The sequence below is a fragment of the Miscanthus floridulus genome, chromosome 17, assembly GCF_019320115.1.
Source record: "Miscanthus floridulus cultivar M001 chromosome 17, ASM1932011v1, whole genome shotgun sequence".
Taxonomy (NCBI): Eukaryota; Viridiplantae; Streptophyta; class Magnoliopsida; order Poales; family Poaceae; genus Miscanthus; species Miscanthus floridulus.
Window position 1 is genome coordinate 37,419,054 of NC_089596.1, and position 72,089 is coordinate 37,491,142.

Sequence of the window (72,089 nt, forward strand, 5' to 3'; positions counted from 1 at the left end):
CATTTTTTATATGTTTAGTCGAAAAGCAAGATGTGCATTTTTTTGGACTTTCTCGTTTCACAACCAAGTATCTTTAGCCTCGTCTCTACTTTCTTTGGTTACTCCACACACCTCTGAGGCCACCTTCCGAATGTTGGTTGACATCTTCTCCCACATGTTGTTTATGTTCTCTTTTTCCTTCCAAGAGTCCTCGTTGATAACACTTTCCCTGAATACCTCTGACGTCTCCCCTTTCAGTTTCCACCACCTTGTTCTTTCAATCTTAGCTTGTTTATCCCTACGGGCAAGCACCTGAAAACGAAAGTCTGCCACCAAAAGCTTATGTTGAGAAACAACACACTCCCCTGATATCACCTTGCAACCTAAGCATGCTCGTTTGTCCTTTCTTCTTGCGAGAACAAAGTCAATTTGGCTAGAGTGTTGTCTGCTACTGAAGGTCACTAGATGAGATTCTTTCTTTCTAAAGAAAGTGTTGGCTATCATCAGGTCAAAAGCTACCGTGAAGTCTAGAACTTCCTCCACTCCTAATTCCTACTACCATACCCAAAACCTTCATGAACTGCCTCGAAACCTGCACTTGTAGTACCTACATGCCCATTAAGATCTCCTCCTATAAAAAAGCTTCTCACTACTAGGTACAGCTCTAATCAGGCCATCTAAGTCTTCCCAGAACTGTCTCTTAGCACTCTCGTCGAGGCCTACTTGGAGGCATACGCACTAATTACATTTAAGACCATATCACCAACGACAAGCTTGACTAAGATAATCATATCTCCTTGTCTTCTCACTCCCACCACACTATTAATGAGGCTCTTATCAATCAAAACTCCTACTCTATTTTTATTCGCGACTGTCCATGTGTACCAAAGCTTGAAACATGTATTGTCCACCTCCTTCACCTTCTAACTCTTCAATTTAGTCTTTTGAACGTATAATATATTTACACACCTTCTAGTCACGGTATCAACTAATTCTCTTAACTAACCTATAAACGACCCTACATTCTAACTACCTAAACGGATCCTAATTAGTTTGACACGCCACTGGTCTTGACGGGCCAAAAATTGCGCCCTCGTCGGAGATCCTCCCACCCCGTCAGAATCCTTGTCCTTGATCTCCGATGAGGTGGTCATCGACCCCAGGAGTCATGCTCCATAACCGCCTCACGCTCCATCATCTCACTCAGGCAATGGGCGGGCCGGCGGGGGAGTGGCCGAACGAGCAACTGAGACATGCGGCGGTCGTTAGGAGATGTCTATAATTCTGTAGTTCACATGAGTAGTAGTATTACAACCTGAAATTTAAATATGAGGACTACACATACTACAAGTCAGTCTATTATTTTAGTTTAACATGTGCCATGCGACTGGTTACAAGGAATGTTTTATCTAGAGCATTATACATAGAACGTGCAGTAGAATGATTTGTAATGTAAAACAAAGCCGCAATCTGGGGTGGCAGTACAAACTATTGTTGGTAATGGGGAGCCAAATTTTGGTCTGATCGGTGACTGCAAGACAGAACTGCTGCTGAGATTTCACCCAATCTGGTCAAATTAATTCCAAAGAGAGCGCTGAAACAGCGGTTTGTAGCTAAGCGCTTAATGATTGATCTTAGGTAAGAGATATAAAAGGTACATTGACGGTGAAAGTCCTGGTTGATTATTTACACTTGTGATATCTAGTGGACAATATAATCCTACATGACATTCCTGATCAGCATGCTTGACGCCTATCTCAGACAAGCAAGTCTGCTTATGGTGCTTTTTCTTTGGATCCATCAAGTTTGGTCCGTGGCGGTGTATTTGGAAAACATGGGCACCTTCACGTTGCAAATTCTTTATCTGGCTGGTGGTTAAGAATCGATGTTGCACTGCAGACCGTTCTTTTTTTATTGCCTCAACCTTCGAGTACGTAATATCTAAACTCACGCAACAACTCACGCCACACGCACACATCCTAACACACACTCATACCCCTAGTGCGTAAGCTAGACCTACAACCTATATCTAGGGCTAAGAGTTCATGGCTGAGAAATATGATAGTAGTGGCTCATCCGTGCGAGGCACTTGGAATTATTAGCGGGGAATATATCCCCTGGGTCAGGCATCCGGGCGAGTATCAGCACTCAAACCCGGGTAGGCAGCCTGAGCACTTGCTCAGGTGACCAACTGAGCACCAGCTCGGTTCTCCACTGCAGACCGGTTGGCCAAACACGGACTTTCTCATCCTGCTACTTGTCCGCTTTGTGACCAAGCCGATGAAACAAACCAACATGTTCTTATCTCTTGTGTTTTCTCGTGGCAAGTCTGGACCATGATTCTTCATAAACTCAGCATGGCCAACCATGCGCCAAGCCCGAATGTAAAGTTTGTCTAGCTGCTGGTTTAGTATTGCAAAGAGGGTTCCTAAGGGAGTGAGAAAAGGTCTTAATTTTCTAATTATCTTGTTTGCTTGGGAACTTTGGAAGCATCGGAATGCTTGTGTTTTTTATGGAGCGGGCCGAGATTAGAAGTTATGCTGCAGGCTATTGTGTATGAGAGCAGTCTTTGGTGTTCAGCGGCCTGCTCAAAACGCTAACTTTATAGTCCGAGACTGTGTTGGTGGCCTACTGCCACAACTCGCGAGACTAAGATGCTATGTGAGGCTGTTGCCTGGGCCGTGCGGGACATGCCGTCATCCATGCACATGAGGTTTCCGTTCTTACACATCCCTCTAAACTAGATTGCCAAACACTTATATTCTTATATAGGTAGCTGATTCTCCAGACAAAATTCTCTAGACAGCTAGCTTTAAAAAGAAGCTCTGTAGAAAAAAGTTGTTCCAAATAGGGCCTAAGTTATGAACAATGCAATAAAAACTAATACAATTAGAGTTCATTTTCTCATGGTATAAACATTAGGAGGTATTTTGAAAGTGGCTACTTGCAGTTTTAGTTCCTTTAATAACCATGGAAGTGGGAATGCTTACATTTACCCACTATTTTTCTTGTTTAAAGAATCATGTAAGAGATTTTGAGATGTTCGAACTCAATTACAGCTCTAGTAATTTTCTTAGAACTTTTACATGTTTAACAAGTCATAAGAAGTTAATTCATGTATGATATAGTATAGTAAAGATAATCTTCTTGAAAACAAGTGTTTTTACTTGATATATAGATCATAAGGAAATTAAAAAAATGTTTCATAACAGTTAGATTGAAATTTTATTTAGTATAGATTTTTACGATTTGTGCACATTTTATGGAAATTTTGACAAGTTTTCATGATTATAGATACTTTCAACATGTCATTTCTGGCTAACATGATTTTCTATTAATTTTACAAGTTAAAGGTATTTATAATCGAGCAATAAACAGTGGACATGTGCCGACCCGTTCTACAAAAGTGGACCTGGTCTTCCTTTTTTCTTTGGCGAGAGAAATGGTTGTGGGCGATGGCACTGTGATGTTCAGCACTGAGAGGTCAAGCGGAAGATATGATCCTTGCCGACTAGAGGAGAGCTATTCATGGCCGTGGTGAACAGGATGGTGGCAGTGATAGGAAGATCAACAAAGATAGTGTCGGATGTCGACGATAGGCCATAAAGGAAAATGTCATGCGTGTATGATTGCATGAGGTGAGGGGAATGAAACTCACCACGGTCCACCGAGACATGGGAAGTTCTGGGATCTGGGGTGTGCAGCTAGGTGGGGTGCTTCTCGGGGTCCTTTGGACTGTGCCTCAGGAACAGCGAGGCCGCGAGGGAGCTCAGTGCATTTGTGGATGCAGGCATGGAGTGGTCATGAAGGAGCTCATGCTATTGTGGAAGATGTAGTTGTCAGGGATTTGGCCAAAACTCACCAGAGAAGAACGGGGAGTGGACAGTCAGGGTAGAGGAGCTACCGAGTCTCTTCCCCCATCGATTTGGGTGGTAATGCAGGCAAGGAGAGCAGGTGCTGCTCGGCATTTTAAATGAGAGCCACCGATTATATTAAAAGAAGTAAAATACAAGGGCGGTTTTCGAATTTGTCATTGGGCACCATCTAGATCCATGAACTTGAAGATTGCACAAGTGCATCTCTAAACTTGCTAATTACTAAATTAGTGTCATTTTGCTCCATGAACTTGCAGATTATGCAAGTGCATCCTTTATCATACTAAAAGATGTCTAGATCCAACTTGTAGGACATATGAGTAATTATTGGTTTATCTTAATCCAACACAGTTCACATGCATAACATTCACAACTGTAAGTACCGAGAAGAAAATAAAATAGAAGAGACAGAGATGTATATCCTTGAGTGGGACTACGGACGACCTAAATGTTTAGGTGATAGTGTTGACTGCATCAGCAAAATTAGACTATCATACAGGGCCGCCATCTTCATGTAACAAGAACACAACGACAGCAGCCAACAACACTAGAAGTGCCACAAAAGTATATTTCCGGTTTAGTAGTGATGGCTCTATGGTGCGCAGTGTCTCATGAATGTCATCAGATGTGGAATCATCCTCCGAAGTGGAAACATCCTGTGATGGACTCTGAGTCTTAACTTCATCATTATCAATAGGATCTGATGGTTTCTCCACCTACATACACATGTAAAAAAGTTGTGTTCAAATGTGCGAAGAGTTTAAATAATTCCAAAATCCGGCTAAGTGCAGAAGCACATGCAACGAATTCAAATGTGCAAAGAGTTTCTTAGCAACAGGGATCCAAGATGCACGTGTGTTAGAAAGTCAAGTCTACATATAAATTCAGTCACAAGTATCTCTTTCCTATGAATATGTTTAATGGTTTTACATTAGAAAATCTGATGGATGGGGCAACAAGCATGCAAGTGTATGTAGACAAATTAAAACAATTAACCACTCTGACTGCAGTGGCTGAGGTCTCAAAAAGAAAAAGAAAAGGTTGTTGAACTACAGTGATTCGTGCATTGGAAAAAAATATGACCGAAAAAGTTCAGCAAGCCTATGTGTTGGTTGGCGACAGAGTAACTGTTGAAGAACTTTTCAATTTTCATACATGCAGTAAGTATATATTTAAACCAATACTTCAGCAAGCCGTACCCAGTGCAGAGAGCTCCCGCTCTGTGCGGGGTCTGGGGAAGGGTGTCAGTGGCAAGCCTTACCCTCACCTGTGCAATGCGAGGAGACCACGACTCGAACCCGGGACCTTCCGGTCACAGGCGGTAAGACTCTACCGCTTGCACCAGACCCGCCCTTCTACTTCAGCAAGGGTAGAAATAAATTTAATGGAAGAATTAGCCTGAATTGAATTTAGCCGTTCCTCAAAGTACGACAATATATAAAGAGACATTGTATTAGGAAGCGGTTTTTATTCTTTGGCCAAACACTACTAGGACCTTCGAACAAGCATGAAGAGATTAATGAAATTTCTCTCTCTTTTTTGAGTTTTCCTCGCGGACAAGTAATGCAAGATCTTTGGTCTTCCCTCGGAACTGATGAAAAATTAGATCACTTTTTATATATGGACTTGGGAATGATTCTTCTCCATCTGTAATTCATGGCCTATTTGGAGTAGAAACTGCTTTGGTGCAACTCTTACTGAAATAAAAAGATTACAGTCGGGTTGCTAATAATTGATGTAACTATATTTATAATAGCAACTGAGTTCAATATGAGCTAATTCTTGCATTATTAGTAACCAATGACATTACTTAGCAGTAGTCATTCTCAAGCGTATACATCTGTGTCTTCTGTTAGAGATGTTTTTCCTCAATATTTATAGTTGAGGTAGTTATGCATGTGGACACTGCCATCGAGCCTAGCATATCTAACCTTGGATAAAATAAACCAATACTAGCTTATGTGTCTAACAATTAGACCTAGATGACACCATTTAGTAAGATCAGGGATGCACTTATACAATTTGCATGTTCATGGACTTAGAACAGATTAGCAATTTCTGGAATACACTTATGCAGTCTGCAAATTCATGGACCCAAATGGCACCACGAAAAAAGTTAGGACCATACGGCTAGTAGATTTTACTTTAAAAAGAAGCCTTGACAAAGCAGCACAACGAATCAACAGCCCAGGGGGTCAAGCAACAACAACAACAACAACAAAGGAACTAATCTACAAGATAACTGAAGCCATCAAGACGATAAGCCAATGTCAGTGCCATCACCGTTGTTACCGAAGGTGTTCCACACTAGCGGTTGCAGTTTTGCAGGCCGTGTAGCTGCCATGCCATTGGATTCACCTGCCGCGACTCTCAACACAGTCCCACCGGACTTATTTCCCTTGCCAAGCAAGGCTACCCTCCCTAATCTGCTGCAAGCCACCAAACTGATACATGAGCAGTTGCCTCTGGCCTCCGCCATGTCCACAACGTCCACTGAGATCCGGCTGCATACACTGTAGCACTCGGCAGCCTAGCCACCTTATCAAAGAAAGCAAAAGTGCCCCCAACTGCCAATAGAAGGCCACCTTGTGCCAAAACAGCCACTACTAAGCAGGATCGTCCAACGCCACACCATGCAAGTCACTTTGATAACATATTTTTTGCAGGACCATCACCTTCCACGCTGATGAATTGGAGAGATGAGTTGGGAGAGTAGAGGAAGGAGTGAGTTTTTCTCAATTCCTTAATGGCCTAGCCGCTGAGGGCACAAGAACACAGGAGACAAGACAAACAATAACCCACGGTGTCACTACCGTGCGCAGTGCGGCAGCAGAGGCCAGCGGGCCCGTGGTGAAGCTCTTCTGTGCTCCCAACAGGAGAAAGGAAGAGGCCAATGGCTGGGACCCATAGTATAACAGTTCTGAAATGGGAAATATCGCCCTCAAAATCCTTCTAGGAAAAAGCCTTGATTTTTTTTTTCGCCAAGTCTTGTTGAGACACAATGATTCATAAATAACTGATTCCGGCTAGTTGCACCCTCACAACTGCTGTGGGATTTGTAGTTAAATTGGTCCAAAAAAAATTTAAAGTAAAATTTATTCGATATTTCTAGTCTATTTTCAAAACTTACATAAATGATTAGGTTATTTAAAAAAACTCGGCCTAAATTTGTGGTTTGCAATGTAGTAATAATTTATAAAAAAAAAAGCAAACTTTCCTAACTTCTTTGCGAATGGCCACTCTCGCTCCCACCCCTCCCCCTCCCGGCACCTCCTCCACCTGCCCCACGTCGGTGCCTGCCCTTGGCCCGACGGCCACCCTCTCAGCCGTGCATCCGTAGGCTCCCCTCTCCTCCCAGGTGCCGGGCTCCTCCCCTTCTCCGCTGTCCCAGGTTGGCCGTTCCAAAGGCGAGCGGTGGCGCGACGCTAGCCCGTCTTCTTCTGCGGGTGGCTCCCCCTCCGCCCCGTCGTATCGCGAGGTCCTGCTATCTGGTGGCGCCTCATCATCTCCCTTGTCGCAGCCGGCGGAGGTGCAGGTTCTACGGCCACCGAAGGTCGTCCTCTTGGCGCGGCCTCGTCAGGCGTTCGTCCAAGATGGACCTGACGCGTCCAGGTGGCAGCGTTACGAAAGCCGCCATGCCCGCAAGAAGCGCCTGAAGGAGTCGCGCGGTTCCCGTCGGCTGGTCCCAGAGGACCTCAAAGGGAGGTGTTTCAACTGCTTTGCAACCTCTCACCGCGCCGCCGTCTGTCGTGAGGGTCCTCGCTACTTCAAGTGCCACGAGATAGGGCATCGTGCGTCCAGCTATGTTGGTCGTGGACAGGCTCTACTCTCGGCAACGCCTCGGGGACGCCTTGTCTGGTGGCCAAAGGCAACACCCAGGGACCTGGGCGCTAAGAAGATGGTGGTCACGGAGACCTCGCACGGCTTGGATGGGTCTGGTGCTACGGCAGATCACAGGCGACGTCGACGCCGTGTCAGGAAGCGGGGCGTTCTGGCGCTGCTGGACAGAGCGGGTCTCCTAACCAGGCTGATGAAGATAATGGCGATCCTGCTGCTGCTGTCAACGTTGGTGTTCAGGCCCCCTCCGCTGACGTTCTTGCCCGGCACCGACGTTTCCTCGACCGCTCGGCTAGGATGGCCAGGGCCGAGGATGAGCTATGCAAGGCGCTCTCGGTCGCGATCGTTGGAGACTTGGTGTCTCTATCGGTTGATGTTCTGGTGGATGATCTTGCTCGTCGCTATGAACTCCCGGTTGAGTCCCTGGAGTTTCACCATCTGAGCCGTGATGATGGCCTGCTGGTTCTCCCCGACGAATCTACAGCTATTCGAGTTTACAACGAAGGGCGGCCACTGTTGCTGCAGCCGTTCACGCTCTACTTCCGATGCTGGTCCCGGTTCAAGAATGCGTCCGCGGTGGTCTTGCCCTCGCTTGTCGACGTCGAGCTGCGAGGCATACCGGCGCACGCCTGGGAGCTCGAGACGGCGGAGCACCTGCTTGATGAATGGTGCTAGGTTCATGAGCTCCATCCTGATACGGTCGACCGGCGGGATTATTCGTCCTTTCGGCTCATGGCTTGGTGTTCCAAGCCGGAGCTCATCCCGGCGGTCATGAACTTAGACATCGTCGAGCCCCCTGTGCATGATGAAGATTTGAAGCGCGCATTGAGTTATGAAATCAAAGTTGCAGCTTCTGTGGCTCCGCTGTCAGGGGCGAATGGCGTTCCGCCCCCGCCTCCTCCGCATGATGATCCTGGCCATGGTAGGCGACGTCGCCGGCGGTGCGAACCTGATCCACTGGAGTCCTCAGCTCCTGATTCCGGTGCCTCCATTGATGGTGCTACACGGGTCCCTGTGCATCGGCGGCTGGGCCCGGTCTGCGTCGAGCCGGTTGATGGCTCGCTTCGCTCTGTGCCCGAGGCGACGCAGGCGCCTTCAATTCTCTCGCCCGCCTCGTTTCTACCGGCTGTAATTGATGATATGGCGGCCCTGGTCATTATGCCACGGTTTGGAGAAGAGGAAGTGATCCCACGCATGCCGGGATTTCAGTTGTGGATGTCGGGTGCGGCACAGATCAGTGGGGATGATTGCGTGGAGTTCGGCTCCGAGGTTGTGGGCTCTGTCTCGGCCCCAGTACCTGAAAGGATATCTATCAGTCTCGTGCATTCAGGCCCAGAATCACCTCTAGTTGCTGATGGCCAATTGGAGCAGTCCGATCTCCTGGCTTCTCCATCACCGGACATCATCCCTATTGATGCCCCGGTCCTAGCGGCTCTGCGCTCCTCGCCGATGGTCGCCCCCACTAGAGTTTCTTTAGAACCCGACGTTCCCTCCATTATCAAGACTTATTCCAGGCGACGAATGCGTGTTGCTGAAGGGGACGACGTGGTTGTGGCTCCGCTCCCTGATCTTCGACGGAACGTGGTAGCCGTGGCCGTGGAGGCGGACGTTGATGGCGTGGCCGTGTCTCCGCACCAGACCCCTCGGGAGCTTGGGTGCGTTGATGGCGTGGTCATGTCTCCATCTGTTTCTGCATGTTTGATTCCTGTCAGCATGGTTCCTCCTGTCACCTTGGTGGAGGATAATGTGCAGTCCTCTTCTTTTGCCTCACAACAGCCACGTCCTGCGGGTGTGGAAGGCGAGGCCCCGTTTCCGCTTACTGAACTTCCTCTCGTTCAGTTAGGCATTGTAGCAGGGCCTGTGTCTCTGCCCGTCAGGGAAGCTCTTCAAGTTCCTATTGGTGGCGTTCAGGGGGGCGTGTTGGTCTCCGATGCTGCGGTTCCCTGCTCCACCGAACCTGTCATGTCATCTCCACCGGCCTCCCCAATTGCTGCCTTTGTTTTCAAGGTGGTTAAACCGGTAGACGCTATCCTACACCCCCCCCCCCCCCCCCCCGTTCCTAAGAGAAGGAAGAAGATCCTGCCATCCAACTTTGTGCCAAGACGGAGCCGCCGTGTTGCTAATCTTCCTCCAACAACAGCTGATCATAGTGCGGCAGTATCAGTTTGCCGTCAATTAGGCTTTGCTGATGGTGAAGAAAGGGTTTCTGTTGTTGCCATGGAACACTACGCCACCTTGTTTGACCAACCTCTATCCAGGGAACATCTGAAGGCATTGGCTGCCCTGTTCGGGTGGGATGCACCTCCTGGCGATGAAGTGCGGGCTACAGATGACATTCTTGTTGTTTGATTTCCTGTAGTTGGTCGATCCAATCTTGTTATCTATGGATTCTTCTAGTATTTTAATTTGGAATGTTCGTGGACTCAATGACAAAAGCCACCGGGATATGGTTCACCAAGTAGTGCAGTCTTGTCAGCCGATGATAGTATGTTTGCAAGAGACCAAATTATCTCATATTTCCCAGCGTGATGTGTTATCTATTTTGGGGCAGAACTATAGTTCCTTTGTCGCCCTGCCAGCTCAAGGAACAAGAGGAGGGATTCTGGTAGCTTGGCGGGATGGATCATCCAATGTTGAACACTATCGAGTGCATAGGCATTCAGTTTCGGTCTTATTCCAGGATCATGGACATCAGCCATGGTGGTTCTCTGGAATTTATGGTCCTCACGAAGATGCAGAGAAACCTGCTTTCCTTGATGAGTTGCGTGAAGTTAGGAGTTTTTGTGTTGGACCTTGGATGCTTGCTGGGGATTTTAATATGATTTACAGTTCGGAAGATAAAAACAACGATAATATCAATAGGGCACTAATGGGAAGATTTCGTCGCTTTGTGAATGAGATGGAACTGAAAGAGATACCTCTGTTGGGTCGTCGTTATACTTGGTCAAATGAAAGAGCCTCCCCCACTCTTGTCAAGTTGGATAGAGTGTTGTGTACTACAGATTGGGAAGACTTATACCCTAACTGTATATTACAAAGCCATGCGACTGAAATGTCCGATCACTGTCCTCTTGTCCTTGGTCTTAAAGTTGGTGTCAAGGGTAGGAGGCGTTTTCATTTTGAAAGTTTCTGGACATGCCTTCCTGGATTCCTTGACATGGTAAAGAGTTCTTGGGATGAACCAGTTCAGACATCTTGCCCTCTGGAATGTTTCTCCATCAAGCTGAAGCGATTAACTCGTGCTTTGCAATCCTGGGGTGCAAAAAGAGTTGGACACATAAAAACTCAACTTGCTCTAGCTCGTGAAGTGTTGCATAGGCTGGAAGTGGCCCAAGATAGGAGGACTCTATCCATTGGAGAGGACTGGCTGCAAAAGGAATTGAAGCGATTTTGCCTGAAGTTATCGTCTTTAGAACGAACTATTGCTAGACTTCGTTCCCAGGTCAGGTATCTAAAGGAGGGTGATGCTAATACATCCTTCTTCCACAAGCAGGCTGCTTTTCGGAAGAGAAAAAATTTTATCTCCAAAATCATAGATGGTGATCGGACTCACTTCCCAGGAGGATAAACATAGGATATTGTATGATTTTTATGATAATCTGATAGGTTAAGCCCCGATCCGAACTACGTCCTTAGACCTGCAATTCTTTCATCGGAATTCTATGGATTTGTCAGCTCTTGATAATCTAATCATGGAGGAAGAAGTTTGGGAAACTATCAAGTCTATGCCATCAGATAGAGCCCCAGGTCCAGATGGGTATACTGGCAGATTTTACAAGGCATGTTGGCAGGTAATTAGAGCAAATCTCATGGCGGCAATTATCACGGTTCAGAAAGGTCAAGCAAAGAGGCTTGGACTGTTAAATGCAGCTTATATCACTCTGATTCCGAAGAAGTATGATGCGGTGGCTGTGAAAGATTTTCGCCCCATTAGCCTAGTGCACAGCTTCGGTAAACTTTTAACTAAGATTCTTGCTAATCGGCTGGCCCCCTTATTGGACTCGTTAGTCTCTTCTAATCAAAGTGCATTTGTACGGGTTAGATGCATTCATGATAACTTCATTCTAGTGCAGCAAACAGTTAAGGTGCTACATCGACAAAAGGTGCCTAGCCTCTTTCTTAAATTGGATATCTCCAAAGCTTTTGATTCGGTGTCGTGGCCGTTTCTCTTAGAAGTGCTGCAACATTTGGGTTTTGGAAATTCTTGGCGCAATTTGGTGGCCAATCTGTTATCCTCTTCATCAACTCAAATCTTGTTGAATGGAGAACCGGGAGATCTAATACATCATCAGCGAGGTCTTCAACAAGGGGACCCTTTATCCCCCATGCTCTTTATTTTAGTGATGGATGTGCTGAACAGTTTATTTGTAAAGGCAGCAAGTGAGGGGCTGTTGCAGCTGCTATCCCTAAGGGTGGCTGGACAAAGACTTTCTCTGTATGCTGATGATGTTGCCATATTTATTAAGCCAATTGAAGAGGAGTTGCTGGTCACTAGAGATATTCTCAAGGTATTTGGTGACGCTTCAAGGTTGCATACCAATATTCAGAAAAGTAACATCATCCCCATCGGTTGTGCAGGAGAGTCCTTGACAGCTATTCATGATATTCTGCCATGTACTATCTCGGTGTTCCCATGCAAGTATTTAGGCTTACCACTGTCAAACAAAAAGCTTCTTAAGAGGGACCTTATGCCATGGATTGAGAAAATAGCTGATAAACTCCCGTGCTGGAAGGCAGCTCTCATGAACAGGGCTGGTCGTGCCACATTAGTCCGGTGTGTTCTTTCTGCCATGCCTATTCATTTGTTAATTGCCATCAGCGTCCCGAGATGGTTCATCAAGGCAGTAGACAAAATCAGAAGGGGCTTCTTATGGCAAGGAAAGGATAAGGCTAATGGAGGTTGTTGTCTGGTGGCTTGGGAGAAGGTCATGAGACCATTGGATCTTGGTGGCTTGGGCATACCCAACTTGGAGGTGATGGCCTGGGCTTTACAAATCAGGTGGCAATGGTTTAAAAAGACTAAAGCTGATCGTCCATGGTCTGATCTGGAACTGCCTTCGCACTATAACTCGCTAGCCCTTTTTGCCATTGCAGTCATGACTGAGGTTGGGAATGGTCAGAATACTCTTTTCTGGACTGATCGGTGGCTTCACGGGTGTTCGATTGAAAATCTTGCGCCATCTGTCTATGCTTGTGTTTCTCCTAGAATTCGCAATAGCCGGACTGTGGCTGCAGCTCTCACCAATGTGCAATGGCCAAGAGATATTCAAGGAGGCCTTTCCTGGACTGGTATTAGAGAATTCTTGCAGCTATGGGATTGTCTCTTGGGATTTACCTTAACTGACCAAGAGGATCGTCACACATGGAGGCTAGATTCAAGTGGTTGCTACTTTTCCAAATCTGCCTATAAAGCGTTTTTCTGTGGTGCTGTGACCTTTGAACCTTGGCATCGATTATGGAAGTCCTGTGCCCCAAGCAAATGCAAAATGTTTTTGTGGTTGGCAATCCGTAATAGATGTTGAACGGCAGACAGGCTCGCTAAGAGGGGCCTCTCTCATCCGGATAAATGCTCCCTATGCGATCAAGAAGATGAGACAATACAACATCTGTTAACATCTTGTGTGGTGGCAAGACAAGTTTGGTTTAGATTATTTTCTATTTTGAACCTAGCAGATTGTGTCCCCCACCATAACGAACTAAGCTTTGCTGATTGGTGGCGCAAGACTATTAACAGAGTTAACAAGGAGCACAGGAAAGGAGTGAATTCTCTAATTATTCTTGGGGCCTAGATTATTTGGAAACATAGAAATGCATGTGTTTTTTAGGGGGCCTCACCTTCGATTAACTTGATTTGGAGTGAGCTGAAGAATGAGCATAGCCTTTGGTGTTTGGCTGGTGCGAAAAAGCTAGAAGGGCTAGGTTTGTTCAGACTAGGTCCTTCTAGTTAAGGTCGTGTCGGGTTTGTTTTTATGGGTCTTATTCTTGTGTATGTGTAATCGCCTCATTCATATTTGGTCCCCGTATGAGTGAGGATCCTGTTGGGGACCCCCCCCCCCCTTTTCATTCTCTATAATACAATAAAACGCAGCTCTCCTGCGTTTTCAAAAAAAAAAATATCTCTCCAGGCCTATATTCTGTGTCGATTTTGAGTCCATTGGCATTGTACCATTTCATGGACATTTAATTAATCACATTGGGCCTGTGTTGGCTGCGGATGCAGCTGCTTTTTATGCAGTGACCTGTGGGTGGAAAAAAGCAGCTGTGGCAGCAGCTGCTTACTGTAGAACAGGCGGCAGCAGCCGCAGCCAAACAGGGCCATTAAAATGCATTCAATTATTTTTCTCAAAACTGCCTGATGGGATGTTACGGGAAGAAAGGGAGGAGGGAGTAGCATCGATTGTACCTCTTGGTTGTAGACGTCAATTTGCTCGGAACCGGAACTGCTGTTGTAGTCGTCCTCCCACGGGCACACAGGAGTCTGCGAACAAGAACGTCAAGGTATAGGGGTCATGATAAAGGAATACATCAGTTAGGTTGCATGCGAATTTTGAGTGGCATAGTAATACTAGTACCTCGTCTGTAGACGAACCAACATGTTCGAGAATAAGGATGGGACGGTTAGAATGGTTGTTGACTGCACGCCTCACTGCCACCTCGACCTCATCTGCTTCCTTAACTGTCACATCCCAGCGGTAAATTTGAGCATGGACTTTCTCAAGCAAAGGGAGGTACTTGAAGCTATCCAAATCCAAGTCAAAGTTGGCATCCTTAAAGGCCTTGACATCAATGCTGAACCGAACAGATTCAAGGCACGGCATAGCTCCCGGTAGATACGTCAGCGGGGAATACATGTAGTAGTACCGTAATCTGGGGAATGCACCAGCAGCAATGGCATCAGGGAAGACCCTGTCCTCATTTACAAACAGACAGAGATACCGGAGCTCTTGGAAAGTCCCAAGGATGTCTAGATCCCGTGCCTTGGCAGACTTGACAGACACATTCAATTTGGCAAGGTTCGGAAGAACTGAGGGGTTGATCCACACGGGCAGTCCACGGGAACGACTTATATTATGTAGTTGCAGATTACAAAGTCGCCGACAGGGTGAAAAACCATCCCAGTTGGGCTCATTGCACCCTCCGCCATCACGAAGCATTAGCTCTTCAATTTTCTGCAGCTTGCTTAGAGAATTTACTAAGGCTGTATTCAAGCTGTCACTGAACATACGAGTGGTAATATGAAGCACCCTTAGCTCTGTCAGATTTCCTAACTCCAGAACAAAATTCGGGGAGTCGACGACATCCCTTAACCGCAGATCTTCCAAGCACGTTAGGTTTCCCATCCCTTCTGGCAATCTTCTGGGGAGGTCCTCAGATCGCAAGCACTTCAGTTGTCTTAGCTGAATAAGACTTTGTGGCAATATCTTTACCCCAGCACCTCTCAAGTCTAGTGTCTGTAAAAATCTTAAATTGCCAATTTGCATTGGCAGCTCACAACCAGGCGTTCTATACAGTCCAAGGTATCTCAAGTGAAATAACCCGACAAGATTATTCTTGAGAAGATGAGGGTGATCTTCAGTTAATTGCTGCACCTCTTCCTCCATCTCCTCCTCCCTAGATCTGCTGTTATCTCCAATGAAGGTACAATCTTCTATGGATAGGACACGTAAAACATGAAAGCTTGGAAGTAATTGCATCATACTCAAACAGCACCTAGTAGCATTAAATGACCTCACTTTTGGTTTGCACGTGCTAGTGTTAGCCAGGTCATGCTGCTCCACGACTCTCTTATGGACAGCTAATCTACGAACATTCCTTTCAGAAGATAGATTTTGGTCATCACAGTCCAATATGGCAACAAAATTCTCTTCTTTTGCCACGGAATAGATCATATCAAGCACCATGTCATGAACACGACAAGCATATATGGTGTAACTATCACTTTCACCCCCAACAGGTTGAATCATGCATCTATTAATAAGCTCATTAAAGTACCTCTCTCCAACTTTAAATAATGTTTTCCCTGGTTCTTCATGCACAAAATCTTCAGCCACCCACTTCCATACCAATGTGTCTTTCTCAATCTCATGGTCTTCAGGAAATATGCTTAAATACAATAAGCAGGTCTTTAGGTAACATGGTAGGTCGTAGTAGCTAAATAACAAAATCTTTCTTGTGTTCTCAACAACTCTATATATATTATCTTCGTTGCCAAATCCAATAGAGCTGTACACCTTAGGCCAATCTTCCCTTGGTTTGCAAGCCAATAAACTAGCTAGTGTAATTATAGCTAATGGTACACCACCACATTTTTTTAAAACTTTAGTAAACTGCTCATCTGGCGGATCCAAAGTGCCTTTATGACCAAATAATCTGGCATTGAATAGTTCCATCGAGTGATCGTCAGAAAGTGGTTTTAGCTCGCACACTTCGCCACTGTTTTCTGCGACTTCAAAACTACGTGAGGTTGTGATTATTCTACTTCCTTGGTCATTATATATCAATGCATTCTTAATTATTTCCCATGATGCTATATCCCATATATCATCAATAACAATTAAGTACCTATTCACATGACAACACAAGAGCCATAAGTTAGTAAAATTATCTAGGTTTCTATGGAAAAACATAGGCATCATAACCATCTTGACCTTGGATTTAAAATGGAACTAATTAACAGATATGCGACGACTCCTGCAAGCAATTAAGATCTGTCGAATAAATAAAAGGAGAGTACTAGAAGCTACTGAAACACCCTACAAAATAAAATGGTATATCTGTGTCATGAACGAAGGAAAAAAAACATGTTTACATAGATGTTCTTTATTTGAACAGGGAATTTTTTTAGATAGAGGTAAACAAAGTATTTAATTTGAACTTTTGAAGAATATATAATTTACTTGGTAAACAATGAAGGTACCTGAAATTCAAATTAAATTAAATATGCACCACAATAAACCGGCTGGTGCTTATCATTAGGATGTATGGGCAATAATTTATGTTCTTACACATATTTGGTTAATACACACCATATATAACTATATAAGGTATGAGTTTATAGGGAATTATGCTATTAGCATTTTTCTATAACTTTATAGCCTACGACCCTAACTTTCTTGGGACTGAGGCTTTGGTGGTGGTGGTGCTGCTGCTGCTGCTGCTGCTGCTGCTTTATGGAAATAAACCAGTTCGTACTAGGAAAGTGTCAGTAACTCTCTAAAATGATATAGAGAGAACACAAAGGGGAGGTCACCCGTGGAGAACTACAGAAAAAGATACACACAGTATAACCTCAATTAGAGGGATTAGGTGGGTCGTGCATATGCATACCTCTTGTACTTAAGTACAACTCGAAGTTCATCAATAAGATTCTCTTGTTTCCATCTTTTATTGTGAATATCTGCATAACTTTCCTTGTCAAGTTTAAGGAGGATCCCTCCTAGAACTTCCTTCATGTCAGGATTACGACCCACAGAAACAAAAGCCTTAAGATTAAATTCTGCATGCAGCCTGTCATACACTGCTTTGGCAAGAGTTGTCTTGCCTAATCCCCCAGGTCCAAAGATAGATATAATCTTGAGCTGCTGTTTGGACACACCACCATCCCCGCCTATGAGCCACTTTGCTAGCACATCCCGTGGGCCAGCAATACCAACAAGGTCTTTATGATCTTTGTACAAAGCCAATAGGCGAGGGTCGTCAGCAACACCTGTCGTAGCCACAAAATCACTGACCTTCCAGGGGGTCACCTCTTTGACTCGGTCCTTGATATCTTCAATCGTCTCTTTGAGTCCCCCAAAGTCATCGTTGTTGGTGTTGGTGAAAGGTTCGGAGCCCTCTATGATGCGTAGCAGTAAGTCATCGACGACATCCTCTATGTCATATGAGAGCTCCCTGACTTCGTAGGCCCAATGCCTATCCTCTGGGTCAAGCTGGTCCTGCTGCGCTTGTGACACCTTGCATAGGGTAGCCTGCATTCTCCTCAGCTGTCTCTCAAGAGACTCGAAGTCTTTCTTCATACTTGTTTGCAGACGATTGTGCCCCTGCTTCAGGAGCCGACCAAGCTTAGGGAGCAGGTTTCCCATTGCCCCTGTCATCAGATCCACAGCTCTGGCGCTTTCTCTACGAGGGTAGCTGTACCTTACGACGTTGGTAGCTGAACTGATTTGTGGTGGGTGGAAATTAAGCCGTGTGGTACGTTGTCCTCGTGGTTCTTGATAGCTGCTATAATCAATGTCCTTGAACATAGAATTATGGTAGCTAATTAGATACAAAAAAATAGTACAAAATAATTTCATTTCGTTAATGGGTGCTACTTTGGGTTATTCTCATACCTTGGGTACTGGCACATTGGACTCATCTAGTGAATCAAGTGATAGATCCACTCGGGATTTCTCAGTCACATCATACACAACTGTCAAATTTACCTCATCAACAACTTTATCAGCCTCATTATTGAACATGAGTTCAGTGATATTCTTGTCTTCAAGACCCCTCTCCACTTTTATGCTCTTCACAATGAACTCGTCTGGATGATGTTTCCCTGGGGTCATTTCCTGCGCTTGCAATGTAATCTTCACAGCACGCTTGGATCGTGGTTGCACAATTCCTTTGCTCGGTTGTGTGCTGAATTGGCTTGGCATCTCAATGTCGAAGGCAATGCAATTACCTGTTCCGTTTGTCAGCTCAATGTCACAAGATATCTCCTTATGAGGCTCAAAAGCAAAACGTAGCTCCAACGGCTCAATCCCCAGCATATCATCCAAAGAAGGGCTTACCTGCAGGAAACCAGCTAGAAGTATTGGCACAAAAATTGTGTTGGTCCTGGTAAGCCTAGGCTTACTAGGATCGAGTGTTGTATATTTCTTTTCCTCTTAATGAAAAAATGTGCTCAGGCACAGTCACGAAAAAAGATGCATTATCATGAAGGTATAGACTCCACCCATGCCTACCAATTTATAACTAAGTCATAGTCTTGCTAGTTAAGGTGTATATAGCAAGTCATACATTCTAGTTTTTTTTTTTCTTTTTGAGTATCAAGTTCTAGGAGTTGATAGAAGAGAGAAGACTATTATGGAGATAGTTCCTCACATATTTCTGAAGACAAGATGTGATGCTGTTGACACTCAATTTTTTTTCATAAACCAAACCTTCTAGTTTTGGTCTGGAACATCAAACTTCTCCAACCAGAACTTCTGGTCCAAACTGGATCAGTGGAGTCCTAGTTCAAGGTTTGGATAGAGTTGTAACATGACTTTAAGCTCATTTATTGTAAGATTCTGACTCGGTAAGATCCCCCCACTACAAATATAAATTAAATGCTACCAGCCTCTTTGACTCCATTGACTTACGGATCATGAGACAAGCAAACACATTTCTCAAACTCTATCTCAAAATGTTCACTTCTCCAGTTGTCTTAGAGCATAGCCATACAAAACATAATCTAAATCTAAATATGCTCACGTAATCCAGAAAGCTTGCAAACCAGGCTGCACTCAAAGCTTGTTAATCAAACATCATGAATTCAACTATGGTACTTGTCCTAATTGTTCCGTAGACACAATACAAAACAAGCAAACCAGTATTCTATTGGCTTGCAAACTCCAATAAGGTTTCTTTTTGAAATACTTCAGAACAAAGAAGAAATGCCGTAGAGTCTGCAACCCATATAAAAGATCATGTAAACTGAACTCTTTTATAAGCATCGTCTTGATGCAAATGATTAGGAGCAATAATATCTTTCTTTATGTTAAAAATGCTAACTCTACCTTTTTTAGACAATTAGATTTGTCTAAGAATTGAACTGATTGGAGTTTCTTTGTTATATAGGTAGTTGTTTAAGTATAATGATTATTAGTAAAAAAACTATTTTTTCAATTAAAAGTCTGGTGCAAGATGTGTGTAGAAAGGAGAAAATCACCACACGCCCAATGTGGGTGGGGAGCCTTTCATAAACATCGCTCAATAGGCACACATGGAAGGTACAAATACAGGAAGCTAGGCTATACATAGTAACTAGCCTATCTAGGGGATCTCTCTAATGATCCTGATATATACATATCCTAATACCCGCCCGCAGTCACAGTGGGAGAATCACGGACGCACAGACTGGTCCGGAAATCAGTGAAAAGCTGGACGGGTAGACCCTTGGTCATGATGTCTGCGAATTGGTACGCGAAGGGGACATGAAGAACTCGGAACTGGCCCAGAGCGACCTTCTCGCGGACGAAGTGGATGTCGATCTCGATGTGTTTCGTGCGGCGGTGGTGGACGGGGTTGGCAGTCATGTAGACGGTGCCCACATTGTCGCAGTAGACAACCGTCGCAAGCGGGATCGAGATGTGGAGTTCCTGGAGCAGCTGGCGCAGCCAACAGCACTCGGCCACAACGTGGGCTACTGCACGGTACTCTGCTTCGACACTGGAGCGAGACACCGTCGTCTGGCGCTTGGAGGACCAAGACACCAGGTTGTCGCCGAGGTAGACGCAGAAGCCGGAGGTGGAGCAGCGCGTGTCTGGGCAGCCGGCCCCGTCAGCGTCGGAGTAGGCAGTGAGCTGGTCGATGGCGCCAGGGCCTAAGTGCAGGCCGGACGACAAGGAGCCCTTGACGTACCGCAGGATGCGCTTGATGAGCGCAAGGTGCGGCTCGCGGGGGTCGTGCATGAAGAGGCAGACCTGCTGGACTGCATAGGCCAGGTCCGGCCTCGTCAGGGTGAGGTACTGGAGCGCACCAGCAAGGCTCCTGTACGCCGAGGGATCGGCGACCGGGGCGCCCTCTGTGGCAGACAGCTTGGTCCGGGCATCCACAGGAGTAGCTGTCGGGTGGCACTCAGACATGCCGGCACGCTGGAGAAGATCCACAGCGTACTGCCGCTAGGAGAGGAACAAGCCGCTGCTGTCCCGGGTCACTGAGATGCCGAGGAAGTGGTGCAGGTCGCCGAGGTCCGTCATGGCGAACTCCGAGCGGAGGCGCGCGATGACGTGCTGTAGAAGGGCCGGAGACGACGCGGTGACTATGATGTCATCGACGTAGAGGAGGTAGGTCAGCTCGTCGCCAACCTTGTAGACGAACAGGGAGGCATCCGACTTGGAGGCGGTGAAGCCGATGTTGTAGATGAATGTGGCGAAGCGCTGGTTCCAAGCTCGCGGCGCCTGCTTGAGTCCATACAAGGACTTCTGCAACAAGCATACAGAGTCAGGGGCAGCGGGGTCGACGAAGCCGGACGGCTGCTCGCAGTAGACCGTCTCCTCAAGGTGACCGTGGAGGAAGGCGGTCTTCACGTCGAGCTGGCGGATGGGCCACTCCCGGGACACAGCAATGCTGAGGACAGTGCAGATCGTGGCCGGCTTGACCACCGGACTGAATGTCTCGTCGTAGTCGACGCCGGCCTGCTGGGAGAAGCCGCGGACGACCCAGCGCGCCTTGTGCCGGGCGAGGGAGCCGTCGGAGTGAAACTTGTGCTTGAACAACCACTTTCCAGTGACGATGTTCGCACCAGGTGGGCGAGGGACGAGGCGCCAAGTGCCATTGTCGATCAGCGCCTTGTGCTCTTCCGCCATCGCAGCGCGCTACGATAGTTCGCCAGGAGGGGCGAGGCAGCCGAGGCGGAGAATCCGAAGCGCTCGACGGTGCGGAGGTTGCCGGTCTGTGAGCGCATCACAGGTCGCGAGGCAGCCCGAGGAGCTGAGGCCGCTGCTCCAGGGCCAACTGCTGGTGCTGCGGGAGGCGCAACAGGGGGCACCGGTGCTGCTGGAGGTGCAGCAGGGGCCACCGGTGCTGCTAGAGGTGCAGCAAGGGCCATGGCCGCGGCCACAGGAGCCGCTGCCTGGTCGGTCGGCGCTGCAGTAGGTCGGGCACGGCGAGTGTAGACAGCGCCGAAGCGCTGGCCGCCCAGCAGGGACCCGCCCGGAGGATGAGCAGCTGGGGGGGTCCCGGCCGCAAGGGTAGCCAGGGGGGCCAGCTGGAGGATAGCCGGGTCTAGGAGCTCCGGGGACTCATCCACGCTAGAGGTGGAGGCCGTGGGGCCAGCGAGCAGCGGAGCGGTGGTCGCAGGGGTCGCCGAGGAAGATAGTCCCTGCATCAGGAAGTCAAGTGAAGACGGCATGGAGGCCGCCGATGGTGCTGCCGAGAATGGGAACACCAACTCATCAAAAATAACATGGCGAGAGATGATGATGTGCCAAGTGGACATGTCGAGGCAGCGCTATCCCTTGTGAGAGGACGGGTATCCTAGGAAGACACAGGGCGCTGAACGAGGGGCTAGTTTGTGGGGGGAGGTGGCAGTGAGGTTTGGATAGCAGAGGCATCCGAAAACTCTAAGCGAGGAATAGTCTGGGAGGTTTTTGTGAAGAAGCTGATAGGGTATATGATTTTGGATGGAGGAGGAGGGTCGCCTATTGAGGAGGAAAGTGGTAGTGGCAAGGGCCTCAGCCCAGTAGGGAGGTGGCATGGACGCATGAAGGAGCATGGTGCGGATGGTGTTGTTTGTGGTGCGAAGCATGCGTTCAGCCTTGCCATTTTGTGGAGAGGTATAAGGACACGGGAGGCGGAGCGTAATGCCATAGCTAGCGAGGAAGGAGGTGGTAGCATGGTTAACGAACTCGGTCCCATTATCAGCTTGGAATGATTTGGGGGTGGCGCCAAATTGTGTTTGAGCGTAGGCAATAAACTCGACTATGTGGCGGTGCACCTCGGATTTGTGACGAAGCGGAAACGACCAGCAGTAATGGGAAAAATCATCCAGTAGAACAAGATAATATTTAAAGCCGGAGGTGCTAAGGACCGGGGACGTCCACACATCACAATGAACTAAATCAAAAGGAGTAGTGGTCACAGAGGTAGAATGACTAAATGGGAGCCGCACGTGCTTGCCAAGTTGACATGCATGACATATGGATGGTGGGCTCTGATGACACGAGATGACCGACATGCTCTGTAGAGTGGCGAGGCTGGAAGGACCGGGGTGACCGAGGCGGTGATGCCATAGCGACGAGGTGGTGGCGAGGCTGCAGTGGTGCGCTGGCTTGGAAGGGAAGGTGTAGAGGTCGCCACCACTATTGCAGCGAAGAGTCACGCGCCCCGTCTATTGGTCCTTGACAGAAAAACCGAAAGCGTCAAATTCAATAGAACAATCATTGTCACGGGTGAATTGACGAACGGAAAGAAGATTGCGCATGAGAGCCGAGGCAACCAGAACGTTAGTGAGGTGAAAAGTGGACTCGGGAGAAGACAGTGTGGAGGTGGCACGGCATGTGATAGGAATGGTGCTGCCGTTGCCAACCGTGATGCCAGAGGCAGGAGGGGGAAGACGGGACAGAAGTATACCATCCGAGGGCGACATGTGAGTTGTGGCACCGGTGTCGAGGACCCAGGGGTTGGACCCCTGGAGGGACATCTGGTTCAGGGCAGCAACGAGGCCGGCCTGATCCCAGCCGCCGTTCTGCGTCGGAGGAGAGGTCGGACTGTCGGAGAGTTGGGCGGGGACGAAGGCGGTGTGGGCCTGAGGGTAGGCGCCGAGGACGCCGGGGTCGCGCCAGGCCGGGTTCGCCGCCGGCGGGCGCCACTGCTGCTGCTGCGGCCCGCCCATCCAGGGGGCATAGCAGTACCAAGGGTCGGCTGGTGGTGTGGGAGCCCTCGGCCCACCCTCGGACTGGAAGCCGCCGCTGCCGCCGTGGCCGCCCCGTCCCTTCTTCCTGTAGCGACTGTCGCCGCCGCCACCGCCGCCGTGGCCTCCCTGGCGACCAGCAGAGGAGCCACTACCCGCGGTGCCGGAGGTCGAGCGGCATGCTGGACCGCACGTGGCGTGGAACGCCATTTGGGCAGCGACAGTGCCCTCGTTGGCAAGACGAAGCTCCTTGAGGACGAGCTTCTCGCGAGTGGTGGCGAAGTCCGGCAGCGGGTGCAAGTCGGCGATGTTGTCAGCAGTGCCGGCGAAGCGAGGATCGAGGCCGCGCAGGAGATTGAGGACAAGCTCCGAGTCGGTGATGGTACGGCCGACGTCGCGGAGCGCATCGGCGGTGGCCTTCATCTGCTGGCAGTATTCGTCGATGGAGTCGCCCTGGGTCATGGAGTGGAACTGGTGACTCAGGAAGGTGGCCCGCAGGGCCTTGTTGACCTCGAAGAGGTGCTTGATGGCGACCCATAGCTCGCGCGCGGTCTGGTCCGGTGCCGCAGCAAGGCCGAGGACGTCAGTCCCGACAGTGCCGAGGAGCCAGCTGCGAACGCAGGAGTCCGCAATGGCCCAAGCAGGGTCAGTGGGTCTGGCCGCCGCCGTGCCGTCGATGTGCGGGAGGAGGCCGAATTTCCCACAGAGGGGGGTGAAGAACGGCGACCACTGGTTGAAGTTTGGGTGCTTCAGCTCTAAGGTCACCGGGACGTGGGATTTGACGGAGATCGTCGCGTAGGGGGCGACGAGGATGGCGGGGGCGGAGAGGGAGTCCGCAGCCGCCAGGGTTCTAGAGGAGTGGGATGCACTCGTGGCACAGGAGGCCGACATGGTTGGCCTGGGGAGAGAGCCGATGGTGGGAGAGAGGACAGGTGCGGGAGGGAGGGAGAACAAAAATCTAATTCTCTGATACCATGTAGAAAGGAGAAAATCACCACACGCCCAATGTGGGTGGGGAGCCTTTCATATATATCGCCAATTAGGCACACATGGAAGGTACAAATACAGGAAGCTAGGCTATACATAGTAACTAGCCTATCTAGGGGATCTCTCTAATGATCCTGATATAAACATATCCTAATAATGTGAACATGGCTGTATTGTCTTGTCCTAAATTTAATATATTTCTTACAGATAGTATGTTGAAGACGCACACACTCATGCCACCCCACGAGCATGTGCATCTTCCACACACACTAAAAATTTATTAAAGACACAATGATGCCCCACAATGTGGATATGCACTTCTTCCTAACAAGTTACAGATTTATTTGCACATAATAAGGCCTTACATGATGTGAATTTGCACTTTCACATATGCCTGTATGTACTCCTAAATTTTGTGGAGATTGGTCCCATGTCTAGTACTTGACCTTGGTGGTTTGGCTGCACACCCCATAACATTAGCCATTTGTCGAGATACCAGTTTATGCAAATGCAATATATTTGGAATGTAAAATGAATAAATACTAGATATGACCTTATGTAAATGAACAGAGCCTTTGAGGTCACTCTTGGAAGCAGACAAGCTTACCTGCCCACCCATGTGGCAATCCAAGTTTCGGATTTCATTTAGACTGCGTATTATATCCGATATAGAAGGTCTTTCTTTTGGTTCATTCTTCATGCATACTTTTGCTATTTCAATACATTTAGTTACTTGACAAGCATTTGCTTGTTGATGTTGCCTCGGTAATTTACTCCACCTGTGCCTCCATCTTCGAAGTACCTACATCACATTAATTTTTAATTATGATGAGGATAAACTTTTTTGCATTTTGGCAGCAAAGATATGTACATGATAGACTTTAAGAACTGGTTTGGTAGAACCACAACACTTTTTGTTGCCAACTTTTCATAAAACAGCTTCATTTAGGCTTGTTAATTATATTAATTATATAACTGATAATTAGGAGATTTCAAACTTTCCAGCACGAGCTCAAGAACTTGAGTTCGTGAACTAAGCTATGACTTCCGACCTCTCCTCTCCCGACGTCCCGCCTCCCCCCAGCCCCTCGCCGGCGCCCGCCCCGGGTCCGGCGACCACCTCCACGACTGCCAGCGCTCCTTCCTCCTCTCCTCAGGCGTCGGTTTCCACCTCCAACTTGTCCCCTCACGCGGCGTCGTTCGTCCCTCGTGGCCGCTCCAAGCGGGAGCGGTGGAACGACAACTACCCGTCGGCGTCAAGTTCCGATGGTTCCCCTCGCTCCTACCGCGATATCGTGCTGTCCTCCACGGGACCTGCTTCCTCGGCGGCGTCAGCGGCGGCTGGCGCGCCCAAGGCGGTTGGGGCGTCCGCGGCGGCTGCTGCGCAGCGGGGCGCGGCGGTTGGTGCTTCTAGAGGCCCCACGGCGGTTCTCCAGAGGGCCCCTCCTCCTCGGCGCCATGCCTACGCCCAGCCCCGTCGTGCTGCAGCTCCCGATGCAGAGGGATGGCAAAAGTTCGAGTCCCGCGCCGCCCGACGCCGGCGGCGGCGCGTGGTTCGCCCCCGTCGTCAAGTTCCGGCCGATCTCGCTGGTCTGTGCTTCAACTGCTTCTCGCAGGCGCACAGCGCGGCCCAGTGCCGCCAGAAGACTAGATGCTTCCATTGCAAGGCCCTGGGACACCGATCTTACGTGTGCCCCGGCGCCACTAGTTGCGGCGAGGCGGCCCCTCGCCGACGGCCGGCACCGCGCGTCCCGGTCTGGCGGCGGATCACCCCGGCTCCAGGGTCAGCTGCCGCCCTCGTCTCGCATCCGCCCGAGGACTTGGTGCGCCTTGGGGCGGGGCACCACCCTGGGTCTGGGCGTCGTTGGCGGGCGGCCCCTCGTCGACGGCCGGCTCTGCGCGTCCCGGTTTGGCGGCGGATCACCCCGGCTCCAGGGTCAGCTGACGCCATCGTCTTGCATCCGCCCGAGGACTTGGTGCGCCATGAGGCGGAACACCACCCTGGGTCTAGGCGTCGTCGGCGGCGTCGCCGGCCGCGTAACCGTCGCCCATCGAGTACGGCTCGTCCGGTGTCCCCGCCAGCTGATGGTTCCCAGCAAATGGTCCTCCCTCCGGAGGCATCAAGGGCCGTGTTCATCTCTGTCATCGGTGAGGCGGCGGCGGTTGAGGAGCTGGCTGCGGTGATCGCCTTGAGGCTGGGTGTTGAAGATGACCCGCTGGCCCTTCGTCGTGCCTCCCCGGCTAGCTTTCTGCTAGTCCTCCCTGACGGGGCCGCGGTGGCGCGCCGTGTCCGGTCTCTTTCCCCGCAGTTAAATTCGGGTCCGGCGGGCGGTGCTGATGCTTTCCGCGGCGGTTCGGGGCGGCGGCCGGTCTGGGTGCGGTTGGGCCCCACGGCTTCTTGCGACTCCTACGTGGAAGCTACTCCTTCGGCAGCAGCCTCCACTCCAGCCGTTGGAACAGAGGAGCCGCGTCTTAACTCGCGGGGGAATCGCGACGTGCGCGACGTGCCATTAATTGAAGCCCTTGAATCGACCTCGACGCCCAAGGTCGGCGCGGCAACGTCTACTGCCCACTGGATACGCCTTAATGAAGAAGTTTCGCGGCCAATCGGCAAGCAGGGATTGGGGGACGAGTTGACTCCCTCGATGAAGGGCTCGGCGGCTGATTTGATGACTGAATTGGTCCAGCCTAGCCCGGCAAATGTTGCTCCTCCTGGGCTGATGGATGGGGCTGGTCCTGGACCTGATGAGGCGCAAGGCCCAATCGCTGACAACTTCGTCATGGGCCATGGTGAGGCAACGGAGGGGAATCCCCTAATCTTGCCGGCCTCACCATGCTTACCGCCGCACCCCACCTCAGGCTTGGCCACTGAAGAAAATCCCCCAAGGTCGCCGGCTGTTCTTGGCTCCCCATGGACCTCTCCCCCACCGGAGTTCAGGTCTCTGAGTTCGCCTCCAGGTTTGGGCAAACGCTCTGCGAACCCGCTACAAGTCTACTCGCGTCGCCGCTCTCGCCCGCGCGGGGCTGCTCTTCCAGAGAGCTCCACGTTGGCGCCGACGATAGAGCTGGAGGCCGAGGTCTCCGCCAAATCTCCGTGTATACCGGCGGGGGATGTGGCAGCTCCGGCTCCGTCCCCAGCCGCGACGCCTTTGAACCACGACACCTTCATCAGCAACCTCTCCCGTCGGACAGCAGGCCTGCTGCCAGTCCCCACCATCAGCAAACGTCGCGCAAAAGCTCTGCCACCTGGTGAGACTCCACGGCGTAGTCGACGTCTTGCGGGGGCAGTGGCTGAGTTCCAACCGGTGGACTGGGCAAGGCGGTCGAAAATGAAGGTTATGCGCTCGCTGGAAATCATTAGTGAGCAGAATGGTGTCTGTCAGCAGGCTGAAGAGGAGTATTGTAAGCTTTTTGAAAACCCACTTCCTGACGTCCATCTGATTGGTTTGGCTGCCCTGTTCAACTGGTCCATCCCCGAGTTCTGTGAGGATGATGATCAAGTTGGTGAAGATGTAGTAGCCACATAAGCTGCTCTGGTCTGTGCTCTTGGTCGTTTTTTCACAATCTTGTAATGGATCCAGCTAAAATTTTAATTTGGAATGTAAGGGGCCTCAATTCTACAGCAAGGCAAGATTCTCTCCGCACTCTTGTGGAAGCTTCCCGGTCAGATATTGTGTGCATCCACGAAACAAAAATCTCTACGTCAGCCAGGCGAGTGATCCTGTCTGCTCTGGGGACTGATTTCTCAGAGTTTGCTGAGCTCCCCTCTGTAGGTGCTAGCGGTGGTATTCTTGTTGCTTGGCGTCGTCATCTTGGTACTGCAGGGGCCTGCCATGTGAATAACAACAGCGTAACTGTTCAACTATGCCCGGTTAATGGTGTTTCCTGGTGGTTAACCTGTGTGTATGGTCCTCAGGGCATGGATGAGAAAATCCAGTTTCTACAGGAACTGAGAGATATCAGAGGGGGCTGTCCTGATCCATGGGTTCTTGTTGGCGATTTCAACTTGATTTACAAAGAGGAAGACAAGAATAATGATAACTATAACCGAGCAATGATGGGTCGTTTCAGACGTTTAATTAATGATCTTGCTATCAAGGAAATTCCTCTACATGGTCGCAAGTATACATGGTCAAATCAGCAAAATAATCCTACTTTGGTAAAGCTGGACAGGGTGTTTTGTTCAGTGGACTGGGAGGATCTTTTCCCAAACTGTCTGCTGCAAAGCATGGCTTCGGAGGACTCAGACCATTGCCCTCTTTTGCTTGGACTTCAGGATAATAAATCAGGTCGCAGACGCTTTCATTTTGAAGCTTTTTGGACTAAGCTTGAGGGGTTTCAGGAAACTATAGCAGCTGCTTGGGCCTCAGTGCCGGCTGGTCCTTGTCCTTTCTCCACCTTGAACCTCAAGTTCAAAGCTGCCACTAAAGCTTTACAGAGTTGGAGTGATAAATCAGTGGGTCACGTTAATTCTCAGCTAGCCCTTGCCCGTGAAATCCTCCATCAGCTGGAGATCGCCCAGGACAGTCGCACCCTCTCACCAAGAGAAGACTGGCTGAAAAACAATCTTAAGAAGCATTGCCTTGCTCTTGCATCCCTCAAACGGACAATTGCCCGTCTTCGCTCAAGAATTGATTGGGTACGTGATGGGGACGCCAACACAAAGTTTTTCCAACTCCATGCCCGTCACCGCAAGAGGAAGAACTGCATAGGCAAGCTGGTTTCAGGTGACCAGATCTACACCAAACATGAAGACAAAGCAAGATTGTTAGATGAATTCTATGAGGGCTTGCTTGGGACAAGCCTGGACAGAGCGCGTACTATCAACCTTGATGCGCTTGGGATCCTCTCCCATGATTTGGCTGATCTTGAGCTCCCTTTTACTGAAGAAGAGGTGTGGAAAACAATTAAGCAGCTGCCTCCGGACAAAGCGCCCGGTCCAGATGGTTTTACTGGCAGATTTTACAAGGCTTGCTGGCCGGTTATAAAGAAAGATATTATGGCTGCAGTTTCTGCTGTATGGTGTAGGAGATTTGCTGGTTTTGAGGTGCTTAATGCAGCTTACATCACTCTTCTACCCAAAAAGGAGGAAGCTGAGCAGCCACAAGACTTTCGGCCTATCAGCTTGGTACATAGTTTTGCTAAGTTGATCACTAAAATGTTGGCGAATCGACTTGCATGTCGGCTGCAGCAGATGGTGTCTCCCAATCAAAGTGCTTTTATTAAAGGGCGTTTCATACAGGACAACTTCATGCTCATTCAGCAAACGGCAAGATTTCTCAATCAACAAAAGCAGCCTAGAATCCTTCTAAAATTAGACATCTCAAAGGCATTTGATTCAGTTTCTTGGCCCTTTTTGCTTGAGGTTCTGCAGCACTTAGGCTTTGGCCAAATCTGGAGGGACATAATCAGCGGGTTACTCTCCTCCTCTTCTACTCAAGTAATTTTGAATGGAATACCTGGGGAGCGTATTTCTCACCGGAGAGGACTAAGGCAAGGTGATCCGTTATCACCCATGCTTTTTATTCTTGTTATGGATGTGTTGGGACATATGGTAGCCAAGGCAGCCGCTGCTGTTTTGTTGCAGCCACTATCATCTCGTGCTCTTCAACATCGTATATCTCTCTATGCCGATGATGTGGTTCTTTTTCTCCAGCCGGAGGCAACGGATATTGCTGTCATAATGAACATCCTCCAACTTTTTGGTGATGCTTCAGGTCTCAAAACCAATTTGCAGAAAAGCAATGTGTTATCAATCAGGTGTGGGCATACAGAACTGGCCTTGGTACAGCAACTTCTCCCCTGTGCGCTCATGGATTTTCCCTGCAAATATTTGGGGTTGCCTCTCTCTCTCAAGAAGTTAACTAAGGAACAGATCCAACCTATTATAGATAGAATAGCTGATCGGCTTCCGGGATGGAAAGCAGACCTCATGACACGGGCAGGACGAAGGATTCAGGTGCAGTTTGTCCTCACAGCCATGCTTATTTATTTGGCAATGGCAGTTGATTTCCCACCATGGGCAATTAAAGCCGTGGACAAACTGCGGAGAAGTTTTCTTTGGAGGGGCCGCAAAGATGCTCGTGGAGGACACTGTCTTGTGGCTTGGGGAAAGGTTACCCGTCCACTTGAACTAGGTGGGCTTGGCATTTCTGACCTCAAGCATCTTTGTTGGGCACTAAGGATGAGATGGGTTTGGTTGAAAAAAACTGAACCTCAGCGCCCATGGGCAGCCCTTCCTATTCAGATCCCGGGCCAAGTTTATGCCTTCTTCTCGATAGCCGTTATATCGGAAGTGGGCAATGGGAATCACACTTTGTTCTGGACTGATCGTTGGATCCATGGACAGTGTATCGCTGACCTTGCACCGAGACTACTCGAAGCCATCCCGAAGAGAAGGGTGAAGCAACGTACGGTACAGGAAGCTCTTACTGGTCGCAGCTGGGTTTTGGATATTAAGGGAGCCCGCACTGTAGGTGTTATTGTCGACTTCCTCCATCTCTGGGATTTGCTGTACAATTTTGAGTTAGAGCCTGATGTTGAAGATGTCCACATATGGCGTTTCTCTGCTAGTGGGAAATACTCAGCCAAGTCTGCCTATGAGGGTTTCTTCCAGGGATCTACTGAGTTTGGTCCATACGAGAGGATTTGGAGAACCTGGGCACCGCCCAAATGTCGTTTTTTTCTTTGGTTAGTGGCCCACAATCGGTGCTGGACAGCAGATCGCCTTGCGTGTCGTGGGCTGCCTCATCCTGTGCACTGCCCTCTCTGTGATCAGGAGGATGAGACTATCAACCACCTCCTAGTCTCCTGTGTCTTTGCTAGACAATTTTGGTATCTCCTTTTGAGACAGGTCGGCCTACACTCCTTGTCACCACAGCCTTCTGATTCTTCCTTTGATATATGGTGGGAAAAGGCTATTCGAGCAACAAGTGGATTAATGCAAAAAGGTCTCAACTCTCTTATTGTGCTTGGTGCTTGGACTCTTTGGAATCACCGGAATCGTTGCGTTTTTGATGGAATTACCCCCAACCTTGGTCGGGCTCTCTCCCTTGCTGGAGATGAGCGCCGGTTGTGGAGTGTAGCAGGAGCCCAGGGTCTGTCATCTTTGACAGCCCCTCTCTTTGGTAGTTAGCTTAGTCATAGTGTTTGGTCGCCTTCTGTCCTTGCCAGGCGCGAATGTTATTTGTGTGGGGTTGTGTGTGGTGTGTGTTGTAGGGCTCTAGCCCCTTTCTTTCTTCTTAATATAATGATGCGCAGCTCTCCTGCGTTTTCGAAAAAAAAAAAACTGATAATTATCACTCGCCGTCCTTTGAAACCATATCATTAGAAGATTGAAGTTGCTAATTTCCCCCTAAACTAATACTTCATTCTAAGGGTGGTTAGCGATCTCAAAAGAGTATTTACGTTGTAGCAGTTGTGTTTAATACTAGCAGACTATCCCCTGAAAAGTACCCCTTTTCTGTGTCCACTTGTCCAGGATCTCAAGCAGTGTGGGCCATGCGCTAGACCCATATCAGTCATCAGATGTTGAATTAAACACCCCCACCCCAGTCAAAAGAAAAGTTGAACCAAGACCAAAGGATTGGATAGCTTTATACCATCCAATGGGTTATTATTTTAGATATACCATCTAATGGAGTAGTATACAAATACAGTATGAAGAAAAAAATAAAAAGATGAAAAATGCAAAATATTGGTATAATAATGAAAATGCTCCATATATGTCATGGGATAAATCACCCTTACATAATTTATATCAGGGATGCCCATACGTCCTGTTACCAGCTCTGTGATTATAACACCCAAACTATACATGTCACACTTGAGTGTTGTTATTCCATTATTGTTGTATTCTGGAGCACAATATCCCCTGCATGAAAAGTGATATTTTATCCATGGTTGCACAAAGAAAGTAGAAGAGTGCAATTATTGCCCAAATTCAAATGGTTTTCTTGATGCATTAGTTACCAAGATCCAAAACGGTCACCAGTAGTGCGTGATTTTTCATCAGGCCTTGATAGACCAAAATCTGTAATTTTTGGCACCATATGACTATCTACCATTATATTTCCTGGTTTGAGATCCATATGAATAATACGCTTTCCCTCATGAAGGTACTGCAAACCCTCACAAATTCCACTGATTATTTCATATCGTGTATTCCATTCAAGTCCCCTTAATTCATCTGTACAAGAAGAAATAGAACCAAAATAGCAAGCATGAAATCTTCAAGCAGTAAAAATACACATGCCATGCCACGTACAGATCAATAGAACATTCTTAGCTGCAGTACCTATCCCTCATAATTTGTCAACATTGACATTAAAGTTACTAGTCAAGTAATTGAAACAACCTCATCAAATGCAACATACCTGTAATATGTTTATCAAGGCTTCCATTGCTGATGTACTCAAAACAGAGTAATCTTTCTCTTTTCTGAGCGAGTATAATTGATTGTGATCCTATCTTTGTCACTTTTTCAACATCTGTACTGGAACAGAAGCCAAGAAACCGGACTACATTTGGATGGTCAATAATCCTCAACAGGTTGGTAACCTCACCATTGAATTTAGAGTCGTCAACTGTGTAGATATTCAAAAGTATCCTCTTCACGGCAACAATACTCCCGTTTGGGAGAACACCCTGTATTTCACATCTCTTGGTCAGCATGTCAACCATGTTCTGCCCTATTGTCAAAAACAGGACATAGATAGCGTACATTGAATAAATTAGGGACCTACCACCTAGAGAATCTGGCTTGGTAATATATATCTCAAAAACAGAGTGAAAAGCAACAAAGCTCTGCCTCTTTTGAGGGTATATAGGCAACTTATATCGTTTTTAGAGGTGTAATCCTCAAGTTAAGATCGTTTTTAGGTACTACCTAATAAGCAACGGAAACATTTTACCTTATTTTGATAAAGGAAACAATTTTACCTTGTAAACCTCTCCAAATCCCCCCGCACCGATTTTTCTGTCATCAGAGAATCCACCTGTTATTCTTTCTAAAATTCTCAATGGCAAATGTTTCGGCTCCTCAGTTCCGGCATATATACGTTCCAGGATCTTGATATCTCTATCCTCCATTCTATGAATACACTACGCTTACTGATTAAGCATAGGATGTGTTCAAGCCATGTATTAAGCATAGGATTTAAGACGTGGACCAAAGTATATTAATTAGAGCCAGAGTATATGCAGGAAGTTTTTTTTTAAAAAAAAACATTTATGTAGGACAATAAGTTGGGTTTCTTAGAGTATAATGATTAAACTCCCACCTGAGAAAGCATTGCTAAACTGGCATGTTCAGTAGAAGTTCAATAAATCATGGCGCTGTAAGACAAAACAGATCAAGAGATTAGTACAGATGAGCTACGAGATGTATGGGATATCCCAAGGTAAAGCTGAGCAGACTCATAGGCGGTATACAATGGAATCAAACGTATTCATGAGCCATGTAAATATACATGATATTGGTTAAAAAATGATTGACCGGTAAATTTGTAGAGCAAAATTTTTCCCTAATAAATGGTAACGAGGAGACCACGAAATGAAACAAGAATTAGTCTTAGTAAAAACAAAAACAGGACATAGCAGTAATTTGTAGGGCAGCAATGTTACATAAAGCTAAGAAGGATGCTGAGTCCATGAAATAAACACAAAAACTATTTGAGAAGCTGTAATTAGCGTCAGCTACAGGAAGGACGGGACTTACCAATATCTAGCACCTAAGATCTGAACATCGTTGAATGCTAACTAAAAAGACAACAAGAAGACATGTTGCGCAAGCAGGTTAAACCAGCAGATTCACTCATAGTAGGATATTCAATAGATCATGGCGCATAAGGAAGACCAGATCTGGAGCAGCATGAACCAGTTGAGCTAAAAGGTGTAATACAAATAGGATAGGCCAAGATAAAAGTTTAGAACGAGCCGGGGCAGATTCATAGGTGCTGGACACCGGAATCAAATTTCTCCATGGAGGACACAAAAATATAAAATATTGGTTGAAAAAAAAAAGAACTGTACTTTGCGGACCAGCAATTCCACTAAAAGCTAACAGAAGTCCTCGAAATAAACAAAAGATTTACCTGAATAAAAAGAACATAAATCTTGATTAGCGTCAATGAGCAGTAACCGGGAGAAGGCCTTCAGGAGTTCAGGGATACTGGGAGCAGAACGAAAGGCCAAGGGGAGTAGATGGATTTAGGCCCCGTTTCTAAAAATATAAGCGCATTTCTAACTGCCCAGGGCGGGCTGTCAAGGCTGTTGGTTTCCGCCAAAAGTTGGGGACTTGTAGTGCATAGACAACGCTGGATTTTTTTTTTTTCTTCGACTGATTTGCTGTAAGAGAAAAACACTAACCGATTGATTCTGGCTTATAAGCTCAAACGAATAGGAGAACTCTAAAGTAAGATAAAAGAGCAGTTAAGCTAAAATGAAAGGACAATGGGAGAGTAAGGTTCATATATACTTCTCTGTCACTGTGGTTCCTATACACTTCTAAGAAGATAACTAAGCAAAGGTCAGACATAGCGATTACACCATAATACTTCAGAGTAGCAGTTTCTTTCTGATCCTCGAAAAGACTGGGAAGGGGTGATCGGGGTCAGGCTGCCAAAAAACTCTACAAAAATACCAACCCGAACATAGTGGAATACAAAGGTCTGGTCTGAGCTGTCACCTTCAGGACTACCACAACTATACGTGAGGTTGGACGCAAACTCAGGTAACCTATAGTCTAGGCACTATGTCTACACTATCGATTACTACTCTAGCCATATATAATAACTAGAACACTCGGTCGAGCGGAGATCCCATGTCAAGGTGTGATACAACTACACTAACCACACTTAACTAAACCACTAAGACAAAAACTAGATAACCATGAAAAACATTTCAGTAATTAGAGAAGATAAATATATTGATACTTGAGTCTTACAAAGGAATAATATAAGAATATATCAAACCCCTAAGGACTTCTCTGGAACTTGAGCATCTATCCCTAACTTCCAACTAATCCTATACTACTTCTACGTCTTGGCAAATAGAACGAGGGGAGCCCTTGTGTTGTGTATGAGAATGAGAGCCTTCCCCCTCCTTTTATAGCGGTGGAATGATCGGTTTGGAGGAATATTCTTAGGGGATCCGCAGGCAACCGACGTGGGGAGATCACCAGGAGACGACACGTGGAGTTTGGAGGCGGTTGGTGCAGCCAGGGGTGCGGCCGCACCCAGATGGAGCCTTCCCGCGACCGCCTTCCGCTTGGCGGTTGCATGTTGGGCCTGGGCTACCTCCATGTGGGTTTGAGGTCCAGATTCAATCGATAAGCGGGCCTTTTCTTTATTCCTTGTTTTGAATCTGCGTTATGCTTTGTCTGATTGCGCACTTTGTGTACTTTTCTATATTTTCCCGATATGTCCTCCTATAAATGATCAATCACCAAAACTCATAGAATTTGTTAGTTATAAACCCTAATGTCAAGTTTAGTGTTTATATGGGAGGATTTTATGCAGGAGTTGGCAGTTAAATTTAGGTGTTAAGGACCGCCAACAAGCTCCCCCACACTTGCTCTTTGCTCGTCCTCGAGCAAAGTTATATGTAACTATGAAGCATGACTTCAAAAGATGTGATGCTAGCATAAAAGTTATTCCATGTCATTCCTCATACCTGTAGATTTTTGTGTGGCTACCATGTCGCCTTGAGTGGTTGAAAAGTGGAACGACTATGACACCAAGTCATCTCTACCCCCTATGAAGCATACTTAGAGTTTTTGTAACTTTTGGAATTAAAACATAGCTTATACTTCTCCTCAAATGGTACTCTCAAGTCGTTCAATGGTATATATCCTTATCAAAGGCTTTTGAATTTGCCTTCTTTTTCACACTACCTCTAAAAAAGCTTATGTGGAGCTATGGGTAAGATAAAAGTAAGACATGCTTGTATTGCATTTATTGCTAAATCAAACAATGGATCCATGGAGAAAAATGTCATACAATCAAATCAAGATGTGCATGTGTGTGGTTATATGGTGGATAGATGGATAAGCAAATTTTATTATACTCCTTGAAACATATTTCTCTCTTATTAGAACGTGGAAGAATTTTGTGAGATCGTGGCCTATCTTTATTCTTATTCTCATTCATTTTTTCATTCATTTTTTCTCTCTTTTTTTATCATTCATTCATTTCTTTTCTTTTCTTTTTTTCCTCTTCTTTTTCTGATAACCCCATGTCTCTTTTTACCACCAAACTTTTTCAGAGAAATATTTATCAAGGATTGGAGCATTTATTTTGATAGAACCTATCAAAGATGTTTTTGTCCTCTCCTAATGTAGGAGTAGAACATTTTTTGGTAGATCTAAATGGAAGGCATGTTTTTGCGCCTACTCCTAGTATAGTAGTAGTGCATATTTTTAGTGTGTGTACATGATCTTGATTTTAATAGCATGATAAATTTCTCAACACGGGTCACAAAGTTTGACAAAGCTCAATACAGAGACAAGCAACATATGTGGAAGGTTTTTCTATTATAGAACATTTTTGGCCTTGGTAGGACATTTCACCAATGAGGAGAAGTATTGCTATAAATTTTCAAGTTTTATCAAAATAGAAATCTCCAAGAGCTTACCTAGAAAAGATAGGATTTCTTTAGTCTTTACCCTATCTCACTTCGCAACAACTTAGTTGACATATTTTCTAATAGAGATATATCCACAAGTAACAAGTGTATGAATTAGGAATAAAGTTTATGTCGGCCAACCTTTATAAAGTCTAGTTCATAGTTTGGCAAGTTTTTATTTCTCATTTTTAAGTCTGATTAGCATATTTGGAATTTTTGAACATAATCAAACTTATAGGATCATGGGTGAGAAATGGAGTGCAAACCAGCATGCCCGAGTGATAGCATGGAAGGGTCGGGTCCCCCACAATTGGACTTTTATGTCCTTTGACACTAAAAACCAAGTGTGAATGTTGGAGCATCTCCTTAGCGTGTATTACAGCACCCATGTTTCTAGACATTATTCATCTTTCGTTCCTATAATTGTTAGTGGTAAAGAATACCCGAAGGAAACTTGTCTAGCACCAAGGTTTTGTTTATTTGTAGGAGAAAGGGAGGTCATAGCTTTATTCTAAAAAAAATATAAGTCTAAGTTTAAACGAGTTTATTATGCAAAGCAAATATTATTATTATATTTTTATTATTATTGAAAAATTCTTAGTAACTGAAAAGTGATATTTATTATTTTTTTATGATTATAAAAAAATTCTTTTTTAGATGACTTTATCATGGTGACCAAGACATATAGGTAAAACAAGGTAGAAACAACCAAGACGAAATCAATGAATGAAGCATGTCATGAGATGCTTTAGACAAAGCTCACCCCCCACACTTGAATTTTGCGACATGCAAAATCAAGTTTGGGTGATAGCACTCTCCGTTCAATGTGCTTCGTTGTTGAAATAATGTTTAGTTGGATTTACCTTAGCGTTTCAGTCCTTCGTTCTTTTTGCTCAAACCTGAAAGGTTAGTGACAAAAATACCCGAAGGAGCAATTCCACAGATATGCCCTTAAGCTCATTTTCAAAAGTCATGTTATTATTATTTTTATTATATTTATTATTTTATTATATATATATTATTATTTTTAAAGAAAAAAGATTTTTTCTTAAAATATTAATGCATTTGCTAATATTGAGATTTGAAATTAAAAATGCATTTAAATTCAAACTTTATTTTTTATGAAAAAGTATCTTGGTTGAAAGCTAAACATGCAAGATTCAAAATCAAAGTTGTTTGGAAATCAAATATGAGATAAATACCGATTTACCTTCGGCAAGGGCTCACCATTTTAAGTCTATTGAGCAAGACTTCTCCATTGAATTCAGCTTGAATGTGCGTTATCCAATCCCAGAGATGAGGATATGGATTGTCGCACTTCTTGTCTCTGCCACGCCATCGTGAACTTCGTGTGGTTTTGGCTTGGCAGGAGTGTGATTCATTTTTATTTTTTATCAAGGTTTCATTCAAAGTTCACCAAATGAACTTTGATTTACCTCCGTTATGAATTCATCTCAAGGACTTACCCTCATGAATTTGATAATTACCTGCAGGGGTTAGTCCATGCATACAACCAATGCCTACACAAGCAATTTTGGTTCAATAATCAAACTCGACTCCATGTCTAATTTGATTAAGGTGGGCTGTATAACCTAAGCACCATGCTTAATTTAAGAAGCATATGGAGGCCCCATCGATTAGTACAACCAAACCAAATCATACTAGTGTAGAAAAAGGAAGCATGAAAAGATAAACATGAGATTTACTCAAACGGATGTGAGAACATTGAATGGTGAATCAGAGAACCAAAGTTTTTTATAATGCAAAGCAATGCAAGCAGGGTGAATGAATGCAATTAAACAAACATGCCATGGTTTTGAAAAAAGGAAATTAAACGAGTGATATGCATGAAAATCTAGACTTTAGCCTTTTCTCGTAGCGCGGACCATCTGATAATATCATACCGATTGGCAAAGCCAACATATGAATCGATGGTCCTGTTTAACATACGTCTACTATGAAGCTAGACTAAGAGGATCGAATAGATAGATAACAATAAAATTGCCATCTACCTAGACTAGGCATGGCACCTGAATACAACTCAGAGTCTAGGAGCCACCCGAAGAAAGCACTAGATATTTTGATGAATCAAGCAAATATGCAGTGGTGAAAATAAAATTGGGAAAGAAAATGTTTTTGGGTTGGTTCTCTCATACCTTGATTGATTCATCACCCACAATTTGTGATTGAATTGTGAGTGATGTAATGTAGTTGTTTCGTCACATATGTTGGTTTTGTTTGCTCTTGATGACGACCTTCTCTTTATCTGCACATGATTAGTATGTATATACCTTTTATGAGATGGCAGGGTGGTGGTACTGATTGTTCATGAATGATTGGGCACCCTGGGCTCGTGATGATTCTTTTTTTTCTTGTGGAAATGTGCCGAAAGGTCGAACGGTTGGTATTGCCCTGTTTATTCCACATTCAACAGGACAAGGATAATCCCACAAAAGCTAGTGGTAAACTAGTTTAGTAGACATCAAGATCAATATCAAAATCTTTACGCCAATTGCTTCCCCGGCAATGGCGCTAGAAAGCTTGTTGGTATTTGTTAACGTAAACAGATAAATCAGCAAACGCACGGATACTGTTGTAGCTTTCACCCAGGAGTATTTCAGGGTATCGTATTTATCCTTAGGGAAGCAATGGTTAAAGAACTTGATAGTTGACCATCATGTATCCACTAACTAGTACACCGTCTAGACTAATGTGGGGGTAAGTCATAAATATAGGAGTTTTGTATAAATGACACACAGGAGAACTCCAAAGTAAGATAAAAGAGTAGTTAAGCTAAGTTGGAAGGACAACAGGGGAGTTCAAGGTTCCTATACACTTCTCTTATCACTATGGTTCTATTCTAGTTCATGCTAGAGAAGATAACTAAGCAAAGGTCAGACATAGCGATGACACCATAATAGTTCAGAGCAACAGTTCCTTTCCGATCCTCGAAAAGACTGTGATGGGGTGATTGGGATCAGGCTGCCAAAAGCTCTACGAAAACACCAACCTAAACATGGTGGAATATAAAGGCCTAGTCGGAGCTGTCACCTCTAGGGCTACCACAACTATCCATGGGGTTGGGCGCAAACTCAGGTAACCTATAGTCTAGACACCACGTCTACACTATCAATTACTACTCTAACCACATATGATAACTAGAGCACTCGTTCAAGCGAAGATCCCATATCAAGGTGTGATGCAACTACACTAACCACACTTAGCTAAACCACTAAGGAAAAAACTAGATAACCATGAAGGACATTTCAGTAATTAGAGAAGATAAATATATTGATACTCAAGTCTTACAAAGGAATGATATAAGAATATACCAAACCTCCGAGGACTTCTCTGGAACTTGAGCATCTATCCCTAACTCCCAACTAATCCTATACTACTTTTACATCTTGGCAAATAGAATGAGGAGAGCCCTTGTGGTGTGTATGAGAATGAGAGCCTTCCCTCTCCTTTTATAGCAGTGGAATGGTCGGTTTGGAGGAATATTCTCAGGGGATCCGCATGCAACCGATGTGGGGAGATCACCAGGAGATGACACATGGAGTTTTGAGGCGATTGGTGCAGCCAGGGGTGCGCCCGCGCCCAGATGGAGCCTCCCTGTGACCGTCTTCCACATGTCTGTTGCATGTTGGGCCTGGGCTACCTCCACGTGGGTTTGAGGCCTAGATTCACTTGATAAGTAGCCCTTTTCTTTAGTCCTTGTTTTGAATCTACCTTACGCTTTGTCTGATTGCGCACTTTGAGTACTTTTTCTATGTTTTCCCGATATGTTCTCCTGTAAATGATCAATCACCAAAACTCACGGAATTTGCTAGTTATAAACCCTAATGCTAAGTTTGGTGTTTATATGGGAGGATTTTATGCAGGAGTTGGTGGTTAAATTTTGGCGTTAAGGATCGCCAACACCTACCCCACTTAAAAGGAATCTCATCCTCAAGATTCGATTGGCTCCTAAATAGGTGAGGAATCTCTTTCTTCAGGGCATCTTCTCTCTCCCAAGTTGCCTCTGCTTCAGTGTGCCTATTCCACTGAACACGACAAATTTGGACCATTGTCGTTCTGGATTGCCTGGTGACTGTGTCTAGGATTTTTATTGGAACTTCTTGATACCTTAGATCCTCTTGTAAATCAACCGCATCCGGTGATTTTTGTTCCTCTGGTACTCAAGGCACTTCTTCAATTGGGAGACATGGAATACATTGTGTATATCTAACATCTCTTTAGGTAGCTAAATACGGTAGGCTACAGTTCCAATTCTTTACAACACCTGGTACGGTCCAATATATCGAGGGCCTAGCTTACCTTTGACTTGGAATCTCCGAGTCCCTCGAATCAGAGAAACTTTGAGATACACAAAGTCTCCAACTGCAAAGCTCAAATCCCTTCTTCGTTTATCTGAATAGCTCTTCTAACAAGATTGTGCTTCTTTCAATTTTTCTCTGATTTCAGCCACACGATCTTCTGCCTATTTTATGAAGGCAGGTCCAAGCAAGGTTCGTTCTCCAACTTCCGACCACATTAATGAAGTCCTACATTTCCTTCCATACAGGGCTTCAAAAGGTGACATACCCAAACTAGCTTGGTAGCTATTATTATAGGAGAACTCTGCATAAGATAGACTTGACTCTCAATCTTTATCGTAGGTAAGCACACATGCTCTTAGCATATCTTCCATGATCTGATTTACTCTCTCGGTTTGACCATCTATTTGAGGGTGATAAGCTAAGCTAAAATCTAACTTGGTCCCCATAGCTTCATGCGGTCTTTTCCAAAACTTAGAGGTAAATTGGGTACCTCGGTCAGATACAATCCTGCTTGGAACACCAAATAGCTTGACTATGTTATCCACATATAACTATGCTAATTTGCTTCCACCATAGCAGGTGCATACAGGTATAAAGTGAGCAACTTTGGTAAGGTGGTCGTGGTCCACTATTACCCATACGGAGTCATTCCCTTTCTGGGTCTTGGGTAATCCATTCACAAAATCCATGCCTATCTCATCCCATTTCCAGACAGGAATAGGCAATGGTTGGAGCAAACCGGCTGGTTTTTTATGCTCTGCTTTAACTCTTGGGCACACATCACATTGTGCAACAAATCATGCCACATCTGCTTTCATACCATTCCACCAATATCTTTTTTAGGTCCATGTACATCTTGGTGGCACCAGGGTGAATAGAGTAGGCTGAGTTGTGAGCTTCATCAAGGATTAGTTCTTGAAACTTTCCATCTTTGGGCACACATATCCTATCTTTATACCACAAGGTTCCGTTGTCATCCACTCTAAAGTTTGGGGCTTTGTTTTCTCCAGTGTGCTTACAAATCCTCATGAGGTCTTTATCTTTATTTTATGCCTTCTTAATTTCTTCCTCTAGAGTTGGTTGTACATCCAAACTACCATCTTTAGGTTGGCGTACTATGTGCATGTTCAAATATGCTATTTGTTCTTGTTAGTGAGTATTCCTTGGCACTAGGTGTTACCATATGTCTTTCTACTTAGGGCATCTACTACCACATTGGCCTTGCCTGGGTGGTAGTGAATCTCAAGGTTGTAGTCTTTGATTAACTCCAACCATCTTCTTTGACTTAGGTTCAAGTCTGATTGAGTGAAGATATACTTCAAACTCTTATGGTCAGTGTAGATTTCATATTTGTTCCCAATGAGATAGTGTCTACAATTCTTAAGAGCATGCACTATAGCTGCTAACTCTAGATCATGGGAAGGATAATTCTGCTCATGAGGTTTAAACTGGCGGGATGCATAAGCAGCCACTTTGCCTCCTTGCTCACATCCCAAACCTTGTCTTGAGGCATCATAGTATATGATGAAATCTTGATGAATATCTAGCAAGGTTAAGATTGGTGTTGTTCTCAATCTCTTCTTCAATTCTTGGAAACTCTTGTCACATGCTTCTATCAAGGTGAATTTCTTATCCTTTCTAAGAAGCTCTATCATGGGTCTAGCTATCTTGGAAAATCCTTCTATAAACCTTCAATAATATCTAGCTAATCGAAGAAAACTTCTGACCTCACTCACATTGGTGGGTTGTTGCCAATGAGAAACAACTTCTACCTTTTTAGGGTCTACTGCAACTCCATTAGCTATCAGGATATGGCCTAAAATGCAACTTTCTCGAGCCTTTCCAACACTACTCTCAAGTGTTGTCCATGTTCTTCAGCACTCTTAGAGTAGATAAGTATGTCGTCAATGAAGACTACAACAAACTTATCTAACTCCTCTATGAAAACCTTATTCATGAGGTTCATGAAATAAACTAGGGTGTTGGTCAATCCAAAGGAAATTATAGTGAACTCATATTGTCCATATCTGGTTACAAAGGCAGTCTTTGGGACATCACTATCTTTAATCTTGAGCTAGTGGTAACCTAATCTCAAATCAATCTTGGAGAAATACTTGGATCCTTTAAGCTAATCAAAGAGGTCATCTATCCTGGACAGGGGATATTTATTCTTGATGGTGACTTCATTTAGGGATCTGTAATCCACACACATCCTCATACTTCCATCTTTCTTTTTCACAAACAAGACTAGGGCTCCCCATGGTGAAGAACTAGGTCTAATATAACCTTTTCATTACAACTCTCTTAATTGCTCCTTCAGTTCAGCTAACTCTGCTGGGGCCATTCTGTGAGGTCTCTTGGCTATGGGAGCAATTCTAGGGATAAGATCAATAATGAACTCTATATCTCTATCTGGTGGCATTCTAGGTAGCTCATTTGGGAATACATCAGGGTATTCTTCCACTATTGGCACTTCTTCTACGGTCTTTGCGTCCAAATTAAAGATCATTGGGTTGACTTTAGACCCTTGGGTTTGACATTTCACCCTAATCCCTTCATGGTTAACCAATGATACTTCCTTGATTGCACAGCTAATAACTCCATTGTGCTAGGTTAACCAGTCCATTCCAAGGATGACATCTATTCCCTTAGACTTGAGCACTACTAAGTCTGCTAGGAAAACTACCCCACTTAAAATGATCCTTACATTTGAACAACCCATATGACACTTGATGTCAGACCCAGGTGTTTAGATTATTAGGGGTAACTTTAGTAGTACTGTTGGTATTTTATGCTCCTCAACAAAACTTAATGATATAAAAGAATGTGATGCTCCAGAATCAAATAATATTGTTGCAAGTACTGAGTTGACTAAGAACTCACCAAGTACCACTCCTAAAGCAGTCTAAGCATCCTGAGCATGAATGTGGTTGACACGGGCTCGACCATAGGATTGTTGAGGTTGCCTCATCATCTGATTGTTGTTGTTGTTGTTGTTGTTGCGGGGAAAACCACGATTGACTCTAGACACAGTAGGTCTTGGTCCATTAACAGTGTTGGACTGGATAGACATTGATGGGTTGTTCTTATAGGGACAACTGGCAATGTAGTGCCTAGTCTCATTGCAGTTGAAGAAAACCTTGTTGTTGTTATTAGTGACTTGACCAGTGTTGTTCTGTTGAGTTTTGCCATAAGCCTAATTCTGATAAGTTGTCTTCATTTGATATGATGGCTAGGTCTGGTTAGATGCACCAGCTAGAGAGTGATACTGCATTGGGGCTTGAGTCCGCTAGCTTCATTGGCTAAAGGTTTTCAGCCTTTGGGACCTAGCTCCTTCCTGAACTTTGCGCTCTAGAAACTTTCGCTTGTTTTCTTTCTTTTCTTCGGTCTTGGCTACATCTGTCAGGATAGTCCTATTCATTAAGTAGTTGAAGTTCGTATAGATCTATGGGGTCATAAGGGTCCTTAGCTCATAGGTCAATCCTTTTGTGAACTTTGTCTGCTTCTTGGCATCAGTGTTGACCAATTCTAGAGCATAGCGAGATAACTCAGTGAATAGAAAGATGTACTCACTCAGAGTTTTGTTTCCTTGCTTCAAGTTACGAAATTCATCAGCCTTCAACTTCATGATTCCATCTAGAATATGGTACCAGCGGAATTCTCCCACAAATTCTTCCCATGTGATTATGTTGGCATTGTCCACAGCTCCAGTGTAAGCTTCCCACCAAGAATGGGCAATTCTTGTCAACTAGTGAGTTGCTAATAGAACTCTGTCCCTTCCATTATAGTGGATTGTGTCCAACATTCTTTCAATGACCTTGAGCCAATCATCTGCTTCCATGGGGTTGCCAGATCCAGCAAAGATTGGTGGTTTGAGCCTCATGAACTAAGTCATTTTGTTCTGGACTCTAGCTCCATGGTTGTTTCTGGGGCGGTTCATGCTTTGGGCCAAGGTTTCCAAAAGACGGGTTTGAGTTGCCATGACTTGTGCTAAGTCAATTGTGGGAGGAGGGGGCAAGTCATCTGCTCTAATGTTGTCCCTAGGCTGACTCACTTCGTCTTCATGGACACCATCGGCATCTGTGTTAACATAGCTTCCCCCTTGATTGTAGCTTGACCCCTTAGCTACGTGGGTGCTTGACTGCCGCTGGGATCGAGTAGCTGCCTTGGGAGGCATCTGTTGAACAAGATCGGGTCAAGAGGACAACATTAGTCTAGGGTTAGATTTATTAAGTGATGTTTTAGTTGTTAAGATGTGGTGTTTTTGAAAGGGGCAAGTTTGAAGACTTGCTATCCCATAAGGGAACAAACATACAAGGTACACAAGCTAAGCATAACTAATAAGCACAAACTGTTTTGAAAATGAGGAAAGGATTACAACAATAGAGGGAAAGGAAATACGCAACTATGCTATGAGTACATCTCCTTAGGGGTGGACTAAAGCTAAGTAAACTTCACTTCCTCTTGGCAAAAGCAGGAACTGGGTACAACTAGTCTTCCACTTTGTTGGACTAAATAGCTTCACTCCCTGGTGCTGAGAGAAGATCACTCTTCTGGCAACTGTGGTCCTTCCACTGGACTGAGGGGAGGGTCTACATCATCTTTTGGTGGTGGCTAGGTGAGGGGAAGGAGGTCTTCTTCCTTGTTAGGCTCTGACTCTAGGGCTTCATGGGATGCTTCTATGGGTGGGGGAGCTGATGGTCCTGCAACATCCATCCTTCTTCCTAGGGACATGATTGGGATCCCTTCGAAAATTACATGCTTTCGTCCTTCCAAAGCAAGAATCCTTCTCTTGGTCCTGGTGACGAGGTAGGCATCCTTCATTTGTTGGGTGTGGCGGTCTTCAGCTTCCTTTAAGGCTTTCATAATGGTAGTTTCATGACTCTCGACTGTAGCTGCTTGGGCCTAAGCTTATGCAAGCTGCACGTGGAGCTTCCTAGCCATGATCTCAGTGTCTTCCACTCGGTGGATGCACTTCCTCAACTTTGAGGTCTGCTTATCATATTGCTCATCCAAGGCAAGTAGGTACGTGGTCATGAATACCACGGTTGGGTCATCCTCTTGAAGGTTATGTCCCTGCAAGGCTTCCATGCGGGTCATCCAAACTGGCTAGTTCTTCAACAGAGGTGGAAAGAACCTCATGGGTGTACGAGCAATGGGCCCCTCTAAAAGCTCTAGTTTGGTTTTGGTGAATTGATGAAACCCTAAGTACTAACCTAGTTTATCAAAGTGATTATGAGATAGGTGGCACATTCCAAGTGGTGAAGCAAATGAAGATCATGACATGATGATGGTGATGCCATGGTAATGATCAAGTGCTTGGACTTGGAAAAGAAAAAAGAGAAAAACAAAAAGCTCAAGGCAAAAGTGAAATTTATAGGAGCTTTTTGGTTTAATGATCGAGACACTTAGCGAGTGTGATCACATTTAGGATCGATAGCCGTACTATTAAGAGGGGTGAAACTCGTATCGAAATGTGGTTATCAAAGTGCCACTAGATGCTCAAACTCATTGCATATGCATTTAGGATCTAGTGGAAGGCTAACATCCTTGAAAATGTTTATGAAAATATGCTAACACACGTGCACAAGGTGATATACTTGGTGGTTGGCACATTTGAGCAAGGGTAGAGAAGTTGGTGAATCAAAGGAGGTGTTTTTCACTATCAAATAGTGACCGGACGCTAAGTTTGAAGTGACCAAACTTGGGGCTCCAGCGTCCGGTCAATTATAAAAGAAGGTGGTACTCTCGGCCTAAGACCGGACGTAGGTAACCGGACTCTGACTGAACACTATTTAGCGTCTGGTCCTGCTGATGTGGCGGTGCATAGAGAAGAGGGTGAGTGACCGGACGCTGGATGAGTCCGGTCAGCCATGACCGGACGCATTCGGTCATGAAAAACCGTCTCTGAAACCTTACTAGAAACGACCGGACTCTAGTGATGGAGTGTCCGGTCAGTTTGAGCAGCGCGTCTAGTCACAACTTAACATGTGGCACGAAGCAGACTAGTCGTTAAGATCGGGCGCTCAGTATTTGAAGCTGATGACATGTGGCCACCATTAGGCGACCGGACATAGGGGTCCAGTGTCCAATCAACATGATCGGCGCGTCCGGTCACCCCAAGTTGGACTATAGTGATAGCCTAATGGCTCTATTTCATTAGGGGCTCTATTTAAAGGTATGTGACCGGCTCTAGCTTACTCTCTTGGCCATTTGCATTGATATAGCAACCTTGTGAGCTTAGCCAAAGCCCTCCCACTCATCTCCATCATTGATTCATCATCTTTGTGAGATTGGGAGAGAATCCAAGTGCATTGCTTGAGTGTTTGCATCTAGAGGTACTTGGTGTTCGTGTTTTGCTGTGGGATTCACTTGTTACTCTTGGTGGTTGCCGCCACCTAGACGGCTTGGAGCAGCGAGGATCTATCGACACAGAATTTCATCCCGTGCCGAGGACACACGTAGCAAGTCGGAAGGGTCTGCTCGATGGAGCTGGAGATCCGCCTAGCTTCAGCGCAAGGGTGGTTGATCCTGTGCACTCCTTCTGAGACGTGCCAGTCAATTTGACCCTACAATTGATAAGGAGAGAAAGTTTATTAGTAATTAAGGGCGGAACGTGCCGGTGTTGCCAGACAGTCCCGAATGTGTGGCTCTGAGAGCCGATATGAAAGGAGATCGACTAAATAGTCGATTCCAGCATATTCATAAGAATAAATCGGTTAAAGCTCATGGGGTTGTGTAAGAAGAATTGTTTATCGTTCAGGATGGATATCATTCTTTAAACAAATATTGGTCAATGGCAATAAGATATTAACAATAATTAGTTCATGCTAAGCCAATGACTATAAGTAACCGAACTCCTTTATAAAAGAAACAATTCATCATCATTCAACCATTTAATAGAGATAAATCTAATGAACACATTAGATCTCATCTATCGCTATGACCAGTGGGGCATGAGGCAGAATCATGCAGGCCATAGAAACAACAATAGACTCGACGACCCTAACTTATTACTAATATCAGTGGGGCATGAGGAAGAATCATGCAGGCCATAATACAATAATAAGATCATGGGGCTAACATATCTTTCAACCTATCCCTACTTCAATGATCTCATGATGCGAACTGTTTGTGAAAGCGCTCGATATCGACTAAAATAGCCGATTTAGGCATAGCGCACATTTAAGGTCATGTCCTCTCAAGAACAGATCTACCAAATAATGATCCCCACTCCACGGTGCTAATAGTGGGTGTGAGGCAGAATCACATAGGCCGTGATAACGGGCCATGGAACAGTTTTCGCTAGCCAATAGATCTACTCAAGATCAAGCATGTCTTAACCGCACACTATGCAGATCAAGATTGACGTAGAACAGCCAATAAAACATAACTCATCGTTTAAAGCATAGATTAGATCAGTTTAGATTAACAAACGATGGGTTAACAAAGATATAAGGCCGATCTAGATCAATCCCAATCGAGCGAAGTGATATTGCTTTAATTAAATAAGTAATGGAAGCAACAAGCAATATCGATAACTTAACGAATCTATCCGAAGAAACGCCACCCTTAGATAGAGCCAATAACTTGACCTTAATCTAGTTTGAGCAGTGGCAGTCGACCGGATCGATGCAGCCGTACTTGAACTAGACAAGAGTCGATAACTAACTTATACCTGAGTCACATTGGAGGTCGACCGGATCGATGCAGCTGTACGAACAGATGTATAAGCCATGACGGTACTCACAGACAAGCAGTGGAGGTCGACCAGATCGATGCAATGTACTTGCTGAAGAACTCACCAAGATCTACTCTACTCCTACTCCTAAGGGGTGGCCGGAGCCAAAAAAGTAAATAACTAGTATTTGATTGATTGTGTGTCTTTTACAATAGCCAGGGTTTGATATTTATACCCAGGACCAACGCATGACTCCTATCTAAGCATGACTCATCACAATCTTTAGCCATAGAGAAAACATTCCTAATTTAAGATAACTTGGACTCTAATCTTTCCCTTTTTGTAGAGTCCAACATGTCTTGTCCTGGCGCCGATCATAGCCTTTGTCATTATCCGCTGGCGCTATCTGAAGAAAGCCGATTCTAGTTTCGCATTCGAATAAGCTGGTTCCGATCTACATGCAATTGATTCCTTGATGACATGATCATGGGAGTTTTCGAGTCCCTATGACTCTTCTTCCAAATTTTGGTATAAACACATGCCCCCAATTTTGGGATAAAAGTAATTTTATTCCAAAATTATCACGTCTGTGCCCCCAATCGGTCCGCAATCATAGGTAAAGAATCTTGATCTAGGGTCTACTGTTTGTCGCCATTTATGTCAGCTCAAGAGCCCATGCTTCGAAACTTTTACGAGAGCATCATTGCTTCACGGGCTCTTGGATTCATCCTTCCAGGCCAGTTATAAAATGTCTATCCGACCCTGGCGAGAGCAACTCAACAATTCAGCCATGTTTCTCCTCTATCTGCCTCCTCGAGTGCTCCCGACTCCGTTGGACCCTCCATGGTTTATCCTTTTGCTATGAAGATCTTGAGCGGTTAGAAGAATTCTTATGCATAGGGTGATTGTGTCACCCATTCTAGTGCCTCGTTGAGCAAGAAGACCAGTCTTTGCGGTTAGAAGAATTCTTGTGATATCACCTGAGTCTTCTCTCCATGATCGCAAAGCCATTCTAGTGTTTGCGGGGCTAAAATGTGTGGACACCTTCCCCTTGTTTGCTCTCCAAACGCCCATCGGGAAAGCCATAGGCTTCTTTCCCATAGTTTCTCAATTCATCGAGAAATCAGCTGAGCATATGTTAGGCGGGTGGCCTTTCCTCTTCTCTGGCGTAATTTTATCAACTGGCCGATGTTGATTCAGTTCACGATGACTTTTGGCCTTGTGGGGACCCAGACTCCCTTCAATCCAAAGAAGCCTTGATAGGTTGATCTTTGGTCAATGTAAATTCTTCGTATCCGTCCCATGATATTTTATAATCTGGGGAAGCAATAAGTTTGAATCTGTTATCTCTTCGTTATCCGTCCCCTGAATTCCCAGAGTGTCATTCTGCTTCCATTTCCGATTCCAATTTCACACCCCGGCAAAATCTATCTTCTCGCCTTCCTAGGCTATATATACGGGTCACGACCATGGATCGAACAACAACCCACTTCATCTCAAACCTTCTACATCCTTAGTATAGTTCTTGCTTTTTCCATAGGTTTGAGATCATGGAGAACAGCAAGAGGTCTACTGAGGCGGTCCTCAACGGATCTGCATCATCGCGCCAGCGCCTTCATCGCCAAGAGGGTGCAACTCGGGCTGCTCCCATCGTTCCAGAGTAGAGGGCTGACTCTGTTCAACCTTTGGGGTCACCTTCAGCACCAATTTGCCGCCAGCTCCCCCGCTACCCAAGGAGGCAGATCAGCAATGACGATCTACTGGCCTCCATCGATCGAACTAACTAGAACCTAGCCAGCTGCCTTTCCCTTATAGAGTCGGCTTTGGCCATGATTCAAGGCCGGTCATCCCTTGCGGCCATCCCAGTGGGGGAAAGGCTGGCCAGAGCTAAAGCCAGAATCATGGGTGAAACATCTACCACAATCTTTCTATCTTCTTCTTAATTTTGCCTTCAAGATTTCTGATCATTCTTTCCTCAAATCTTTTAGATCTAACTATTCAGTTGGAAAGCCTTCGATTAGCTGCGGATCATGTGGCGGGATTTGTCAATGTCAGGGGTGCCATTCTAGTGGTTCACTTGCATGACATCTCAAACTGTGTCAGGGAGGTCGCTCTTCATGGTGTTCGCCATGGTGCTGCCATGGCGTTGGCTGCTGCACAAGCCTATTTTGGCCATAATCTTTGTCTTCTTCCCCATGGTTTTCTAGAAACAGCGCACCCTGGGGAGCATGAGCATTTAGTTGAGGACTTTTCTAGCGCCGCCAACTTTGTAGCCTTCAACACTTTGGCCGATGGTATAGTAAGCAAAGTGTTTTCCAGCCCGTAGCTTGTAATAGGTGATATTTAGCAAGCAACTTTTTTTGTCTTGAGCGATTTTCCTTTGTCTCATACTTCATACACATTACTTCATCTGTGCTTGCTTTGCTTCTATAGGCAATACACATCGTACCAGCTTTGCCCCCTCGGGCTTATTTTTGCACTAGAGGCGATACTTTTCTGATATCGGCTGTCAAAGCTGACGACCGAACAAATTGGTTATTAAGTATTAATCCAAACTCTATGGTAATATTTCTTTAGATATTTCCCATTGATTGCTCGGCCAAATTCTTCCTCTCTGTTTAGTGTTTCCAAGATATAAGCGTTACCAGGCGCACAACGTTTGATCCGATAAAGGTCCCGCCCAGTTAGGTGACCATTTGTCAAATTTATTGTCCTTCGACCCGATCGATAATTTCACTTTCCAAACCAAGTCTCCTTTAGAGAATTGCTTAATCTTGACCTTTTTATTGTAATATTTTGCAACCCTCAGTTTATTGGCTTCGATATTTTCAAGAGCACGCAGCTGAAGGCAACTCAAGTCCTCCAAATTGTCAATCATAAGATTCTTGTAGACTTTGGCTAACAAATCATTCTGCAGTGTAACACGCCTCGATCCAGTTCGAACTTCCCAAGGAAGAACTACATTATGGCCATACATAAGTTCATAAGGCGACGTTTTAATTGACCCATGACAGGCCATCCTATAGGCCCATAGTGCATCACTTAGCGTCGAATGCCACTTCCTTGGCTGTTCCTCAATATTTTTCTTGATCAGCTTAATCATAATCTGGTTGGACACCTCTGCCTGGCCATTAGCTTGAGCATAGTAAGGAGAGGAATTCAATAGCTTGATTTCCATACTGGCAGCAAAATCCCCATACTCTTCTGATGTGAACATTGTCCCTTGATCGGTAGTCATAGTTTGAGGAATCCCAAAACGATACACAATGTGCTCCCTGACAAAATCAATCATGTTCTTTGAGGTTACCATCTTCAAAGGAATTGCCTCAACCCATTTAGTGAAGTAATCTATTGCTACCAATATGAACTTATGTCCTTTGCTTGAAGGCAGAAAAATCTAGCCAATTAAATCAATTCCCCAACCTCGAAACGACCATGGTTTGATTATTGGATTCATGGCCGACGTAGGCGATCTCTGGACATTACCAAAATGTTGGCAGTCCTGGCACCCCTTGTAATATTTGAAACAATCTTCTAGTATCGTTGGCCAGAAATATCCAGTTTTACGAATAATCCATTTCATCTTATAAGCCGATTGATGGGCTCCACATATCCTTTCATGCACCTCACCCATCAATACCTTAGCTTCTTCTTGGTTCAAGCATTTGAGCAACACCCCATCGACTGTTTTATAATATAACTGACCATCTAACAAAACATACTTAGCCGATTTATACCTTAGCTTTCTGGTAACTTTCTGAGATGGATCTCTAAGGTAATCGTCTATTTCAACTCTCTAATCATCACTTGAGGTTTCACTACTCAAGACTTCTTGAAACACTCGATATCCTGATGCACTCTGAGCTAGACGATTAGCCTCTTGGTTTTGTGCTCTTGGAATATGTTGGAAAGAGATATGAAGAAACTCCTTGAGCAACTTTTGGCACTCATCATAGTATCCTATCAAAGTCTCTTCTTTGCACTCATATAGGCTGATCAACTGATTCATAATTAACTATGAATCTCCAAATACTTCAATTGCTTTGGCCTTTACTTCATGAAGAAGTTGAAGTCCCTTAAGAATAGCTTCATACTCTGCTTGGTTGTTAGTAATCATTAGTTCAGTTGGAAGAGCAAACTCAAAACTTGCCCCCCCCGAGGTGAAATAATAACAATACCAATGCCACCACCTTGCTTGCATGATGATCCATCAAAGAATAGCGTCCAAGGCACTGGCTTTACATAACCAATGCTTGGTTTATGATGTTAGGTGACAAAATCGGCCATTACTTGTCCTTTGACTACTTTAGCCGATTCGTACTTCAAGTCAAATTCCAATAATGCAAGAATCCACTTTCTCACTCTTCCATTCAGTATTGGCATTGATAACACATGCTTAACCACATCAGCCTTGGAAACAACTGTACACTCGACCAATAATAAGTAGTGTTGCAACTTAGTGCAAGAGAAATATAAGCACAAGCATAACTTTTTGGTGTGAGAATATCTTGTCTCTAGATCCAGTAGTCTTCTACTCAGATAGAAAACAACTCTCTCTTCCTTCAAATTCTTGCATCAAGGCCGATCCAATTGTCTTGTCATCAGCCGATATGTACAACTTAAAAGGCTTGCCTTGCTGAGGAGGGACTAGCACAGGTGGACACTTCATGTATTCTTTTATCTCTTCGAATGCCTTTTGTTGTATGTCACCCCACTTGAACTCTTGACCATTTTTCAACTTCAACAAGGGACAAAATGACAGGATCCTTTCCGATAAATTTGAAATGAATCTTTTGATGAAATTGATTTTACCAAGCAGAGATTGCAACTCTATTTTAGTAGTTGGAGGAACTGCCTCATCAATCGCTTTTACGCTTTTCTGACCAATTTTGATTCCTCTCTCGTGGACCATGAATCCTAAGAATTGTCCAACTGATACTCCAAAAGCACACTTATTAGGATTCATCTTTAGACCATGTTTTCTTGTGCATTATAGAGTTTCTCGCAAGTCAGCTAGGTGCTCTTTGTACCCTTTGGATTTTACCATCACATCATCGATGTAGATTTCAATAATCCTGCCGATCAACTTATGGAAAATGTAATTCATCGCCCTTTGATAAGTTGCACCGGCATTCTTCTGACCAAAGGTCATCACAACCCACTCAAACAGACCGATTGCGCTGGGGCACCTAAAAGTGGTCTTTGAAATGTCTTCCTCTGCCATGAAGATTTGGTTGTATCCTGCATTGCCGTCCATGAAGCTAATAACCTTGTGCCCGGCTGCTACATCCACTGACATATCAGCTATCGGTATCGGATAACCATCCATGGGTGTGGCTTTGTTTAGATCCCTGAAATCAATGCAAACTCTTAATTTTCCATTCTTCTTATATACAGGGATGACATTTGATATCCACTCTGCATATCAGCACGATCGGATAAACTTTGCCTCTAGTAACCTTTCAGTCTCCTTTTTCATATCATCAAGCATGTTCGGGTTGAACCTCCTTGGAGCCTATTTAAATGGTTGATACCCAGGTTTGATTGGCAACCGATGTTCAACAATTGACCAGTCTAAACCAGGCATCTCATAGTATTCCCAAGCAAAGCAGTCTTTAAATTCTTTTAATAAATCAATTAATTCCCGCTTATACTCCGGATCCAATTTAGCACTTACGTACGTCGGCCTAGGTCTATCTCCAAAACCAATATCTACTTCTTCCAATTCATCAGCCGGCGTGAAGCCATGTCCTAGTTTGCCATCTGTACCATCTATTAGATTATCCATTAAGACAAATTTTTAAAGCCAACTGCTTGGATCAGCTATTGGCTTTCACCATTGATTCTGAATTCTAATGGCAACAGAAAAACCATTTGGATATTAGCCGATGGTTGCTTTCTATCGGCTGTTTGCTTAATATGTCATACTTGAGGTTTACCAGATGCCTGAGCCTATTCCAACTCTTTATTCCTTAGGTGTTTCACCCTTCTCTTCTGGCTTCTTGTCAAACCTCCTGGGCACCATTGGCCTTCTTGCCAAACATATTGTTCCTCATTGCCCTCTTCTTCATAATTAGCCCAGTCTTGATTAACAACTCATTTTCCAAGCCGATCATGAACATTTTATTTTTTAAGCATCGATCTATGTTATTATGATGATATGTATCTTGAGCATGGATAGACCGGCGGCTGGTTTGAGATTGCCTAAACTCCTAACATTGATTGCTGCATTCTGGATAGTCATGTCTGGTAGGCAACTTCAAACCTTCATTCCAGCAATGCCTGAAGAAAGGACAGTTCCAATGTGATTCGGCTTGTTTCCTTTCATACCTCTCTCTTTCCAGTTGACGCTGGTATTCTTGATCCTTTAACCAACACTAATAATCCTTTTCCTTCTATCGCTGCCACTTATTCAATAGGATCCGAGATGTAATGCATGGCTTTGTCGCCCCTACTTTTGATGTTCCTCCCTGCTCATATCGGCTCTTTTGCTCATCGCGACGTCTCTTAATTTCGCTATATTCGTCGACTGATATCTGCATTTTGGGATTGACTATTTCAACTTCTTTTGATTTGGTCGATGTTAGGACCTTAGTCTTCCCTTTGATCAGCCTAGCATCAACCATGTTTTGATCTCCTGGGAAAGGATTATCATCAACTTTCATTTTCTGAGGCGTATCAAATTTGAGCCTCCCTTGCTGAATAGCCCTCTGTATATGCTGCTGAAAGATTCTACATTCATTAGTGGAATGAGAAGTAGTGTTATAGAACTTGCAGAACTTCTTATTCTTCAACTGATTAGGGGGCAACATAGCATGACCATTGAGCAACTTGATCTGCCCCTTCTAAAGCAAGAAATCAAAGAGCTTGTCGAATTTTGTGACATCAAAGTCATAGCTCTCCTCGACTCCTCTTCCCTAAGGATTTGGCACCATTACTGTTTTCTTGCCCCAATTCCATTCAGCCGCGGCAACCTCTTCTTCTTCATCTTCATAGCCGTCATCAACTGAATATGGATTATAAGCTTCGGCCACTGTGGTACTTTTCTGAAATCGGGTATATCTACGCATACTCTGGAATTGGCTATTGAGCGCTGCCACTCGTTGAGCCAATTGACCCAAGTTGTCAAATTCTTGTCCCAATAGCTTTTCTTTCCACATTGACAGCATTCCTTGAACGGCTAAAGCAGCTAGTTGATTATCAGCCAAGTTTAATGAGAAGCACAAGTTCCTGGTCTCTCGAAACCTCTAAAGAAACTCAGTTCTCGATTCATTAGTCTTCTACGTTATAGTTGTTAGATCGGTAATTTTCTTTTCTCCAGTCCTAGTGTAAAAATATGTATGAAACTTCTTCTCTAGGTCAGCCCAATTGGCAATGGAATTGACTGGCAATGATGAAAACCAAGTGAAGGCTAGCCCTGATAAGGACAAGGAGAAGAAACAAACTCGATGGGCATCCTCAACTGATGCTTCACCCAATTGTGTAAGATACCGACTGACATGTCCTATCATGCTTATACTGTCTTGGCTAGTGAACTTAGCGAACTCTAGGAGCTTATAATTTGTGGGAAGAGTGACCAAATCATACCATTCTAGATCTGGGCGTTTGTATGAAAAGGTTAGCCCTTTTGGCTTTAGACCGAACTTATCCTTCATCATCTCGGTCACCTTCAATAGCAACTCATCAGCATTTGAATTTGGATTTCTCTATACTCGCTGACCCATCTGTGGATTGAAATTCTATGTGTCTTGATACCCTAGATTTGGAATCATGTGAAGGGTGTTATAGTCTGATCCATAGCGATATCCTTGTGGAACCTCTATCTGCTAGGTCCTTTGTTGGCTTGCTGCTTGAAGTATCTGATTATAGACATAAGGATATATATCTCTATAGATCCTTTGAATTGATGGTGCTATTTTTTGAGCCGACGATGGTATATGGCCTGATATGCCAAAATTGATCACCTAGTTCTAACTTTGCCCCGCTAGCTGTTGCACATGTTGTGCTGATGGTCCAGGGTTATATTGTATCTGATTCGTAGTAGTTCCTTGAGTCTGCCCAGATGAACCCTAAACTGCCTGGACATCACCATTACCAGCTGGTGCTTCTTCTTGATGGCTGGTACCGACTTGATTAGTTCCTTGGATCGATGGATCTAGAATGTTGTAATAAGTCAGCACAACTTGACCAACTAGAAACCCATGAATCGCTTCTTTCATGGCGTTGTGGAATATATCCAAGAAAGCTTCATTTTGGCTTGATATGGCATCACAAATAGATTTGTCTACAACCTATGTAAAGAAACACCAGTCTTCAGCTTCAGTTGTATTTGTCTGTCCGTGTAATAGAACTCTTGGTAGTGGAAATTTTTGAACAATTGTGTTGTCATGTGTTTTGGTGTAGGACAACAAACACTTGTTCTGAAACTCTTCTGTAGCTTTACTGATGACACCTTTATCTCCATCGGGTAGATCTTCATAATGTATCATAAGGATGTCATTGTTGTTGTGAGCTGCCATGACGATTGTGGGGTCCCACCGAGCGTGCCAGAAACATGTGTCGACACGGAATTTTGTCCCATGCCGAGGACACACATAGCAAGCTAGAAGGGTCTGCTCGATGGAGCTGGAGATCCACCTAGCTTCAGCGCAAAGGTGGTCGATCTTGCGCACTCCTCCCAAGACGTGCCAATCAATTTGACCCTGTAATTGATAAGGAGAGAAAGTTTATTAGTAATTAAGGGTAGAACGTGCGGTGTTGCCAGATAGTACTGAATGTGTGGCTCTGAGAGCCGATATGAAAGGAGATCGACTAAATAGTCGATTTCAAAATATTCATAAGAATAAATCGGTTAAAGCTCATGGGGTTGTGTAAGAAGAATCGGTTATCGTTCAGGATGGATATCATTCTTTAAACAAATATTGGTCAATGGCAATAAGTTATTAACAATAATTAGTTCATGCTAAGCCAATGACTGCAAGTAACCGAACTCCTTTATAAAAGAAATAGTTCATCATCATTCAACCATTTAATAGAGATAAATCTAATGGACACATTAGATCTCATATATCGCAATGACCAGTGGGGCATGAGACAGAATCATGTAGGCCGTAGAAACGACAATAGACTCGATGACCCTAACTTATTACTAATATCAGTGGGGCATGAGACAGAATCATGCAGGCCGTAATACAATAATAAGATCATGGGGCTAACATATCTTTCAACCTATCCCTACTTCAATGATCTCATGATGCGAACTGCTCATGAAAGCGCTCGATATCAGCTAAAACAACCGATTCAGGCATAGCGCACAGTTAAGGTCATGTCCTCAAGAATAGATCTACCAAATAATGATCCCCACTCCACAGTGCTAATAGTGGGGTATGAGGCAGAATCACACAGGCCGTGATAATAGGCCTTGGAATAGTTTTCGCTAGCCAATAGATCTACTCAAGATCTAACATGCCTTAACCGCACACTATGCACGATCAAGATTGACGTAGAACAGCTGATAAAACATAACTCATCGTTTAAAGCGCATATTAGATTAGTTTAGATTAACAAACGATGGGTTTACAAAGATATAAGACCAATCTAGATCAATCCTAATCGGACGAAGTGATATTGCTGTAATTAAATAAGTAATGGAAGCAATAAGCAATATTGGTAACTTAATGAATCTATCCAAAGGAACGCCACCCTTAGATAGAGCCGATAACTTGACCTTAATCTAGTTTGAGCAGTGACGGTCGACCGGATTGATGCAACCGTACTTGAACTAGACAAGAGTCGATAACTAACTTATACCAGAGTCGTAGTGGAGGTTGACCGGATCGATGCAGCCGTACGAACAGAGGTATAAGCTATGACGGTACTCACAGATAAGTAGTGGAGGTCGACTGGATCGATGTAGCCATACTTGCTGAAGAACTCGCCGAGATCTACTCTACTCCTACTCCTAAGGGGTGGCCGGAGCCAAAAAAGTAAATAACTGGTATTTTATTGATTGTTTGTCTTTTACTATAGCCGGGTTTGATATTTATACCCGGGACCTACGCATGACTCCTATCTAAGCACGACTCATCACAATCTTTAGCCCTAGAGAAAACATTCCTAATTTAAGATAACTTGGACTCTAATCTTTCACTTTTTGTAGAGCCCAATATGTCTTGTCCTGGCGCCGATCATAGCCTTTGTCATTATCTATCTGAAGAAAGTCGATTCTAGTTTCATATTCAAATCAGCTGGTTCCGATCTGCATGCAATTGATTCCTTGATGATATGATCTTGGGAGTTTTCGAGTCCCTATGGCTCTTCTTCCAAATTTTGGTGTAAACAAGATCATCGAGCGGAGGTTGGTGATTGTCTCCGGCTCTGATCGCGGTGATTGTAACAACCCAAAAATCACAGCTACAAAATTTTTTCTTAAAACTCCCATGTGATGATAAGTGTCATGTATAGTAACCCAACCTAAGAGATGCATTAGGTCTAACCCCAACCCAAGTTAACACATAAGCATGGCATGTCATTTGTTGATTATGATTATTTGATTTCTAACAAATACAGCGATGCATACATTTGTTAACTCAAATTGTGATTTGGACTTCCATTTGTTTTATGTTATGCTTAACAACTCTTTTAAGGAAACACACCATAAAATAATTACTATTCAAACCAAAGGATAAGTGTGTAAAAAGAGAAAACTAATTCTATCGTTATATATATATAACAGACTACACCTTTGTTCTTATACAAAATAGCTAAATAAATTCCTAATATTTACATAAGAATGTTGTGGACCTCCTATCTAAAACTCCAATGAATTCGGTGCACCAATTTTGAATTCAAATTTCAAAACCAAATCTAAATTCAAAACAAAGAAGAAGAAAAACAAAGTGGGAAAAGAAAAAGAAAGAAAGAAGCCTCCCAGCAGCCCGGCCTGCTCGGCTTCGCGGCCTAGCCAGCCCGGCCTGCTTGGAACTGCGCCCACCATTTCCCCTAGTGTGTGCACACGTGGCCCACGAGCCGACCCAGCACTCCGTGCATGCCCACACGCCCTTTACGTCGTCTGCTGTCGCTGCCTACCGGGCCCCGCACGTCAGCCACCCTGTCCACAGTGTCGTCTTCTCCACGCCCACACCGCAACCGTCTCTGACCGAGCCCCGACAGCACTGGCAGGGGCGGGCCAGGGAGTCACGCTCGGGGCATGGCCCTATCTCCTTGGCGCCGCGCCCATGAAACCTCGCGCCACTGTTGGATGTATCGCACGCCCCTCCACCAATCGATCATCGTCCGCCATTGGGGGCATGGCGCTCGGCTATAAAAGCCCGGCCTCGGTTGCCCTAGCGCCCTGAGCTCATCCCATCGCCCCGACACCACCTGGGTGGCTGTCCACTTCACCACCGAGCCAGAGAAGGGAGAGGAAGAAGGAAGGGAGAGGGAGAAAAGCAGAGGAAGGCGCCATCAGAACACCTCCGAAGTCGTCGGAGCCGAGGGCGACGCTGTCGTCATCATCACGGTTGCAGGTCAGCACTGCACGGCTTTCGGAGCTACATGTCCACAACTCATCACTGCACCGCTATCCCCTCTTTCCACAACACCTATGGTGAGCCCCCGATCCATCTCCGGCTCGCCACTGGACCTTGCTACCCTGGCCATGGCGCTCCATACCGTGAGCATGTAGGTCAAGGCCATCTCCGGTCTCTAGGCACACAGGCACAGCACACTCACACGAACACCGCAACCACCTCCGAGCCCTTGGATGCTGTAGAACCCCCCCCCCCAAGCCCCACGGACGCTGAAGTGGAGTACTCGCACGCTGCACTCACAACGCCGCCGTCGTGGCATGGCCACCGTTGGAGCACCCGACCACCTCCGAGCACCAGACCACCTCCGAGCACCAGACCACCTCCGAGCACTAGACCACCTCCGAGCACTAGACCACCTCCGAGCACCCGACCACCTCCGAGCACCAGACCACTTCCGAGCATCAGACCACCGGCCAGAGCCACCGACCACCGTGGCTAGTACCGCTGGGAGCGCCTGGCGCCTCCCTGACTCGCCCGCCCTGTTCGCTGGAGCCATAGAAAACTCACGAGCCCTGCCAAACATGCTCTTGGCAACCACCACAGCCTAACCACGCCACACCGATGAGCGCCACCACGCCAAGCCGCCGACCACCATGGCCGATGCTCTGGAAGGCCCCGGCCACCACTTAGACCCCCGCATCATGATCGCCATGGCCTGGGGAAGCTTTTCCCCTCCCCAATTGGACACCAGCACCGCCACGGGGCTCACCAGTAAGCTCGCCGCCGGTAGGAGCAGCGCCGTGGGAGAAACAGGGGAACACCCCCCCCCTCGCCAGCCGTTAGCGCCTGCACCCGGTGCACATGAACCGCGCCTGAGAGAAGAAGGGTGGACTCAGTCTACCGTAGACCCTGTCAGCAGTCCATGGACCAGCACCTCTTGGTCCACCGTGAGCCACACTCATGCCCATGAGTTGTGGACCAAGGCCCAGTTGAGGCCCAGGGACATGACGTGGCAGTGCCACAGCACGCCACGTGGCGGGCCAAGCCTGGCCCAAATCCAGCCCATATCCAGGCCCAATCGGCCCAATCGAGACCCGGCCCATATTGGTCGTTGACCGGTCAATGTTGACCGTTGACCTAGCCCCACATGTCAGTTGCACAGATGCTCTGGACCCACCTGTTAGTGACTTGAAAGCCCTGGTCCCACCTGCTGGACTGATGACGTTGCTGACGTCAGCTGGACCCCGCCTATCAACTCGAAACCGTGACGATGACATCATGCTGATGGCATGCTGACGTCAGCATGCCACATGGACCGGTCACAGCGTGACACGTGTCAGCCCAGGATTAATTCAGCCTTTTTCCATTTTCAGAAATGATTTAAACTTCGGAAATTCATAACTAATTCATATGACCTCAGAAAAATACGAAACTAGGACCAAAATTCATCTAAAATAAAGCTCTACGCAATGAACCCATGTTTGAGTGCATTTGGCTCTTTTGAAATTTCATTGCTTCTTTGTGCTATTCTATAAATGTCGCTAACGCGACTATAATGCGATCGTTTGTAGACTCGGAGGAGAACCAGACAAACGAGGATCGTGAGTACCATGAGGAGAACGGAGATGACTACACTAAAGGTGCCACATCCCACCCAAATCTCGTAGCACCTATTACGCATGGCTAATGTAGAACTGCTATTGCTTTACTTTACTGTTATAATCATACTACGATAGGACTTGCATGGTAGTATGCTTTCTTGATGGCCTTTACCTTGACGCAACCTTACCCCTGCATACCCTGCTATTAGGTTAGACACGTGCTTACTGCTATATTTTATTTGCTTGTACTTCTACTACGCTTATACTACATTAATGCGTGGTGTATTCTAGACTACGGGGAGAGTGCTGCGTGTGTGACTTGGGTGTGTGGAGGGTGAGGGTTGTGTCGACCAAGTTGGAGTATACGACGAGCCTGGGGCAAGTCATGCCGTGTGGTGCTACCTGGGCACCCCTAGAATGGATACCTGTGGTGGGTAAATGGTATATGAGGTGGTCCTGGGTGTGAACTTGTGATGGGAGGAGCCCGGGATGGAGGTGATGTGGTGGCACGATAAATGGAAACCCTGATGAAGACATTCTGGCTTGGTCACCCCTAAGGACTTACTAGTACTCAGATTCACCGGGAAGCCTTACGTACCACTCGCCCTATATGGTGCGGGACGGCCGGACTACTTGGTAGGATATTGCTACTACTGCTAGGTTGATAGCAGACAGTGTAAGGAGGTACGGGGCGCGGAGGATTTCCCCTACACCCTTCTAAGACTTCATGGAGACCTTGTGGACCCGGCTCATGACTCACAGTTTTAGCCACCCCAGATTAGACTTGGGGTGTACTAGGGCTAAATGGTAGAGTGGTATTATCCTAGGCTAGCAAGCGGCCAGAATCAGCCCAGTTGACGATGGTCAGCGAGGAAGGCGGATCTTGTGGTTATGTAAAACCTCTGCAGAGTGTATGGTTGATCGATCGATACATGTGCCGACTTGTCGGCTATGGACCTTTCCTGGGTTTCGCTTAAACTAGATAGTGAGATGAGTCCTTCTCTTTCTTCCCCCATGAGAGAGTGTCGGTCGTAGCCAGGGGCTACGGGCCTTGAGGCAGTGTCGAGAGGGAGTTGGCCTATCGACTGAGCAATGGGATGGTGTTGATGGAGATGGTGGTATATCGATCCCAGGATCGAAACTTTTCTCTAGAAAGGGAATGGGGTGGAGTGTGTGTGGGAATGGTGTTAAAACTTGACTATACTTTTACATATATTTGATATGCTAAATGCATAGGAAACCCCAGCCTTATAGGTTCCTTTTGACTATATCCAACTTGCATCCAATTTCCACAAAGCAATGCTCATAGGGTTGGGAGTGGCCAGTACAAATCGTACTGATAAATTTTGGGCACACAGGTTCTGCTGTAGAGTATAGCTCCGAGGAGTTTGACGGTTGAGGGATTCGTTCCTACGCTCGAGTTTGGCGATCTTATCTTCAAGCTGTTCTGAATGAATGCTACTTTTGTTTCCACCAATGCGGCGATGTAATAATTTATGTAATTCCGCACTATTTGTACTCTGATATTATCGATGTATGGATATGATATTCGACTAGAATTTGGGTAATATGATCTACAACGGTCTTATTACACTTCGACATTGTGGATTTCCCTTCGTGGAAATCGGGGTTGTTTCAGTTGGTATCAGAGCCAGACTTGACCATAGGACGAAACCCTTAGAAATGGACGATAGAATAGGACGTGAATAGCCATTCTTTCGATTGTATACCGACCCTGCATTTACTTTTATGCAAGGCTTATCTAATATGGACCTGCTAACACCTGATTCCTTAAAACATGCAGATGGCAACGAACGTCGACTGGCCACCTTTAGGACCGCTACCTCTGGACCATGCCAAGCTTACCTTCGACCTACGTGAGCTCGGGGGTTTTGCATAGACCCTCTGCTGAGTTCTCGTCATGTTAGGTGTCCCCGGCGAGCTTGTCAAGGTCACCTGCACCGGGAAGCCAGCTCAGGAAGGAGGAATCGAAGGACCGATTATCACCTCGGTCGAGTTCCCAGCTAGCACTACCTTACCTTCTGTCCCAGCTTTCACCGAGTTGACTATAGAGGACACAGTCAAGGAGGGACTGCAAGCTATCTCACACAAGGCACTTCGAAGAGTGATGAGGGACCACTACAAGCACCTGAAGATGATAGAGTTCCGTCTACTTCCCCAGGCCTTGAACCACAGCCTTACCCCTAGTGAGCAAAGTTTTGTAGCCAGCAGAGTTATCCTTGCCGAGGAGGACAGATGCCTTCACGTCTCAGCTATCCACCTATTGGAGCAAGATAGGTACATGACCCAGCTAGAGCAAAGGAGATGTCAGTACCAGACCCTTCTGTGGGAGCACCAGGAGCGAGACTCGCAGGGAGCACAGGAGCGAGCTAGTCTACTTGAGACAGTAGCCAAGCTACAGGACAAGCTCAACCATCATGAAGAAATCCACAGAGTCGAGGTTGCTGACTTACAGGACAAAGCAGCTGACCTAGGCAATAGGAACTGCTACCTCGATAGCAAGGTATTGGAGTTGTAGAGAGAGTTGGACGACAAGAAGGCCGAGTTCAACCACAGAGGAGATAGAGAGAGATCCAAGGGGATTGATATGCTGAAGATCCAATCTTGGAACAAGACCATGACTCAAGAGCTAGAGGAGTTCAGGAAGAAGGCCGTTCGCAACCAGGGTCACCTGATCGAGGCACTTAGATAGACCGAGTACCTACAGGACAAGTGTGAGAGGACATGGCAGGCTTGGCAGAAGTCTGACAGGAAGCGCCTCAGGGAGATGAAGGGTATGTGGGATCAGCTGCCCAAGGAGATCCGCAGCAAGACGAAGCCTAGGATAGAGGAGTTTGAGTTAGCCCCGACTCACCTTAACCTAGACGCCTGCCCTACCCGACCTGGAGCCAAGCCTACTAAGGAGCTCGCCGAGGCCCTGAAGTACGTATCCCGACTTCACAAGTCTGACGAGGAGATTGAGATCAAGAACAGTCGTATCCCAGCTGTGGTGTACGAGTTAGAGTAGAATGACCCTACATGGTCATGAGTCATGTCAAGTAGCTTCCATAAGTTATACCCCATGATGTACCCCTTATGAGATGTATTATGAGACATTATGCATAGTACGATTCTTGCACGTCTTCAAGTGTAGCTACTGGGGATGATGCTATGTAATAAAACCCATGTAATTAATGTTTTGGATTTTATTGCATCTTATGGATCTTATTGCTTCTTTGTAATGAGTGTTGGATAGTATAAATGTTTTTCTTTAAATTGTCAAAATCATGTAACCATATTGAATTATAAGCACTTATGGCACAAGCACTAAATTCCCTATGATCCGTGTTGTAGATGCCGAATCGCCGATCTAATCGCCTAATGAATCGAGGACGTGTGCCCACCCCTGAACCAGTTGAACCAAATGGGGGACATGGTGGCAACAACCGTGGCCATGGTTGTGGCCGTGGACGTGGAGGGATACCCTTCCACCTAGAGAATACCCCGCCGCCTAAGGAGAACATTCCACCACCACCACCACCGAACCTAGCAGAAGTGATGGCACAACAGACCCAGCTTCTTGTAGCCCTTGTTGAACGAGCAAACCATTGTCAGGGAGGTCAGCAGAATGACTTCCAAAGGAAGTTGGAAGGATTTCTGAAGCTAAGGCCACCTACCTATGATGGCACCAACCCTGACCCACTTATAGCCGATGACTGGCTCAAGGAGATGGAGAAGAAGCTTGACCTCACTACTTTCACTGATGATGAGTGTGTTGGAGCTGCCACACACTAGCTCATAGGTGTAGCATGCACCTGGTGGGACAGTTTCAGTGATTCCCATGAGGACCCTGCTAACATCTCGTGGGATGAGTTCGCCGAAGCATTCACTGAGTATCACATTCCCAAGGGTATCATGGAGGCCAAAGCTGAGGAGTTCTGCAACATCAAGATGGGAAAGGACATGGTGACTAAGTACACTACTCGTTTCACCAACCTTCTATGCTATGCACCTTCCTATGTTGTGAACTCTGAGAAGGAGAAGCTATACTATTACCGCAAGGGACTTAACCCGCACATCAAGCTAAAGTTTGGCGGTATTGAGAGTAACACATTGCGTGCTCTGGTGGATCGCTGCATCCAGATTGAAAAGGACCATGCTAAAGCTAGAGAAGAGTACAGGAAGAGGAGGCGTAAGCTAGAGGAGACCCTCCGCGGTCGTGATCGCAAGAGGTTCCGTAGAGATGCACCATCCAGGGAACGCTCTCGCTACAACAGGGATGACAACCCTAGATCGAGTAGGGGAAATGGAGGCTACACCGCCAAATACTCCCGCCCTGCTCAGGATCATTACGCTTGGGACCGTTATGCACAGGACCACAACACTCAGGACCGTTTCAACCATTCCCGCTCAACGAATGAACGCCCAGCACAGAATCACTCCGCACCAAGCACTAGAAACTAGAAGGCACCTGCGCCAACCTCTACAGGTGGTACGCCTTTTACCTGCTTCACTTGCGGCCAGCCAGGTCACAAAGCCACTGAGTGCCCTCAGAACTCAGCTGCTCAGAAGTCTTAGTTCAAGGGATCTGCTACTCATGAACGTCTCAACCATCTGGATGCCGAGGAAGCACAGGCTGCCCCTGACGTTGTGTATGGTATGTTTTTAGTTAATGGCAATACTGCATCAGTTCTATTTGACTTCGGAGCAACTTGTTCTTACATATCATCCAAGTTTGCACGAGAACATGACCTACCTATAACCCCACATGAAAAGCCTATCATCACCAGTTCACCCTTAGGAGACCTAAAATGCACCCACATCTATAAGGGAGTGAGTCTTACCATTGAGGGTCTTATCTTTAAAGCCGACCTAACCCTGTTACCTTCCACTAACCTAGATGTCATCTTAGGCATGGATTGGCTAACCATTCACTGAGGTATCATATCATGTTCACCTAGATACGTCCAAGCGACCCACCCATCAGGCCAAGTCGTTAGATGTGAACCCCAGTCCAGAAAGTCCACCTCTATCTTGTGTGCCCTTAAAGCAAGTTCAGAATCACAAAAGGAGGAGAAGACAGTTCAAGATGTGCCTGTGGTCAGAGACTACCCCGATGTATTCCCTAAAGAATTACCGGGTATGCCACTAGACCGTGATGTAGAGTTCATCATTGATCTTTTGCCGAGAACAGGACCCATTGCCAAGAGACCCTATCGCATGTCAGTTGATGAACTGGTCGAGCTCAAGAAATAGCTTGATGAGCTCATCTCAAAGGGATATATCAGACCCAGTGCCTCACCATGGGGATCCCCTGTTCTGTTTGTTAAGAAGAAGGATGGCTCGATAAGAATGTGCATTGATTACCAAAACTTGAACACAGTCACCATCAAGAACAAGTACCCTCTGCCGAGAATCGATGACCTGCTTGATCAGCTACAAGGTGCCAAGTATTTCTCCAAGATTGATCTCAGATCTGGCTATCATCAAATGAAGATTCAAGAGAGTGACATCCCGAAGATAGCTTTCATAACTAGGTATGGACAGTTTGAGTTCACCGTGGTATCCTTTGGACTCACGAATGCTCCCGGATACTTCATGAACATGATGAATAAGGTTTTCATGGATGAGCTGGATAAGTTCATGGTAGTATTCATTGATGACATCCTTGTCTATTCATCCACCGCTGAAGAACACAAACATCATCTGAGAACGGTGCTTGAGAAATTAGCCCAACATCAGCTCTATGCAAAGTTCAGCAAATGCGAATTTTAGCTATAGGAAGTTGCCTTATTAGGCCATGTACTATCAGCTGAAGGTGTCGTAGTTGACCCAGCCAAGATTGAAGCTGTGAAAGAGTGGGATCAACCCCACAATGTGACAGAAGTCAGAAGTTTCTTGGGATTGGCTGGATATTATCGCCGATTCATCGAAAACTTCTCCAAGATAGCCCGTCCAATGACCAACCTTCTAAGAAGACTAAAGAGTTTGAATGGACGCCCGAGTGCGAACAAAGCTTCCAGAGATTGAAACAGAAGCTTACCACAACTCCTGTACTAGCATTGCCTGATATCAGTAAAGATTTTGTAGTCTATTGTGATGCATCCCGTCAAGGACTTGGTTGTGTACTGATGCAAGATGGGAGAGTGATAGCTTATGCGTCTCGATAGTTGAAAGAACACGAGAACCATTACCCTACTCATGATCTTGAGTTAGCAGCAGTTGTGCATGCCTTAAAGATCTGGAGGCACTACTTGATAGGCAACAAGTGTGATATCTATATGGATCACAAGAGCTTGAAGTACTTTTTCACTCAGGAAGATCTAAATATGAGGCAACACCGATGGCTAGAGTTGATCAAGGATTATGACCTAGAAATTCACAATCATCTAGGAAAAGCTAATGTAGTCGCAGATGCTCTCAGTCACAAGAGTTACTGTCACACTTTGATCGCTGAATCCGTACCACCTGAGCTCAAGGAAGAGATTGATGACTTCCAACTAGAGATACTACCGCATGGCTTGTTGAATGAGCTCCGCATACAGTATGATCTCATGGATCGCATCCATCAAGCTCAAAAAAGTTGCAAAGAGATCGAATATCTCCATGGTCTGATGAAACTAGGCTACAAGACCAACCACCAAGAAGATGAACAAGGAACCATCTGGTTCAAGAACAGAATCTGTGTTCCATCTGACCTGGTACTACGAGAGGAAATTCTGTCAGAAGCTCATGACTCCAAGTACTGTATTCACCCTGGACGTTCAAAGATGTATCAAGACTTGAAGAAACACTTCTGGTGGAAAGGCATGAAGACAGACATTGCAGGACATGTGGCATGATGTGACACCTGCAATAGAGTCAAGGCTGAGCATCAAAGGCCTGTAGGATTGCTAAAGCTTCTTGACGTTCCCGAGTGGAAATGGGAGAGCATATCCATGGATTTCATAGTTGGATTGCCCCGTTCGCAGAAAGGCAATGATTCCATCTGGGTGATTGTTGATCGTTTGACCAAAGTTGCTCACTTTGTACCCGTAAAGACCAAGACCAATGCCGAAAGATTAGCAGATCTATATGATGAGCATATTCTCAGACTACATGGAGCTCCCTCTAGTATTGTATCTGATCGTGGCCCTCAGTTTGTGTCCCAATTCTGGGAAGCTCTGCATAAGTCCATTGGAACCAAACTTGATTTCAGTACCACTTATCACCCACAGACAGATGGGCAGACAGAACAAGTAAATCAGATCTTAAAAGACATGCTTCGCGCTAGTGTACTGAATTATGGCTCTGATTGGGAGAAATGCCTATCCTATGCAGAGTTCTCTTACAACAACAGCTACCAAGCCAGTATCAGGATGTCACCATTTGAAGCTCTGTATGGCAGACCTTGTAAGACACCTTTGATGTGGTCCCAGCCGGGAGAAAGATCATTCTTTGACTCTACTAAGATTCAGGATGCAGAAGAAGGAGTTGCGCAAGTAAAAGAGAATTTGAGAATTGCTCAAAGTCGATACAAGAATTATGCTGACAAAAGGAGAAGAGAACTTGAGTTCAATGTGGAAGACTTCGTCTATCTCAAAGTATCCCCGCTACGTGGAACTGTCAGATTCCATGTAAAAGGAAAGCTTGCCTCTAGATTTGTTGGCCCATACAAGATTTGCAAGAGGATTGGAAAGCTCGCCTACAAACTTGAGCTACCTGAGGAATTAATGGGTGTACACCCCATATTCCATGTCTCACAGCTACGCAAGTATTTGAGAATGCCCAATGAAGTAGTTCCAACTTATTCACTTGACATTCAAGATACGCTCAAGTATAAAGAACATCCTATCAGAATTATGGGCAGAGATACCAAAGAGACCCGAAGCAAGACTATTCCTATGTGCAAGATCCAATGGAGCAATCACATAGAGAGAGAAGCAACATGGGAGAAAGAGTCTGACCTTCGACTATGATACCCTTACCTCTTCGAAGAGTACGTTACGCTTTAATCTCGGGGACGAGATTCTGTTAAGGGGGTAGGATTGTAACAACCCAAAAATCACAGCTACAAAATTTTTTCTTAAAACTCCCATGTGATGATGAGTGTCATGTATAGTAACCCAACCTAAGAGATGCATTAGGTCTAACCCCAACCCAAGTTAACACATAAGCATGGCATGTCATTTGTTGATTATGATTATTTAATTTCTAACAAATACAGCGATGCATACATTTGTTAACTCAAATTGTGATTTGGACTTCCATTTGTTTTATGTTATGCTTAAAAACACTTTTAAGGAAACACACCATAAAGTAATTACTATTCAAACCAAAGGATAAGTGTGTAAAAAGAGAAAACTAATTCTATCGTTATATATATATAACAGACTACACCTTTGTTCTTATACAAAATAGCTAAATAAATTCCTAATATTTACATAAGAATGTTGTGGACCTCCTATCTAAAACTCCAATGAATTCGGTGCACCAATTTTGAATTCAAATTTCAAAACCAAATCTGAATTCAAAACAAAGAAGAAGAAAAACAAAGTGGGAAAAGAAAAAGAAAGAAAGAAGCCTCACAATAGCCCGGCCTGCTCGGCTTCGCGGCCCAGCCAGCCCGGCCTGCTCGAAACCACGCCCGCCATTTCCCCCAGTGCGCGCGCACATGGCCCACGAGCCGGCCCAGCACTCCGTGCATGCCCGCACGCCCTCCGCGTCGTCTGCTGTCGCTGCTTGCCGGGCCCCGCACGTCAGCCACCCCATCCATAGTGTCATCTTCTCCACGCCCACACCGCAACTGTCTCCGACCAAGCCCCGATAGCACTGGCAGGGGTGGGCTAGGGAGTCACGCCCGGGGCATGGCCCTGTCTCCTTGGCGCTATGCCCATGAAACCTCACGCCACCGTTGGATGTATCGCACGCCCCTCCACCAATCGATCACCGTCCGCCGTTGGGGGCATGGTGCTCAGCTATAAAAGCCCGGCCTCGGTTGCCCTAGCGCCCTGAGCTCGTCCCATCGCCCCGACGCCACCTAGGTGGCTGTCCACTTCACCACCGAGCCAGAGAAGAGAGAGGAAGAAGGAAGGGAGAGGGAGAAAAGCAGAGGAAGGCGCCATTGGAACACCTCTGAAGTCGCCAGAGCTGAGGGCGACGCCGTCGTCATCATCACGGTCGCGGGTCGGCACTGCATGGCTTCCAGAGCTACACGGCCACAACTCATCACTGCACCACTATCCCCTCTTCCCCAACACCTACGGTGAGCCCCCAATTCATCCCCTGCTCGCCACTGGACCTTGCTACCCCAGCCATGGCACTCCATACCGTGAGCGCGTAGGTCAAGGCCATCTCCGGTCTCTAGGCACACAGGCACAGCACACTCACGCGAACACCGCGACCACCTCCGAGCCCTTGGATGTTGTAGAACCCCCCCCAAGCCCCACGGATGCCGAAGCAGAGTACTCGCACGCCGCGCTCGCAACACCGCCGTCGTGGCATGGCCACCGTTGGAGCACCCGACCACCTCCGAGCACTAGACCACCTCCGAGCACCAGACCACCTCCGAGCACCAGACCACTTCCGAGCACCAGATCACCTCCGAGCACCCGACCACCTCCGAGCACCAGACCACTTCTAAGCATCAGACCACCGGCCAGAGCTGCCAACCACCGTGGCCAGTACCGCTGGGAGCGCCTAGTGCCTCCCTGACTCGCTCACCCTATTCGCTGGAGCCACGGAAAACTCACGAGCCCCGCCAAACACGCTCTTGGCCACCACCACAGCCTCACCACGCCACACCGATGAGCGCCGCCACGCCAAGCCGCCGACCACCGTGGCCGACGCTCTAGAAGGCCCTGGCCACCACTTAGACCCCCGCGTCATGATCGCCGTGGCCTGGGGAAGCTTTTCCCCACCCCAATTGGACACCAGCACCGCCACGGGGCTCACCAGCAAGCTCGCCGCTGGCAGGAGCACCGCTGTGGGAGAAATAGGGGAACACCCCCCCTCGCCAGCCGTTAGCGCCTGCACCCGGTGCACATGAACCGCGCCTGAGAGAAGAAGGGCG

General features: G+C 46.0%; 1 protein-coding gene across 5 annotated transcripts; it reads right to left on the minus strand.

The window, feature by feature from the left end:
* Positions 1-4,109: 4,109 nt before the first annotated feature.
* Positions 4,110-34,534, minus strand: LOC136516689 (disease resistance protein RGA5-like). Of its 5 annotated transcripts, none has more exons than XM_066510161.1 (12): positions 34,374-34,534; positions 33,561-33,615; positions 33,220-33,370; positions 32,655-32,925; positions 32,251-32,467; positions 32,029-32,152; positions 24,887-25,081; positions 18,023-18,466; positions 17,019-17,926; positions 14,264-16,253; positions 14,095-14,169; positions 4,111-4,570 (listed from the first exon to the last, which is right to left on the minus strand). In XM_066510161.1, exons 3-12 carry the CDS (start codon positions 33,367-33,369, stop codon positions 4,346-4,348), a joined length of 4,599 nt encoding a protein of 1,532 aa, XP_066366258.1. In that variant the 5' UTR covers position 33,370; positions 33,561-33,615; positions 34,374-34,534; the 3' UTR covers positions 4,111-4,345. The 5 variants fall into 5 exon arrangements, with proteins under 5 accessions (XP_066366259.1, XP_066366260.1, XP_066366258.1 ...); XM_066510158.1 differs by having other exon boundaries at positions 33,220-33,390; XM_066510160.1 differs by lacking the exon at positions 34,374-34,534 and adding an exon at positions 33,998-34,365 and having other exon boundaries at positions 33,220-33,390.
* Positions 34,535-72,089: the final 37,555 nt, after the last annotated feature.

Coding starts and splice junctions, on each gene's coding strand:
- LOC136516689 (XM_066510161.1), bottom strand. CDS start 33,369: ATGGAGGATAGAGATATCAAGATCCTGGAACGTATATATGCCGGAACT. Junction 17,927..18,022: donor CCAATGTGCCAGTACCCAAG/GTATGAGAATAA, acceptor TCTATGTTCAAG/GACATTGATTATAGCAGCTA. Junction 4,571..14,094: donor TTGACGTCTACAACCAAGAG/GTACAATCGATG, acceptor ATGTGTATGTAG/GTGGAGAAACCATCAGATCC.